At 41.7% G+C, this 64,125-nt stretch overlaps 3 protein-coding genes across 4 annotated transcripts; all 3 read left to right on the top strand.

The window, feature by feature from the left end:
* Positions 1 to 3,493: 3,493 nt before the first annotated feature.
* SNX6 (sorting nexin 6) lies at positions 3,494 to 32,620 on the top strand. 2 transcript variants are annotated; one of them, XM_074150042.1, is made up of 14 exons: positions 3,494 to 3,525; positions 3,715 to 3,762; positions 9,439 to 9,543; positions 10,440 to 10,550; positions 13,575 to 13,696; positions 15,648 to 15,771; positions 17,094 to 17,189; positions 18,497 to 18,602; positions 21,478 to 21,553; positions 22,823 to 22,862; positions 24,010 to 24,096; positions 25,023 to 25,182; positions 26,228 to 26,313; positions 30,750 to 32,620. In XM_074150042.1, exons 1-14 carry the CDS (start codon positions 3,520 to 3,522, stop codon positions 30,801 to 30,803), a joined length of 1,221 nt encoding a protein of 406 aa, XP_074006143.1. In that variant the 5' UTR covers positions 3,494 to 3,519; the 3' UTR covers positions 30,804 to 32,620. The 2 variants fall into 2 exon arrangements, with proteins under 2 accessions (XP_074006143.1, XP_074006142.1); XM_074150041.1 differs by having other exon boundaries at positions 3,712 to 3,762.
* Positions 32,621 to 32,917: 297 nt separating this feature from the next.
* EAPP (E2F associated phosphoprotein) lies at positions 32,918 to 40,030 on the top strand. The gene is made up of 6 exons (XM_074149465.1): positions 32,918 to 33,021; positions 33,497 to 33,678; positions 34,967 to 35,065; positions 35,425 to 35,548; positions 36,348 to 36,467; positions 37,968 to 40,030. The coding sequence occupies exons 1-6, from the start codon at positions 32,948 to 32,950 to the stop codon at positions 38,230 to 38,232; spliced, it is 864 nt and encodes a 287-aa protein (XP_074005566.1). The 5' UTR covers positions 32,918 to 32,947; the 3' UTR covers positions 38,233 to 40,030.
* Positions 40,031 to 41,888: 1,858 nt separating this feature from the next.
* SPTSSA (serine palmitoyltransferase small subunit A) lies at positions 41,889 to 46,424 on the top strand. Its single transcript, XM_074149604.1, has 2 exons — positions 41,889 to 42,013; positions 45,172 to 46,424. Exons 1-2 carry the CDS (start codon positions 41,911 to 41,913, stop codon positions 45,273 to 45,275), a joined length of 207 nt encoding a protein of 68 aa, XP_074005705.1. The 5' UTR covers positions 41,889 to 41,910; the 3' UTR covers positions 45,276 to 46,424.
* Positions 46,425 to 64,125: the final 17,701 nt, after the last annotated feature.

The raw sequence follows: 64,125 nt of genomic DNA, 5'->3' as shown, positions 1-64,125 counted from the left end.
AAACTGAGAGTAATTAGGTTTGGAGAGGGAAGTCGAGAAACTTCTCAAAAGAGAAAAGCGCATGAAGAATAGTTCCTCATACTTCTTTAAAATACATAACAGCTAATGAAATATCAGAACTACACCGCCTGCACGCCACGCATCAAACCCTTGCACTCATTGACTCACTCGGTGATTAGTCATACAGCACAGGTAGTACTATATGACATGATGTCAAGGAGTGGAAAGCCTTTAGGCCTCTGCAGCGATTCCTTGATAAAAGCCAAATATTTCTTAAATTGTGTGGCTTCTAGGTTTCCAGGGTCATCACACTCAAACACAAAGGAAACGTTACCCGTTGGGAAAACCTCGGCCAGAGAGCATTCCTAAAAATATGTATATAGCACCATCTACTGACATTGCGAGTCTTTGCAGGGGAATGTTTTTTTAAAAAAAAAAATCTGAAGACGTGTGTTTTACAGTAGTGCAGCAGTTTTTCCCCTAGTTGGTGCAGAATTGGTTGCTCTTTCTACTTATCGCTCTGTAACCTCAGAATACTGATGAACCTTGCCTCAAGAGTTTAGCAGCTAAAAATGAGACAAAATTAAACACAGACAAGAAAAAAATGAGGAAAATAGGGAGGAAAAATGAGACAAAAAAGCAGCAGCTGAGCGAGTCAGAGCATGTCCTGGAGCAAAAGTGAGATGTTGGCAAAGGGAATAATTTCCCAAGATGTAATTTGAGAGCCCCAAGACTTTCCTTTCTTCTGGCTTCAAACTCCTGGATCCTCCCTGGGCCATCCATACAGTTTATCAGACTCAACACCACTCACCCGCCAAAATAGTTTTCCCTTCCCTTATCCTGTGTAACTTCTCTGCTGCTGAGACAGGTTGACCGGAGTCAGGGCCTGCTGGAGACCAGAGCCGGTGTAGAGTAGACAGCCAGGTGTGTGGGGGAAGGAGAGGAGGAATGCGATGTCACCAAAGGGCTGTCAGATTGTCTCAGCTACAACCTGCAATTTCACTCTTGGTGGGTTATGTTTAGTTCATTGACCTGGTTTACTATTGTTGTGTAGACAGAGAGGACGGTGTGCAAACAGCCAAGACGGAAACTCCTTAGGTGGGGTGAGCTCAGCTGGCAAAGGAGAGCGAATGCGATCCTGCAGCCTCCGAGCAGGCTCATCAAACTTGACAGAGGAGCACTGAGAAGGGACACTGCTCTTCTCCCACCTACCAGCTAGGATGTCCCCACGGCATACATGATCTGTCTCTCAGCCACTGAAGCACAAACAGCGTGCAGCCAGCCTTACTCTGACGGTGGGGAGGAGCACGGGGACAAAAGTAGGGCAAGACATGGGGCAGCGATGAGTCAATCAGGGCAGGACAAAAGATTCATATCATGGATAGTATTGCTGCTTACCAGTTCTGGTATCGTTTGGTACAAAGCACCTTTAGAGCCACAGCACTGCTGCTCTTTTGGAATATGTCCCTCATGAGCCTCTGTGCCATTCAAAACATGACTGAACTGTTCCAGAGCCACACTGAAAAGCCATATAGCCTTAGTTTTTTGTAGACGCACCTGAGATGGTCATATTAGCTGTCCCCTGGCAGAGGGAATCGTCTCTTTAGTACTTGTGAAGCATTTTCTCAACTTTTTGACTTGGGTTCTTTGGTCCTACAAAAATGTATTAACAATAAATAATAAACATTTTTTTAAAAAAGCTCATTCTGTCACTGACTTTAGTTTTTCCAGAAAAATAGATGTTTGCTAGGTGTAGGAGTAGGGTACTGAGCCCAGACTTTGCACAGAACGGGATGCAAACGCATGCAGGTGAACCCCCCAAAATCAATTCCCTGTATGACTTTGTCTTTAGCCCTTCAGGACAACAAGGCTGGTGTTTAAACAGAGGCCATGTACTCTTTCTCGGTATCTTGTAAAATATTTTTACTTTTCTTGACCCGAGTAGTAAGTCAGTACTTTGGATGATGTTGCATGTCTCTGTATCAACGCAGAAACAGACTCTGTCCATGAAAATTGTTTAAAGAACAGCTTTTTAAATTATTTACAAAATGCATATTCAAAGGTCTCTTTCTGCAGCTGTGCTAATAACAATTTCCAAGAGACAATCTCCATTTCCGAATTCCAAAGCACACTTTTAAGCAGTTCAGGGCCTAGAAAGCTTTCTCTTCACTTATCTTGAGGCTGCCCAAGTAGCATTTCTCAGGGTGTAGTTTCCTGGTCAGCTTAGTCCCATCTAAATCCATGGTGCTACAGTGGCAAGAGGTGGTCCTGCCCCACTACGGCTTGTAACGATGGGCTTGGCTGGATTATAGAACTGTCTCAGATGGAAACGAATCATTTGTTGCAGGATTAATTTGCAGCTGGATCAATGCCCTCATCTGGTTGACTGTAGCCCATGGGAGTGCTAGTGTCCACACCTGCCGCCATCACTCAGCAATGGCACACGCTTACATTGGCTTATGCTGATAGAAAACCCCACCCTGAGGCTCCTTCTTGGCTGTTCCAGCTCTGATTCACAGAAAAAATGCAGTCTCAGGCATGGACTCCCCACCCTCCACGATTATATTCAGTTTAGTCTGCAGATGCCATTTTCCACTGTCATTACACAAAGGGGCATTTAACGGCTTCATTTCTTAGTCTGAATGAAAGGCAGCCACCAATCTTAGTCACGTAACTGCCCATAAATCAAAGGCGCATTATGAACCACTTAATTTCTAGCACTGTATAATTGCACAGTCCGTTTCACACACACGCTTGTAAAAATGCATGTGAAGGGCTGGTGCTGCGAAGCCCACCTCTCACAGAAATGACAGGGAGAAGAGCACGACAGCACCGACAGGGTTGGTTGTGAATAAAGGCCAGGGATGGCAGTAGCTTCCCCACCACGCACATTTCCAGAGGTTTTGCACACTTGCGCTGAGCAGGCCACGCGTTTCGAGTTTCGTGCGGCAGGAACAAAGACACTCTCGCTTCTGCAAACCGCGCACGGCAAACATTCACCACCGACGCGCGGCTGCACTTTGAACGCCCGGGTGCCGCTGCTCGCCGGACCCATCACTAGGCCATGCGGGCGCGGCCGCCCCCGCTGCGGCAGCACGGCCCAGCCCACGCCCCTGGAGCAAAGGCGAACACCGAGGCGGCTGAGACGGCCGCAGGCTCCCCGGCCGGCGGGGGGAGGCTTCCCTCATTTCCCCTCCTCTCCCCGCGCCCGACCCGCACCCACCGGGCCCCGTCCCGCACCCGCGGCGAGGCCCTGCAGCCTCCGCTCCCGCCCGCCCCGACGGGCCTCGCGCCCTCCCCTCAGCGGCCGCCCAGCGCGCGCGCTGGCGGGGGCGGGGGGGGGGGGGGCGGGCGAGGCGCGCGCGGCCGGCCGCCGCCGCTCCCTCGCGAGAGACGCGCCGCCGCCGCCGCCCCTCGCTCCCCGTCCCGCCCCGCCCCGCCCCGCCCACCGCGCGCGCGGCCCCGCCTGTCCGCCTGGGCTGCGGGCGGGCCGGCGGGCACGGAGCGCTGGGAGCAGCCATGATGGTGGGTCTCGGGGCGGCCGCGGGGCCGGGGCGGGGCCGGGCGGGCGTTCTGCGGCTGGGTCGCTAACCTGTGCGCTTTGTCTCCCCTCACCACCGCCGCCACCACCCCTCCTGCCGCCGGCTGTGCCCCACCGTGTCCCCCCCTCCCCGGCCCGCTCCGCCTCCTCCTCCTCCTCTTCGCCCCCAGCAGGAAGGCTCGGACGACGGCCCAGATTTCCTCTCGGAGGAGGACCGAGGTGTAAGTGCTGTGGGGAGGTGTTGGGAACCCCGGCGCCTAGGGGGGAGGGCAGGGCCGGCCCCCTCCCCCGGGGGCCTGCCCCCTCCCCCGGGGGCCTGCCCGGGCTGGGCCCGCTGAGGGTAGCCGGGGGGACGCGGGGTGCCGGGGGGCGGCGGTGGGGGCCCGGGGTGTTCGTCTGCCGGGATCTGCTGGTGTGGAAATAGCACTGCCTCCCTCTGAAATCAGTCTCTGTGTCCCTGTGTGTTTTGCCTTGAATTTTTCATTGTTCTGTCACCCAAGTTTTGGAAGGGCAGCTCTTCAACGTTTTTGCTGGAATAGGTTGAGAGGGGGCTGTGGGTGCTGCTGTAGAGATTCCTCTGCTCCCTCTGTGTCCTTCCCTGCTCTGGTAGGTGCCCCTCATCACCCCGCAGGCACCCCAGCTGTGCTGTGGTCCTGACCAGGTTGACCAGCCTTGTGGACAGGACCAGGTTCCATCTTTATTCGTGAGCCAGGCCCTGGTGAAATAGCCCTGCCCTCTCTTCTCTTTAGGCCCCAGAGGTTCTCCCAGAGATGACAATGGGACGTTGACATTGCAGGCGCATGCTGCATAATAAACTCTGTATTGAACAGAAGTTCTGTTGTTGGGACAGGATGCCATGATTATGTTTCTTACTGAGAAAACGTTTTTATGTGCCCTGCTGCTTCTGGCCTTCAGTTCTCTTCTAATTGCTTTATCTGTCTTTCTTTAACTTGCCTGCCTCACTTAAGCAACAAATCAGCTAATCTAGTATAACTCATTCAGAATGATTACCCCTATCGGTTGGTATCTTGAGGGAGACTGACTCTGAGCAAGGCAGGAGAGCAGCTTCTGGGTTGCTCAGGTTGCCTTGGCTATTGCTGGCTATTAAAGTGGCTACACCCAATATATTACTAAAAATACAGTATCTGAAAACTATGGTTGGTGTACCCTTTTGTCATGCATGCCATACTCAAGTGTCAAATATAATGTTAAGTACTAAGTGATTTTTGACTGTATGCATGTGGTAGGAATTCAGTGTATTTTATGTTCCAGTTTATGACCAGAAATTAAAAATGGAATTCTAGTATTGTATTAGGCCAATTCTGGCCCCTATAGAGCTTTTGCCTTTAATTATACAGCTACTTTAGTAAGAATACTGGATAAAAAAGAAGGTGAAAATTTTTGTCCTGTGGGTGTCTTCAGAACAAGGACTGAAGGACTTGTTGATAATGGAGTTATATTTTACATAGGTTGCCCCTGGTATTTAGGAACAGACATTGAAGTGCACAGCTAAGTTGTCTTTATCTGAAGGTGCAGGTAGAACATAACAATGCAGATCTGATCTTGTGTGAAACTTGTTTGTTTGGTTATTACTTTTCTCTCTAAGGCTACAGGTAGTCAGAGTTCATAAGGTAATTTGAAAGCCTTAAGAAATCCCTTAGCAGTCTTGTTTGTGCTGTTGGACAACTTACATCATCTCAGTTGGCCAAGTGCAGTCCTTTTTTTTTTTTTTTTTTTTCCTTCCCTCCCCCATCTGCATCCAGAACTGAGGAATTAAACCAGAACAGTGTCCTTCTCCTTTCCCTAATTTTTTTAGGTTTCTTAACTTTCAATGACTCTGGGGTTTTAATTTTTTCACTGCTGTGTAAATCCCTGAGGCTAAAACACAGGTTGTTACCTGCATGATTTTGATTGTGATACAAAAAAATCTAATGAAAGCAATACTGGCGGTTTGTTTATGAATTTATTTGCTGTGCTTTAATCTTCAAAACCATAACTCTTTTGTCTTTGTAGCAGTAGTAAAAATAAACATCTTTTCATAAAGTGTTTCCCTGATTCTGATTTGTCACCTTCCTCTGTTTGCGATTAAAAAATGAGTAGGTTAAGCCTTTATTTGAAAGCATGGATGACAACTTCTGGTTAGAGTAATTGAGCTTTTAGTTTTGAAAGTCTTTCCTGACTGGAATTCAGATATTGCTATGACAACTGTACTTTTAACTCTTCAGAATCGTGTTGGTCAGCTACAGTTGTGTTGTGGGGGTGATGGCATGAAAACAAGCCTGGAAATTATGCTGATGCCACATAAAACAGTAATTCTCAAACCATTGTGTTATACCATATGGAGTCTTTTCCAGACAATTGTAAAACAGAGCACTGAAAATCTTCTTTGAGGAAGTAGCAGTGGGTGGTCTGTAGAAGGAACTTATAATAAGCGATCTGCCTAAAATGAACTTGCGGGAATTGCTTTTCTAAATCTCCCTTAGGAAGATACTATTGAGTTCACTTGGTGTAACTCAGTTCCTGTTGGGATTTCTTGTGATCTCTCTAATGTAAACAATATGTGCTTTGAAAGGTGGTACACTAGTGCTGTCTTGTGTATTTTGTATCTGTATAAACTTTAGCCGACTTGGCTAACTCTTGTCTACTCATTTAGGAGAAATGAGCTATCCCTTAGAATAGGTCTGCTTGAAACTTAATGCCCTGATGACACTTCGTAGTCTTTTGTTGTAAAAGTATTGTTTGTTTCCCTTGCTCTTTTTATCTGCCTGTAAAGAACTCGCTGAAGAAAGGGTCCTTTCTCGCTAACATTTTTGATAGAGCTTTGAGTGTAGAAGTTACTGTTTTTAAGCGATGACACCACCTAGGAATGTAAGGTTTGGTTGCTTCCCTTGTCTCTGCGATCTTCCTCCCATTATTATTTGAAGTATAATTGGTCCTTAAGCAAGGGCTTAGGTGCTAAATCCTCTTCTTGCATTGGGTTCTTGTTTAGTACTGTAACATTGCTTAGCCCTGCTTTTGGCTTCTGGTATTTTCTATACCCTTTGAATAAAATGGGCTTTCTTGGTGTAGCATAGGAAACTGCAAAGCAGCTAGATTAAGTTAACTTTTGTTTTGCAAGCTGTTCAGCATGGGTGTAGAACGTGTATCCAAGCATAAAATTATTGTACTATGTTGTATGTATTAAATTGGGGGGAAGGGAGGCAAGATACAAAGGGTCTGTATCCAACCCAGTTTTTTCAAGAATTTAAGGTACTTTAATTTCTGTTTTCATCCACGTCAGGTTTTGTAGCATTTCATTTTTTCATTTTCTACTCCGTGACTAGAAAATCATCCATTGGTGGTGATTTTCTTTTGGAAGTAGTGATCAAGAGATTGCTTAAGTTGTGTGATGATATTGCTTGTGGATTGAATTCCCAGGAACGCAATGTGAACCATTGTGTCACATGAATACGTTTAAAGCCCTTCAACTTTCTGATTGTCTTTGACACCTTTCATAAATGCTTCATTACCATTGCAGATTAAAATGTTCCTTGTTGGCAGTCAGGTTACACAGCATAATTTAACATATGATTAAACTCTTCAAAACTGTTACAAACTTAACTCAGTATAAGTCAAACAGATACAACTAACTGAAAAGGACTATGTCATGAGTGAAATTGTCATGTTTAGGCAGTTCTTAATTTTCTGAGCACAGATGAGCATTTTGTTTCTAAAGCTGTGAATAGTGCGTATGGCCAGGGTGCGCTGCCCTACAGACTGCGTAGACACTACTGACAAACTTGAACAGCTGTTATACTGAATCTTAGAATTTTGCATTGTATCACTCTTTAAAACAAGGAGGAAAAAGGCATTTTAGTAGAAATTTTTGTGACCCGTGAAAGACTACAAAAATACTATTTGGATAATGCATATTATGTGCTGAGATTACTCTGTTAGTGTGTTCTGGGGGACCGGAGAAAAACAAACAGTACCCCAAACAGTGTAACCACTAAGAACCTTTTTACGAGCTGAAAAATGTGGTGTCATGACATAAGGCAGACATTGGTATGTCAGATTATATTTTTGTTTCCTAAATTAGATGTTAAGCACATTAGAAACTCAGTAGGAGTTTGGAGATTCTGGCTCTGAGAAGTGATCTGCGATAGATCGTTGCATGATGATGTGCCTTTGTGTGAGGCAGTGACCGCCTAAACCTTGGGAAAACAAAACAAAAAGCGATGCCTGAATCACGTGTGTGAATATGTTACTGTGCAGTGATTTTAATGATTTCCAACTTTGCTGTAAGGAAAAGCTATTACTATTTGTGTAATAGCTATTGAACTTTTATATTTTGCTAGTCTAGCAGAATATGCTAGACTGTGATTTTGGTTTAATATGCTAATATTAGTCTGGTTGCTGCTGTATAAGCAGCAGAGTTGTTTATGCATTGAGGTTAACAAGACAACTAGAGTGAGAGCTGACCGCTGTGATTCTTAAGATAAGGATTAAGATAACTGGTGGAAAACAAGATGTGGCAGTTGATGCTTCTCTCCCAGTGCTGTTCCAGTGCCTTGCAGCATTACCTTCAAAATCTGCTCATGTGTAACCTTTGTCCTGTGTGTTGCCAGTACTCAAAGGATTTTTGTGCTTGAGTAGGGACTTCAAAATGTAGTCCTGAAAAATTTTGCAGGAAAAAAGTCTGTATCTTTGTATGGCAAAGCATTTTTATACTGTAGAATGTGATAGTTCTAGAAAAAATGCAACATCAAAGAAAACAGTGTCTCAGTAAAAAGTAAGCCTCATGACCATGACATTGAAATATTTTTTGACAATGTGATTGGAGAATATTTCAGAGTTAGCCTTAGTACTTGTGAATATATTCTGAATGTCTGTTGATCATGATGATGAGATTGTCATGGGACAAATTGCTGTAGAACAAGAAGGGTGTGAGGGTGAGGAGACTTGAACTTCCATTTGGGGTCTAGATGAGGTTCTAGTTTCAATAAGTACTGTTGAAGCCTTTGGTCAAGTTACTGCCAAACATTGCGGTACTCAGATAATCTTCCTTTTTTTTTTTATATTTGATCATTGTCTCATTGTCTCATTTTATTTTTGATGGGACTTTGGAATTATTTTGTGAGAGAGTTCAGGTTTCATGTCTTGTGGAAGAAATATGCATATTCCTTGCATTTTTGTCATTTCTCATGCTGATTTTTAAGAGATGAAATCTTTAGGTTGGGGGGGGGGGGGATTTGTTTGGGTTTTTTCATTGGGGTTTTTTTTTCCTTTCTATTCAGGAAAATATTTCCAAGGAGACTTAGCTCTGTAAATTTCAGGGTATTAATTTTTTTTAAGCTTTTTCAATATATCACGGGAAACATTAAACAAAGGAATAGTGTAAGACAATGTGAATAAACCAGATCTTTAATAGCTCTTACTCCTTTGAACTATAGGATCACTTTTCTCCTTAAACGTACTTTTCCAATTACTAGTACCTCTATAATTACCTTTACAAGTACATTTACTTACAGCAGGTTGTTGATCTGGGGAAGTGGGGGGAATGAAGAGAAAAATAAAGTGAAAAACCTACCGAACTTGCTGTCTGTAAATGTACTTTGTCTTGATCATCTCAATCACTAGCAAGTTAACAATACACAGAAATGATAATAGTGCACTAACAAGGAGTGTGGTAAAGGAAATTATTTGTATGGTCATGTGTGCCATAAGGAGTACTACTGAAATTTCTTTTTCTGCTGGAAATAATCTTTTATCGTTGGGGTTTTTTTGTAATTTGTCTTCGGTCTTTTAAGGATGTTTGTCATTGCAGGATCAGGGTTCTTCTCAAGGGAAGAATAAGGGAAATATAAGTAACTATCTATTTTTTTTAATTTAAGCTAAATAGATTTTTCTTTGATTAGCTTAGAGCAATAAATGTAGATCTCCAGACTGATGCTGCTCTGCAAGTGGATATCTCGGATGCACTCAGTGAGAGGGACAAAGTGAAATTCACTGTCCATACAAAGGTAAAAGCCTGGGTTTGTACACTGAATATGTTCTTAATTATATAGAAAAGAAAGTTTGCTTAAACTGTTTATTGAAACAAGTGTAACATGATCCAAAGGAAATGAGAAAGTAGCATCATCTCATGTTTAAGAGACTGTGTAACTGCAGTGCTTAAGAAAAAGATGGCAAAAAAGTTAAGAGGTTAAAAAACTGCTTAGAAAAAAAGTGACATTCTTTTTTTTGTACTGATGGGTTGTCATGCCATTCCCATGCTTATTATTTGGCCTATTTGCAGGTAGAATCTTTCATATACCTCAATATTCTTCAGTATAGTTTTTTATTAGATTAGCTATGGTTTCAGATTCTAAAAATATATGTCATAATGGAATTACATTCAAGAATCATTTTCAGTTACTGCTTGTTTATGGCTTTTCATCTCTTTTTATATTTGAATGATTATTGATTGCAGAATCACATAATAGTTGAGGTTAATAAAATTTCTGGAGATCTTTTAGTCCCTTCTCCTTCACTCCCACATTAAATCAGGGTGAACCAGAACACATTTCTCAGAACTTGTCTGTTTGGGTTTTGAATATTTCCAAGGGTGGAGACTCCACAACCTTTTTGGGCAACCCATTCCAGTGGATTACTGCACTAATTAAGACAGGGGTAATTATTGCAGTATGAACATTTCTTGTCAAATCCTTATTTGGATGATTGGATTGTTTTTCAGGGATATTTTTATTGTTCCTTCAAGGTGTTTTTCCTATAGCGATGAAAAACATTGTGGGGTTGGGGGGGGTGTTGGTGTTTGGGTTTGTTTGGGGGTTTTTTTGGTTGGGTTTTGTTGTGTTTGGTTGGTTTTGGTTGGTTGGTTTGTTTTTTTTTTAAATTCTTCCTCCTTTTTGCCTTCTAGAGTTCCTTACCAAATTTCAAACAAAATGAATTTTCTGTTGTCCGGCAACATGAAGAGTTTATTTGGCTTCATGATTCTTTTGTTGAGAACGAGGACTATGCTGGCTATATTGTAAGTATTGCAGTTCTTTTGGTTTATGTGCACTGTTTTCCGTGGACTGTATCAAAAGTACTTGTAACTGCTTTTAAGTGCAATGGAAACAGCAGATGTTCATTCCTTCTAAAAACAGATGCTCTAATACTTCGCTTTATGCAATTATGCAGAATTAATGGTTTAAGCAAGCTTAGAGGAGAGTTACTATAGTTGTCATACTTTCTTACCTTTCACTCCTGAAGTAGTTTAATCTGTATCCAAGTGTATTTTTAGTCCACCATATTAAAAGTGTGGGAGATAGGTGAACTGTACAACTTGCTGGTATTGTTTTTGCAAGCTAATGTTTAACTTAGTTACAAGTTTCATGTTGCCTTTGTTTTGGCTTGGAATGACAGAGTGCAGTAACTGAGCTCTAGTAATTAGATTTTTCCAGTTTTCATAGTATTATAGAATCATAGAATGGTTAGAGTTGGAAGGGACCTCAAAGATCATCAAGTTCCAACCCCCCTGCCGTGGGCAGGGACACCTCCCACTAGAGCAGGTTGCTCAAAGCCCCATCCAGCCTGGCCTTGAACACCTCCAGGGATGGGGCATCCACAGCTTCCCTGGGCAACCTGTTCCAGTGCTTCACCACCCTCACAGTAAAGAATTTCTTCCTAATATCTAATCTAAATCTCCCCTCTTCCAATTTAAAACCGTTACCCCTTGTCCTGTCACTACGCTTCCTGACAGAGTCCCTCTCCAGCTCTCCTGTAGGCCCCCTTTAGGTATTGGAAGGCTGCTATAAGGCCTCCCCAGAGCCCTCCCTTCTCCAGGCTGAACAACCCCAGCTCTCTCAGCCTGTCTTCATAGGAGAGGTGCTCCATCCCTCTGATCATCTTCGTGGCCCTCTGCTGGACCTGTTCAAACAGGTCCATGTCCTTTTGATGTTGAGGACTCTAGATCTGGACACAGCACTCCAGGTGGGGTCTCATGAGCGCAGAGTAGAGGGATAGAATCACCTCCTGGGACCTGCTGGTCACGCTTCTTTTGATGCAGCCCAGGATGCGGCTTTCTGGGCTGCCAGTGTGCACTGCTGGCTCATGTTGAGCTTCTCATCCACGAGCACTCCCAAGTCCTTCTCCTCAGGGCTGCTCTCCAGCCATTCTCCGCCCAACCTATATTTGTGCCTGGGATTGCCACGTCCCAGGTGCAGGACCCTGCACTTGGCTTGGTTGAACTTCATGCGATTTGCGTGAGCCCACCTCTCAAGCCTGTCCAGGTCCCTCTGGATGGCGTCCCTTCTCTCCAGCGTGTCGACTGCACCACCGAGCTTGGTGTCATCGGCAAACTTGCTGAGGGTGCACTCTATCCCACTGTCCATGTCTCCGACAAAGATGTTAAATAGCACTGGTCCAAGTACCAACCCCCGAGGAATACCATTCGTCACTGGCCGCCACTTGGACATTGAGCTGTTGACCACAACCCTTTGAGTGCGGCCATCCAGCCAGTTCCTTATCTACCGAGTGGTCCATCCATCGAATCCATGAGTTTCCAATTTTGAGACCAGGATGTTGTGCGGGACAGTGTCAAATGCTTTGCATAATTCCAGGTAGATGACGTCTGTAGCTCTGCCCTTGTCCACCAAGTCTGTGGCAGTATCGTAAAAGGCCACCAAATTTGTCAGGCATGATTTGCCCTTGGTGAAGCCATGTTGGCTGTCTCCAATCACCTCGTTATTTTCCATGTGCTTTAGCAGAGATTCCAGGAGGATCTGCTCCATGATCTTGCCAGGCACAGAGGTGAGGCTGACTGGCCTATAGTTCCCTGGGTCTTCTTTTTTTCCTTTTTTGAATATTGGGGTTATGTTCCCCTTTTTCCTTTCATCATGGAAATCAGAATAATTTTACTATAAATCAGTTGGAGGGGAAATAACCAACACAAATACCGTGTAGAACTTCAGAGAACCTTAATACACAACTTAACAACTTATATTTTGAAGTTTGTTTCAGGCTTCCAGGGAACAGAGGTCCCAGAACAGTCACATTATGACACTGCCTATTAAAAATGGGTGTTGCTGTTCATACTTTAATTAAAAATATGAATATTTGTCATCTTGGTGTGAAAGTTAAGGTATTCATTTTGTGTTTGGGGGGCTGTCTGCTGATTCAGGATGTAAAGTAGTACGTCCTGTACTCAATTTCTAGTATTGAGTACATTATGGGGAATATGATCGGTGATGTGTTATACCATTCTTGAAGTAATCTTTTTTTTAGTCAGAAAAGCTATTTGAAGTGACTAGACATTCAGTGTGGTAATAACTACTTTCAGACAGTTGACTGCGTAGATGCTGGATTTCTCTTTTATGTAATGCATTAATGTAATGGGCAAATATCAGTGAATTAAAATTTAAGCATAGTTTAGCTTTGTTCTGTGTCCCGTTACTGATAGCAATTCAGGATTAGTTTGACTGTGGTGTTTTCTCTTTCAATTTTAAAATACTATGTTACAGGATTAACCTAGAGACTTGTTTACTGTATGCTTTGTTATTTCAACTGTTGTATCTTTAATGTCAACAGTGCTGCAAGAAAGAACTAGTGCCTGCAAACAATGTGGAATGGTTTTTTTTGGTTTAAAGTTTTGGGGAGTTATAAATGGATGGTGTGAAAGCAATTGTGGAATTCTTTTTTTTTCTTTTTTTTTTTTTCTTTAAACAAGAAATAATCCATACCAAATAAGCTAAAAAAACCTAATGATAAAATAATGATTTCAAGGTTTAATTCATTGTAATGGGAGAGCTAGGTATGATTTGGTTTCTGTTGTAATTAAACTACTGGAGCCATTAGTTAATGCTTTAGTAATCTTCAAGGACACTTGGCCAAAATTGGTATGGTAATGCAGCATGTCTAACTCATGAATGAGAGAATTTATTCATAAATGCTGTAATGAATGATGAAAGAGAGCGCCATATATTAAAAAGCTGCCGGCAATTTACAGTTCCTGTACTGAATGGATGTTGTTTAAGAAGATGAGCAATTACAAAAAAAATTGATTCAATTCCAGATTCCACCAGCACCACCCAGGCCTGACTTTGATGCCTCAAGGGAGAAATTGCAGAAACTTGGAGAAGGGGAAGGATCAATGACTAAAGAAGAATTCACCAAGATGAAACAAGAGCTGGAGGCGTATGTAGACTTGATTACTAGATTTATTTTTATTTTTTTTTAATCCCTCAACTTTTAATGCTATTTGCTGTCCCCTGTTTCTGTTCACTGTAATGGTTCTTTGTGAGATATAGGCTTGAGAATCCAGTTGCTACATAACCAGGGTTATCTTAGTGATCATGATCAGAGCCATTAGGAAAATTGTAGAAATAATTTCATGGAAGGTACTCTGAAACAGGAAAAAAAAACCTCAGCTTGTTCTTGAGCATTCTTTTATAAGGAAAAAACACAGAACACCTGCCAAGAGAGGAGGTAACCTCTATCTTTTTAGTTCTGGTGTTTCACATTTTATAAACATAATGAAACTTTAAGTTTTATACATGTAGTGATTGAACTAGGGATGTTTGCATGTGGTTGGTGCTGTAAACATAGATGCCAACCCTCTGTTCCCCAGGAAATGTGGAGATTCCTAGAAAATACTTTTTTTATTGACACTACTTTTTTTTTTTTTTTTTTTGGCACAAGGAGAATATACTTCCTGAAAATAGGATTTTCCCTTACTGTGAATTTAATGTGTATTGAAATATCTGCTTCAAGGCTTTTTGTTCCATATGGAGTTACACAGTGAAGTTTCTCCTTGCTTCATCCACTTTCCTTATCATGCATTCACTTCTTTGATCTTTTTCCTGTCATTGGTTTCAGTTTTCAAGTGTATATTTATGCTGCTTCTAGACTGCTGCTATCAAGAGCTCTGAATTGGCAAGAAAAGTACATAGAACTCTTAGAACTGCTGTTTTCCCTCCGAATTCCAGTTGCTGTGAGCAAATGTCTTAAAAAGCTCTGTATTAGTGTTACATGCAATGTAATTTATAGCAGAGTAGATATACACTTCATATGCAGAAAACTGGAAATTTAGCAAAACGCTATAGATTTTAAAGAATCTGTGGTTTTCCAGCGGCCCTGATCATGATTCTCTTGTGGTCTGGTTAGGGGTTGGATAACACAGAAAACTTTGGGTTTCTTCTACTGCCACCTCCATCCTCTGCATCCTCCTTTTTTGTCTTCACTGAATGACTACTACTCTCACTGAGATCAAACATCTCCCAACACTGGCCCTGCTGGTTTGCTGGTATGTAAATCTTAACCTCCTTGCACATAGTGGAAGCAAAAGTGTTGATTATCGTTTCACTGTTTGACCTCAGAATGGGGAAAAGAGATCCTTCCTCATTTCTAGACAAGTTACATCTTATTCATTGAATTTGCAAAGCAAAATGAATTCTAGCAAACTTGTATTGATAAGAATGCCTTCCTCTTAATTAAATCACAAATGAGTAATTGCTTTAAAGTTGAGTTGGCTGAACTGGGCAGCTATGTGATTGTCATGGTTAAACGTGATTTTTTTGGTTGTACCTACCAAACGCAGCACTTACTTCACTTTTAGAACCACTATGAAGCAAGACAGCCCCAAAAGGCTAGGTGCTTTAACATGGAATAAAACTGCTATCTAAAGAGCTAACAAAACTACATGAACATTTAAATAAGTAAGGAGGGTGCAAATAGGAAGGGGATGGAGATGGGGAGGAAGGAATTTGCACATCGGCTACACAGGGCCTAATGACTGTAGTCTGTATCTCAATTTCTTGATTTTTTGGGGAGTTGGGGAAAGGATAATTAAATGAGGTTACACTTTCAGCAAACCAGTCCGTGTTAGCTAGCCTTAAAAATTGGAATGCATTTGTTGAGTCTTCATTAAAAGTCTCTCCGTGATATGGTAGGGCTTCAGATTTCCCCCTAGTATTAACATTGTACTATTTATTTATCGATAAATCAAATATTGGAGTGATAGCCTTTACTATATCAGCTTATAGTTTTGTATCCTTACTAAGGATCTCTTAAAGCATCTCACTAGGCTTATCTCAAACTTAATTGCTTCATGTGAAATTCTTATGTGTGTCTTGTTTCTTGTTTTCAGTGAATATTTGGCAATATTCAAGAAGACAGTTGCAATGCATGAAGTGTTTTTGTGTCGTGTGGCAGCGCATCCTATTTTGAGAAAGGATTTAAATTTCCATGTATTCTTGGAATATAATCAGGATGTGAGTATTGAAAACTGAATTGCTGGCAAGAGAAATCAAGATGTACTTTTATAGTAGGATGGAAAATTGATTAAGAGGGCTTTACCTCCTGGAGCAAATTGCATCAATTCCTTCATACCAGACATATTTGTACTGTAAAAGTTAGAAATTCATTTAGTCTGGTAGGAGTTCATTTTGCTGCCACCTGGGGAACCAAATGCACTATGTGCTCTAGCCTCAGCATCAGAAATATTAATGAGAATCCAATATGTTTTGGATTAAATAGATTAGCTTTTGGTGGTGATTTCCCATGATGTTATACTTGTCCACTCTTTGACTGAATTTTTAATATTTTTTTTGCGGGAAGGATGATGCAACAAAGAATGTTAATTTTTAGGATTTGGAACTGTGATTTAAATTCTGTTGCTAACAAAACTAGAGAGGATTTCTAATGAAATGTTCTGATAAGTAAACCCCTTTTGTTAATAGTGTAGGTGAAAATTTGGTTAATTTTATTTTAGATACTGGACTAGTGTGGCTATCCACATGTTACATACTTAGTTGCTATCTAATATTGAGGTAATGGAGAAGGCTTTCTGGATTTGTAATAACTCTTTGTGTTGGAGTTGGTGGTTGCTCATATTCTGCAAACAGTTCTTAGTTGCTTTTTAAAATTGCAGAAATCAGCATTGAATGTTGAAGAAATCATTGCAAAGATTGGCTCAATTGATTACATGCTTAACTTCAAAATATATTACAGAGGATCCTCTTGTTGCTTGATGTAGAAATGCTTACTGGTTCAGGAACTCAGTTTACCTAATTTGGGCAAATTTAGATGGACAGGAAGAGAGTGAGGAGGCTGAAACCAACATTACCCTCAGTGCAGGGAGGGGGTAAATGCTTCTGTAGTTTCTGAAAGTCAAAGATCTGCTCTTCTACACTTAAAAGAGCAAAACCTGGTTATATTAAGTTAACTCAATAGCTATACTGTACATGATAAATACTGTATTATTGATAACTGAAATGTACACCTTGTACATTTGGTATTATCTGTAGGTGCTAGATTGTTGCTGGGTTTTTTCTTTGTTTGTTTGTTTTTGTTTTTTCTTTCTTCCTGAAATAGTACTTTAGGTGATAAAGAACAGTCTAGTAAATGAGGTAGTCTGTCATTCTGGGTGCGTGGTGCCCTGTCCCCATTGATGCAGAGTATAAGACTAAGCAGAGAGCAGGAAAACTGGTTTAGGAGTAGCAAGTTGTGGTATGTAGCTCTATTTTATTTTTTTCTTAAAGCTCTTGTTGTCTCCAGAAAAGGAACTAACTTGATAAATGAATTTGTTTTTCAGTTGAGTGTTCGTGGGAAAAATAAGAAAGAGAAACTTGAAGACTTCTTTAAAAATATGGTTAAATCAGCAGATGGTGTCATTGTTTCAGGAGTAAAGGTGATTAGTGCTTACATTTCAAGATTTAAAATGTATTAATATTATTGTCCTTTTTTTTTTAATGAAGCAGAATTTTACAATGCTACAAAAAAAGGATTTTTTTAGCGGTTTAACTTAAGCATGAAGCAGAGCATGGGAAGGAACCCTGGATGCAAGATAACTGAGAGCTGTCTGATTGCTTCTGTGAAAGAAGGCTTTCAGTACTCTTTCCCCTGTTTTATGAAATTAAGCATTTTTTTAATCCATAGATAATTGATAATCTGTCTTTTGTTCTGTCCTGTTATTTTATATTGTGGAAAGGTGCACTAGCTTTGACAACTGGTGCAGCTCAGAAGTTACTAACATGGTGTAAATCTTACCAACCTTGTAAAATCATTCTACTGTTTCAAAGCTAAGAGCAGCAGTAGAGGTGATACTATTTTTCGCAGTAGATGCAAGAATGTAACTGAGACAAAAAAAAAAAAGAAAATTCAATTTCATTTTGACTTTATTCCTAAAGTTGAAAGATTGGTTTTATAACAAGCATAAATTCTGCAAAAGATGATTTTGATCACCTTTTTTTCTAGTGGTAACTTTTCATTCGCAAGCAAATTAGAGGGCTAAAGTTCCTAGTTGTAGCATCTTGAGCTTTGAAACTGCTGGAAAGTGGATATAACCATGGATTAATTATGACTTGGAGAAAAATACAAAGTCCAAATAATCAGCAGTTTTCATAAGCACATTGTTCAAACCCATGTTGTAGGCTGTTCCATGGTATTGAGCATCTGTGCTATCTTAGAGGGGGTTTTTGAATAAATATAAATGAAATACCTAAAATTATAATACAGCAAATATTAAAATCTCCCTACATTTAGCAACTTGAAAGAAATCTGTCATCAAGATCAGCGTTCCTGAGCTAGGAGTTCATATCGTCTCTGCTGTGGCCACAGCATCTGTGCAACGGGGTGTCTTTCTTCCCCTCCTTCCCTTTTTTTAGTAGATGTCCTTTTATTAAGTACTTGACATTTATTCTAGTTTTCTGTCACCAAAGTGGTAGGTAGTAGTGAAATTACTTCCTTCACTTCAGGTTTAGTGATCTAGACCTTTAAGATGCTTGTTACAAATTCTTGATTCTTAATAAATTCTTAATAAAACGTCAGATGGTGATAAAGGAAGAAGAAATCAGTTCATATAAGTGGTGTTTTAGGCAATAAATATAGATCACATTTCATGTCACAGCAACAGCAATATATGCAAAGTTACTCTGCAATTGCTCTGTACAGAGTGAGCGAAATCCTGTTTTTTAAATTGTTCTTGTTTTTTTGTAGGATGTGGATGACTTTTTTGAACATGAAAGAACATTCCTTGTAGAATATCACAACCGAGTCAAAGATGCTTCTGCCAAATCTGATAAAATGACAAGATCACATAAAAGTGAGTTATTTTTCCACGGTGAAAACAGTACTAGTTAAAGTATACAGAAGTGATTTGTGGGGAGCAGTAATTTTTAGTTTTCTTTTTGCATATGAAAAGTGACTTAATTTCTCCAAGTGTAGTCTTTGGATAGTCTGAAGAAGTATAATCTGAATTTCAAAGTTCAGCCTTTGCTATAATAGACTGGATGGAGTAAGAACAGCCTGAAGTGACACTGAAGATACCTTGATTCTTCATGCTGTCCCATTGAAAAGAAACACACTTTATGTAATAATATTTTTTTGGAGTCTGATTCTTAGACTTTAAAGTGTAAAGGTGGGTAACATAATGTGATCTTACTCCTGTTGAAGTTACAGAATCACAGAATCTTCACAGTTGGAAGGGACCTTTGAGATCATAGAGTCCAACCACAAAACCAAACAAACAAACCCCAAAAAACCCCACACCAAACAAACAGACACAAACCAACAATCTTGAGTGCTAGAGCATGCCCTGAAGTGTCACGTCTACACGTTTCTTAAATACCTCCAGGGATGGCGACTCCACCACCTCCCTGGGCAGGCTGTTCCAGTGCCTGACCACTCTCTCAGTAAAATCATTCTTCCTAATATCTAATCTAAACCTCCCCTGCCGCAACTTTAGACCATTTCCTCTGGTCCTGTCATTATTCCCTTGGGAGAAGAGGCCAACACCCACCTCTCTGCAACCTCCTTTCAGGTAGTTGTAGAGGGCAATGAGGTCTCCCCTCAGCCACCTCTTCTCCAAACTAAAAGTTGCTCTGGATTGGATCATCTTGCATTCATCAAAGTGCAATTTCTTGGCACGCTAAGCATTGCATTGCCTTGCTGAGCTGCAAACTCATATTTGGGCCGTTAGTTCTGGTCTAGGAAGTCAGGTTTCCATTTTTCAGCCTTTTAGAATGGAGACTGGAATGTGTATATTCAGTAGTTCGATTTGCGGGACCCCGTTTCTTACTGGGGTGAGATTTTCTACTTTGCTATTGATTTATCTTCCTGAGCTGAGTGATAGCTGATGTGATTTCTGGAAGCTCCAGATAGTCCTCTCAAGTGCAGTGCATTTATTTGAGAAAATAGAAAATCTTTGGTTTAGGACTACTGTGTTTGGTTTAGGATTACTGTATTTTGAGAAGCTCAGAAAAAAAGCGGACCTTTATTACCCTTGATTTTACATTTTTTTTGTGCCTAGATAAATCAAAATGGAAAGTAGATAGAACCTGTCTACTTCCTTGAAGTTTGTGTCTGCTTCACAGATTCTGTCTTTATCTACAGTGATACAGTTCACATAAAACCAGGCCACAAACCTTTTAGGAATCTCAATTGGTAAGGATTCTAAAGTGGATATTGAATGAGGCATTAAACCAAGAATTCACTGAGCTCTTCAGATGCTTCTCTTGCTGTTGTATGAAGACTGAGTCTTTTGTAGCTTTAGTATCTATTCTAGGAGATGGGGAGAGTCAGTTATGGCTTAATGAAGTACTAAGGGACCCTGTGTCTTCATTGAGTTCCCATCTGAAGTGGTTTCTGGTGTTTTGTTTGCTTTCTTAAGATGAAATTGAACCTTGTTCATGGTAGTTAGGAGCCAAACTTTAGGTAGTGAGGCAGCCTTTCCTGTTGGTTGTAGAACCAGGAAAAATGGTGGAATTGAGATTGTAGAGGATCTGATGGGAAAGGATTGATGAAACTCATGACAAAGCTTCACTGGTTTTCAGGCTCAAATCAGCTAGGATGTTTATTGACAACTTTTATCAAAGTGTGAATCGGGACAAACGGCACCTTTTGAAATTCTGGCTACAGGAGGAGGGCAGTGACCTGGGAAAGCCCGTTTTGGAAACTGGCAGTCTGCAGTTTACGGATTCCTCATGATCAACAGAGACCCGTAGGACTTGCAAAGACACTGGCTTCCTATTTCCAGCAGAAAGTCTATTTTTACGTTTAAAAGGGAGGAATAGACAGGGAGTTTAATGGTTTCCTAATTCTTCACCGTAAGCAACTGCACTGATCCCCTGGGGATGTATAGAGTAATGAATTGGGTGGAAGGTGACCCACTCAGTCTGTTAAAACAAGGTTGTGTTATTTAAAAAACAGATAATTATGCTTAAAGGCATATAAACTTCAAAAATAGCAAGCAAGTATATTTTCCTGTTCATTGCTTGGATCCGTTCGCTTTTTCATCATCCATTGAGTTTATACTAAAAGCTCTTTAAAAAAGCCATCTGTGCAAAGATTTAATTTTTATGATTACGATATAGCAATTCCTCACTAGTCAAATTATGCAGCCTTCTTTACAAATCCTGCTAATAATTTCTTTGGTTAAAATGCTTTAAGACTAATGCTACTTCAACCAGTGACCACTTGTTGATGAGGTAAGGGTTTCCTGAAAACTGGGCATGCGCTAGAAAAGGTGTTGTGCATATAGCACTGCAGTTTGGAGTTTGTATTCAGTTTACTGCTCTCAAGTGTACAGCCTTACTCTTCGTTAATGTTAGGCTGTGATTTTTTTCAAATAGCTTTATACTTTAGATTCAGATTTAAATTTAGACTTTAGCCTCTGAGTTTGTACATCTTTAACCAAAATAAAACCTAACATAGTCGCGCAATAAATTTACCCAGCAGGTGCTAATTGTATTATATATCCCCAGATAAATTACAGACTTCATAGTTTGGTGAGAGCGCCATGTTTGTTGTGTGAAGTTATCCTTCATAAAAAGTGACATGATTGAGATTTTATTTCTGCTTTTGTGTTAAAGCATGTTCCTTTTAGAAAAACACCCACTCTTGAAGAAAGAGAGGAACTTACAAATTTTCAGAAAGAAGTGGAATGAAATAGTGAAACAAGTGGTTGTTTGTTTTTCTAGATGTGGCGGATGACTATAATCGAATTGGTTCTTCATTATATGCATTAGGAACGCAGGACTCCACAGATATATGCAAGTAAGATATTGTTAATAACTTAACGGGGGAATTTGCTAAGTAGCAGTCTTACCAGTGACCTGCTGAGATAGCAGGTAGCTCTCTTGTCATGAGAAAAACCAAATTTGTTGTAATTGGCTCACATTAAGAGATTTTCTTCTGTAGTATTTCACTTCAGTAACAGACTGCTTTAGTGTTTTTTTTTACTTTAATATCTTTCTGGAAAATGTTCTTTTCTGCACTTTGTAGGAAATTACACAGATGAGATGGAAAAGTCCTCATAGAATAAGAAAAAAACCCCGACTCTTTCACCAGTTTTTTGTTTTGTTTTTTTTCTTAGTGTTTTAAGTGCTTTGACATGTGCAGCAAGAACAGGTCTCAGTCTGAGTACACTGATTTTTGTGGTTGTTCCCTGTACCAATTTCACTGCCTTTAGGAAAAGAAAAGAATCTATAGAGATCCCTAAAATTTTGAAAATAGAAGAGGGTCTCTCTGTACCTTTTAATCTTGCAGTGATTTGCTTGGCTATGAAGTTTGGTGTATTTGAAAGTGAAACTTAGTTAACTAGCTTAAAGATGTTGATGCTTGTGAACACGTGTGCTTATTAGAGTTAGTATGGTGACAGGCAGATGAGTATGAAAGTTACCTTATTTTTATTAATTTACCTGAATTACAGTGATATACTTCCAAATGTGGTGATAGTTTGCATATTGATTACTTTGATTATAGTACTGAGATTTGATGTTGTCTGTTAGGATCTGTCAAGAATCGCGCTTGTCTTCTGTCCAAATAGTATGATTTGACTGTAATTCAGTCTGCTGTTATACCGAACCCTCGTATTGCCTCCTGTGCTGAAGATGTGCCATCTTGTTGCTCAACCTCCCTGAATTCAAAGTAGGGCATGCGTCATGTTTACTGTGTGAAGAAAAGTATGTTCAAATTTGAGCGAAGGAGGCTTGATAATAGCACAGGACCATTAACCAGGGCGGTGGTGTTTGGGGTTTAATTCACAGAAGCATAAAGAATCCCCGAGGAGCTGCGCAATTATTCTTTAGTAAAAAAATATCCATCCCTTATGTTTTGTTTGTCCCTTACCTTTTCTTAAGTAATGCAATTCCCAGATGTTTGAAGCGCTACAATTTGGAACTATTATGTTCTTAGAGTTCTGTGAATTACAATTCTAAGCAGAGCCTTTACAGCCTTTATTGTCTGACACTTATATTTTGAGTTCTAGAAAGTAATTAGACTGTTCAAATTAATGTTGTAATATAAGCTGTTTCCTTTGTGCAGGTTTTTTCTGAAGGTATCAGAGTTATTTGACAAAACAAGGGTATGTACTATGAAACCTTTTTAGATACATTCTTCGTGTACATCCTGGAAGTGGCAGGACATTTTGTGTCACTTAAGACATCAATGTGTGGATGTTTTATGGATGTTTCTATATGAGGCATTTAAGCGATGCGTGGTAGGGGATGAAAAAGCCTAAAATTTCAGTCATCTGTTTTGTAAAATGATTGATCCTTAGGAGTCTTCAGTCTGCTAAACATTTCTAGGCAGTGTTCCTGTCTTCTGTGTAATACACTAGTTAAGCTGCTGTTCCTCTAAAATGCTTAGAGGCCTTCTGTACTTGTTATGGAAAAAAAAAATGTAGTCCTTAATCCAAAAAATGGTGGTCATGCTGCTTTTTCCTGCAGGCAAGATCTGTTTCTGCAATTATTTGACTCAGAAATACTATTGCTGATGCTCCTAACCAAATTTTCAACTGTCTCTTGCCTCGTTTGCTTGGCTTGGTAGAGCAGAATTTGCACGTGATGTATCAGGAAAACTTTTGAATTAAAAATGTGTGCATTTCTGAGACACAGACAGTTCTATCTGCATAAATATGCAGATATATTTCTTTCTTTCTCTGAAGAAAATGAAATTAACAGAATTACTTGCTTTGACCTAAAATGTTGCCTTTTAGATGATATTTTTTTAATTAAGATTCCAAAAATGCACTTGCAGACTGTTTCTAAATTCACAGAAATGTCCATTTTAAATACAAGCAAGTAAGTTTATAGGTATTTTGGACCATTTTAATACATGCAGTTACACAACTAGTCTGCAAAGATGTCTTAAAAATTTGTTTTCCTTTGATCTCAAAAACAACACAAAACTTGCGTGACTTTATGCTAGATAAGTTTTTGTTTCTCTGCTGTTTTCCTAGTGTATGATACATATAATTGAAATTAGGAAGAAAGCGTTTTTTAAAGTAGAAAGCTAGTTGTCAACTACTGCTTGCACAGTAGGTTATTGCTCACTCTTTAATATAAAATCCTAATGCTGCTTCTCACGATGCATCTTTAAGTATTCTGTCACATATACACAATCTTATTTTTTGAAAAAGACAATCTATCATGTACTGTTGTATTTTTAATAGTGTATTTACAAAGTCTGGATGTTTTTTAAATTGATGCTTTTACTTCCTGTTTTTCCAGAAAATAGAGGCCCGGGTATCTGCTGATGAAGATCTTAAACTTTCTGATCTTTTGAAATATTATCTAAGGGAATCACAAGCTGCTAAGGTGAATTTATGTATTTTGTTCACCGAAATAGTGTTTCTTAAAAAAAAAAAAAAAAAAAAAAGAGAAGGGATCATCTTGAGAAATTCACAGTAGTAAGGGTAAAATGCTGCCACCTCTCGCCTGCAAATTTTCTCTCAACTATAAAACATGGATCTCTGTTGTATGTAAAGAGGAACAATGCAGTTGCTGACTGTGAGACTGACTGTTTGGAACTGTGTGATCCATTTATCAAGGCGAGGTTGTGCAATATAATTAAAAACAGTTGAAGAGCTGTTGGTGAATTGTTCATGTGTTTGCAGTGTGTTTGCTGCTTGTGGACTACAAGAAAGCCTACTGTTTTGTTAATATTAAAAATGGACGCTCAAGATTCTCTGTAAGTGCTGATACAAAACCACGTGGTTTTGTATCAGCAAATTTGATATTCTATACCTACAGAAAATGCCATTCTTAGTGTCGCTTGATGCAAGATGATTCAGTAACATGACAGAAAGAGGAAGCATTTGACAGAAAATACCTGTAGTTAGAAGATCACAGCGATAACTGTTGCACAAAACATGCTACTACTGTTTCTTGGCCCCTGTGTGTATTTCAAAACCATAATCTAAATATACTTTGTTTCTAATCTAAGAAGCTGTGAAATTTCCCATAGTTGCCCCTTTTAAGGCTTTTTGGAGTATCATCTAAGCCATCTGGTGCTAGCTTCTGTCAGACAAGATGCAGACCAAACGATATTAAATTATGTCTCATTCAGTATGATTCCTGTGTCATGCAGGATGAAGTGAATGCAAATAATTCAGTAAGAACTGAAATACATCAAGAGAGACTAAAATTAATCTTTTTTTTAATTATTATTATTAATTGGTATATACTAAAATCCTTGGGTAGATTCTTGTAAACTCTATACATCCTTTCTACTTTTTTTGTAGGATCTCCTATATAGAAGATCTAGGTCACTAGTGGATTATGAAAATGCTAATAAGGCATTGGATAAAGCAAGAGCGAAAAATAAAGATGTGCTGCAAGCTGAAACTACTCAGCAAATATGCTGTCAGAAATTTGAGAAAATATCTGAATCGGCAAAACAAGGTATTTGGGTGGTCTTTGATCCTGCATTACTACTTGAAAATTAACAGGTTTTAGGATACTGTTAATGAGAATAGATTTTTGTTCTGTTTCCTAAGCAGGAATTTAAAAGTAAAATTGGTAATTTACTACTTTTAGAAAGTTTAAACGATATTTTCCTTTGGCTCTTCATAGCGCCATTAGGCAGAGCAAAGTCTAGATGCAAATTATTTGTTAACCACTTTTTATATATGAATAGGATAAGATACAAAATGATAATTGCTAGCAGTAAATGCAAGCCGAATCTTTTAAAGTATTGTTGAATTTCCCCTTTTGGTTTTACGCATTCTTCTGTGAAGGTAGCAGTGTGTCGCAGAGATGATGCTACGTTAGAAAAAGGAGGGATCATGAAATGAGAGTTCACTGAAGTTGCAGAGTTACAATAGTTCTGGAGAAAAGGAACCTTATTTACATGTTGCCTTTTTCCTGGAAATCTCTCTTTTTTTAGGCTAAGATTGTTGTGAATTAGTGGTCATCAGGCTCATTATTTGCGGCATATTTGTTTGAGGTTTAAACACCATGCTCTTCTGATTTTGTTATTTAAGAGTTGTTTGACCCTATAATCTGGCTAATGATTCTTGTAAGTGAGACAGTGAAGGATGAGCGATTCTATTAGCCGCAAAGGTGCATGTATAAAGCACGCTTGCTGCTTCTGTTCCTCATGCTACTTTTAGCTTAATATCTTCCCTAGAGACTTCTATACATTAGCCTTGAAGGAACAGTGCACATGGAATAAGGCAATTGAATGTTTTACAGTGTCCACGTTGCAGTGTTTTCAAAAGAGCTTTGTGCCCACAAAAGGTTAGCTAGAGATGAGGAACTGCAGCCATGGTTTGCTTTCATCCAACACCGCAGCAGTAGCTTTGAGCCCAGAATGTGCTGCAATCAAACTTGAGGTTTTTTTCTGTTGTCTTCTCTAACCCTTCATCTCTTCCATCCTGAAGGAAAGTGTTAACAGTTGAGGGCACTACCAATATAGTGTTAATGAATCCATTTTTATTTTCTATAGAACTGATAGACTTTAAGACAAGAAGAGTTGCAGCTTTCAGAAAAAATCTGGTGGAACTAGCAGAACTGGAATTAAAGCATGCTAAGGTAATTGTGATCCTTTTTGGCCTGCTTTTCAACTGATTTTAAGTATTATATGCTTGCATAACCAAAATGGCTACATTAGTTTTGTGTGATATGCACTTCACATCCAGGAAGGCGAATTTGAATGTAAGCATCATTCAGAAAGGTGAACTTTCTGGAATAATAGAGGGAAAAAAAAAATATGTAGTTGAAATATCTCTGAGAGACTGGTTAGTATGCTTCAGGTGCCTTTGGAAGATTCATCTCCTTGAAGACAGTTTTGGCTTCAATTTTGTGTTTCTCTAGCTGTTTGATATTTATAGCTGCACAGTTTGAATACCTGCCTATTTTTAAAACTTCATCTCACCAGTTTACTGTGAGATAGGAAGTGGTTTCTCCTGTTATCCAGATGTTGGGGACTTGATGTATAGGATAGGCTGACTATTAAGCATGAGATCCCACAGGCCTGTCTGAAGTCAGATCAGTGAGTATGCTTTTTGAACCTTTTTGCCTTTAAACTATGAAGCACTAACAACAGAGGAACGCTGCAGATAGCCTCTTCAGTAAAATAATTTTTTTCAGGAAAAAAATTTTAAGGGGCCTGTTCTATCCTGAAATTTCACAGCATATTTGATTCTTTTAACCCATATGAAATTAAAATTTTTGGTTAAATCAGGTTAGCTACTCTGATTTCATAGACAAGTACAACAGTCTCTTACTTTAACAGTGCCATAGCAGGAGGCAGCTTTCTTTAAAAAGTCAACCCTTTGGCATTTCTCATTCTCATCACAAATCTGAAAGTGTGTTGACTACCAAGCTTTGAATTAGCTCAGAATATATCTGTTGAAAGGACTAGTTAAGAGGTGTATAGTGTTACTGAGTTGTTGCTGCTTTACGCTCTTCTCAGTGGTGTCATTCTTCATCTGCCAAACCCATTGTTTATAAAACTAATGCACTGTAAAAAGGGTTGTTTTGGGGGCATTTTTTTCTTTTTTTTAGTCTTTAGGTATAAGTTCAGCTTGATGGGATATTTAGCTGGTAAAGTAATTGGTAAGGTCTGGAATACTCAACTCCTTTTGAGGTGAACAGTACTTACTTAAATGTGCTAGATCAGAAATTCAACTATATTTTCCCTAAAGTCTTAAAACTTTTCCAAATACTTGGCACTGTTCAGCCTTCCTACTTCTCTGTGTGTAACAGCTGCCTATATCCAGCCCTGAATCTCCCAGAAATCCCCATGTTTGGTCAGGAATATGCTGGTTATGGGTTTTAGTGAAATTAATAGCCCTAACAGCCGTACTTGCAACAGCGTTTATTGATTTGCCATATCATGCTTTAATAAGGGAGTAATGAATCCACAGAACTTCTGTCCTGCTTTAGTCGTTGACTCTTCATCACATGTTGTAATTGGCTCTTGCTGAAGTCCCTGCATGCCTTGGAGTGGAATGCTTAAAAAATGTCTCTATCCCTAAAGAATCACTTGTATTAACTCTCTGTGCAAGTCAAAATCTTTAGTAGTATTTTTGTGAATTTTCACAGCTAATAACTGTAGAAGGCAGGGGGAAAATGCTTTATTTCTGTAGCTTTCAACTTATTTGATAGGTGCTTCCTGGTGGTGTCAGTTTTCCTGGAGGAGCTTAAATTTTTTTAGGAGGTCTTCATTTGTCACCAGAGCTTGTGTTTAAGAGTTTTTCAGTTAGTCTGTCTCAGTCTGTGACTTACCTTATCTTAGTAAATTTATTAACAAGGAGTATATAAGACTGTAATGGAAGCTTTGAACTGTAGTCCTGTTTTTGGAGGTCAACATTTTTGCTGACCCTTCTTACCTACTTTAATCATGCAGCACTGTAAGATTCACTAGACAGTTTTGAGTATTTAAAGCTTTACAGTTTAAAAGGTCGCTTTGACTAAGGGCGACAGTTCTCAAAATGTTAACAGATGTTGTGACTTCTTGAATGAAAGGATATTTTCTTTCTCACTAGGTTTTCAAGTTCTGATTTTTTTCAAAGCCTGTGTTTCATATTTATTCAAAACACACAGTCTTGGCTGGGAGGGTCTGAGAATATGAGAGAGCTGCTTTCTTATCAGCAGCGTGTACCTTACATTTACTTAAAATAGCTGCCAAACTGCAGCTTTAGATTCTGCTTGGTCTCTGACCTCTACTAAACAGATTGATGCTTCTTTTCCTGTGGCCATTCTGTCTGACTATCCCTCTAGGTCATGTTTAGCTTCTGTTCTGCTAGCTCTGTGTTTCTTCATGACTTCATGCAGTTGTTTGGGCATTTAGTGCAAAAGCTGCATTTAAACCTATTCAGTATTTTATTTTAAACAGTTGGATTTTGAGGTGTTCCTCTGTTGGACTTCCTGTTCAGGAAGGGAGGTTTGATAGGTGGTGAAACTGCTAAGGTTATAATCATGTACTTAAAGCATTTATAGCCTTGGCTATACTTTTAGAGTCTTTTCCCAAATGAATTGTAACTAAGATAGCCACTGGCTTCAAACGAAAAAAAAACCCAAAACTAAACAGCTCTTCCCACAAATACTACTATATCTGCTCTTGTCGCTGTGGGGTTTTGTGGAAGAAGAATTTGTTGTGTTAGTAGCAACAGATGTCTGGAATTGACAGAAGAAGGGAGTAAGCAAAATCCGGTACTAAGGGATTTGGTTAAATGCTTTGTCAGTAATTCCTCCTTTCCCGAAAAGGGTGTTTCTGTCACCATGGTTCTGCCAATAACTGTAATATCTAGAGCTTGGGAGTCTGAGCTGGCAAGAAAAACTTCTCTGAATCCCAATTTATAGGACTTTCTCAAGTAACTGAAATGTTTCAGCCAGAAAGAGTAATGGCTCACAGCCTCTATTGTCCTTGATTTATTATCATTAAAATAAAATTGTTCTTGTGAACTTTCTAAATTTGATCTAATGAAAATAAATGATTTGCCTATTTGGAAAAGTTCAGTAGACTGGCTGGCTGAGTCTGGAAATGCCTGATGTATAAAGGACGTCTTGGTACCATCTTTTCTTTAGAGTGCTACGTACTGGCCTGTGAATTGCAAATATACCTGGTGCTGCTGCTGGGCTGTAAAGAGATGGCCAAAAGATTACTGCCACACTTGGGTTATAGGCAATATGCGTGCATTTCACAGTTGTAATTTAGACTTAAAGTTTGAAAACTGAAGACTTCAGACTGAAATACTTCTCCTCATTTGCTACATCATAACAGCCAGTAATTTATTTGCTACTCCAGGACAGCCAGTTCACTAACAGACACCTTAGATTTATGAATCCTGTACACTTCAAAGAATGGCTACCAAGGCCCCGTGCATCTTGTGTATGTTGAATTTGTTCATATCACAGAATTACACGCCTTTTAAGTAGCTTGTGACTGTCCTCTGCCACTATAGGCATAAAAGGACAAGAAGTCATTGAAGCCATAGCTGAAATCACTGTCTTCTGGAGAAGACTGAAAAGAATTCAGTAGACACAACTGGAAATCATCTGCTTTGAAGCCTTGAATTTAGTTAATTGCTTAATCTGGATTATAAGAACCTTAACAGGGGATAGAATTTTGATTTCTCACTATTTTTTGGGCTGAGTGACAAGTGCCCTTCTGCCTGTTTGCCACATGTCACTTGGAATGCTTTTATCTTTTTAAGTGTCAGTTCTGTAAATTCATTCAGAAATATGAAAGTCAACCTGTATGCTTTTATGGTAGAGTCAGAATGCTTTAAATAGGGTTAAAACCTGAGCTACAGATGTTTGAAAAGAAGGGCAGAACTTAGCCCTAGAGATAAAGCTTAGTTAATGTTCTGATAGCGCCGGCTGTAATGGCTAAACTCAGCTCTGATGGGTAAATCACCTGGCTAAGCATGTACATCAGTCCGTTGTCTTTCAACAAGACATGTCCTTGAGCAGAGCTGCGAGTTTAGATGGTTTATACTTATATATTTATATATATATATTTATATATATATAGTTTATACTATAGCAGTATAGGGAGGAGGTACTGAGTGCTGTGACCTGGCTAAGGCTTCTTGATGAATTCAGTATAATACATGAATACTTCTGCTTTGGGAATAATACTCCAGTGACAGAGTAACGGCAATGCTATATAAAATACAAAAACTTCGTAACTTTGAACTTCACTGCTAAGAGAGTATTCTGCAGTGAATAGTTTTTGTGGCCACACTAGATCTTAGTGAGAAACTTGTGAAGAAACATGGAAAGGGCACTAAATGCTTACTTGTGAATTTCAGGTTGGCTCCATTTAGTTTTCCATGACATAATGCTCCTACGTTCAAAAAGCTTTTTAAGATAAAAGTTGCTTACACAGATATTTCTACATAAGCTTAATACCTGTCTGTTCTCCTTCAGTGGTATCATTACTATTTAAAAAACATGCTTTTGTCACAAGCGTAAAGGAAAGTAGGGAAACGCGGTGATATTTGTCTTTATTTTTACAGGGTAACTTACAGCTGCTGCAGAGCTGCCTGGCAGTGTTAAACGGTGACACATAAGCTACGCTCCGTCCTCCCACTAACAAGGGCTGCCCTCCCTCTGGATTTTGTTTTCATGACTTTAAATAGGAGAAATTTACAGTTCTCTGGAGAAAACATTTGACAAAGTGCACATAAGCAAGCTCCTTCTTTCAAAAGAGTTAAACACCTGAAAGTAGCTCCAGACTATATGAAGCAACAGCATACTTGTTATACATACATACTCATGTTTATTTAATCATTATATGCTTTCATTGTTCAGAAACCAAATGCTGTTTTTGTGAAAATAGCCAATATAATTATGTTCATGTTACAAATACTATGATACGGCTGCCAATCTTATTTACCTTTGTAAGTAATTTCTGAAGTTCACCATTTGAAGCACATTGTTCAAATGGCCTAAATATTACCATTAGATATTTGAATATTGTTACTATAATGGCATTGTATACACTGTCTTAGGTTTTTCTTTTTCCATGTACTGATATCAAGAAACTTAATCTTTTTTTTTCAATTGTGAACATTTCTTAGAAATTTTGGAGAACTTTGTGTAACCTTTATAACTATGATTTAAAAAGAAAAGCAAATGCATTAGTATGTTTGCCTTAACTTGTAGACTAATCCAATTATTGTAAAATAAACCACGAAATCGATGATTTTTCTAAAATTATGCAGACATTGTATCATCTGTAAGCCTAATATTTTTTAGTAAATCAGATTAATTTAATTAGCTTTTTCTCTATTCATCCTGTAAAACCAGTGAGTAAGTATTGGATTGGTCTGACACTACTCACCCAGTCATTTTTCACTTGCATTCTCAGGTTTATCTGTTTGCCTGTCCCTTTGTCTGTGACTTTCCTGTCCAGTGTACTTAAATTGTTGTGGCTGACTCTGCAATTTCTTTGGCAGAAGTGCTTTTCAGAGAACTTCTGGGGTTTCTTTCCAGAAAGTTGAAATCAAGTAGCAGAAGGGAGTTCAGAAAGTGCGTAAAATACCAGTGAAAGATAATACCGCCCCACTTTGATACAGGTAAGAAGCTTTGCTTCAGAAAATAGGAAGTAAAGCTACCCCCAATAAAGGAGTGCCTGAAGAGGGTCTCATTCTGCTAACTGGACTTAGAGCCATGAATCCAGTTGTACTTGTATTTCTTTGTCTCTCTTAACTTGAACCATGAAACTTCCAGGAGGTGCTGTTCTGTCGTGTAATTTCGAGATGTCATGAAATTAGGCTTTACTTGATGACTCGCTCTTCACAGTGGGACTCCTGCTTTCTAGGGGTTTGTAGACCTTCAGTGGAGCAGCAGCATTTGGGTGCAGGGGATGTTTGGAGTCCCTCTCTGTGTGACCGCAGCCTCCCGCCCTGCCCCACCGAGGTCTGCGCTGCATTACGGCCTTTTTTTTTTTTTTTTTTTTATTATTTTTCCCATTCTTTCTCTCGAATGGGGTGAGTCGCACAGTGTCATATACGTACCCTGCTGCCTCCCACTTGAGAACGTCTCAAAGGTGGAGAAGCGTCTTGGCCGGCCGTGCTGTTTGCATCCTGCCTTGAGCTGCTTTCGCCCAGCCTCAGGCCTGGGTGCCCGGCAGCCCTCGGCAGCTCCCCTGCTCTGCAGAAATAATAATAATAATAAAGAGTACTGTGCTGTTCATCTTCCAGATATAACAGGTATAATTCCTAAGGAAGTCGTCTATAAATAAAGACTACAAGGGACGAAGACTACAATGTACATACGGTTAACAAAATTGTAAATATTTTAAGTAGGCTGTGGGAACAGTTTTTAGCTTAGTCCTCGTTGTTCGGTGTTATTGGCTCATTAAATTTTTTCCAAGCCTCTCGGTATCGGCTGTGTCTCTTCCAGCTCTAACCCCCTCTCAAACGCCGGGGAAAAATATTTAAAACGCCACCCGACGACTCGCCGCTCCCAAGGGACAAAGGAAGGGCCTCGCAGGGCCGGGCGGCCGGTACCGGCACCGCCGGGAGGAGGCGAGGGAGGGACCGCGGGCCGGCGGGGGGGTGTCCGGTAGCGGCGAGACCGATGGCCGGGCCGGGCATCTTCCCACCGGTGGGGGCGGGGCGGGAGGGGTTGGGCCGCCGGAAGCCGGCGGGGGTGCCCGGAAGAGGCGGGTCCCGGGCTGGCAGCGGCGGCGGGCGGGCCGGGCGCAGCCATGAGCCGCCTGCGGGAGGAAGACGACCCGTACGTGGTGGAGGAGCCCAGCGACGAGGAGCGAGCGCTCAGCAGGTGCTGCAGAGACCCCGCCGCGGGGCCGCCGCTTCCCTCCGCTCCCCGCTCCGGTCTCTCCTGGCCGGGGTGCGGGGAGGCCGGCGGGGCCGCCTGCGTTGCGCGGCGTAGCTCCCTCAGGGCCCCGGGGGTGGCGGGAGGATCCCCTCGCTGCAGCCGCCGCGACTTGCTCCCTGAAACCGGAGCATTTGCGTTTCTGACCCTACAAATGCCGGTGTGTAACCACATCCCCGCTCTGCAGGGAGGGACAGGGTGGCGCAGGCCGCAGCCCGTCAGCTGGAGCTCCTTCGCATTAAAACCAGAGTCTTAGTACCAACAAGCTAATAAAACATTTTCATAAATACGTTCCCCATAAACACGTGAATAAGTGCTTCCCAGTGCACCCACACAATTCAGATGTTTGCTCCCCGCGTGACTGGGTCAATGTATTGGGCTGGTTGTACCGATGAGGTGCGTAACGCTTCCCGGTTTGTAGCTCAGAGGATGAGGTGGACGTGCTCTTGCACGGCACTCCCGACCAGAAGCGGAAGCTGATACGGGAGTGCCTGACTGGGGAGAGCGAGTCCTCCAGTGACGATGAGTTCCAAAAGGAGATGGAAGCGGAGCTGGACACCACCATGAGGACTATGGAAGGCAAATGGAAATCACCAGAAATGGGTAAATCACACTTAACAGCTGCTTTCATAGGAAATAGTGAGTTAAGTGATGTCCAGTTAAGGTGTGAAGTTAATGTATTATTCTTGTGGCTAGAGGTGTGTTGTGACAGTCGAGTGCCATTTGAAGCCTATAGAAAGTCTTAAACTGGCCGATCGCTTCTGCAGAAATGGTCACCAGGTGCCACTTCAGTGAATGCCTCTGGTTTGGCTTTTCTAAGACTTTGATTTTGGTGTTTCTGAGCTTGTGATTTCGTGCTTTAATATGGTATCTCTTTGTTGGATCAGTCCCCTTTTTTCCAGTATCTCTATAACTCTTGTTTTAAGTTGTTCTGTTGCATGTATTTAGGAGTTTGAGGGGTTTGTGGTCTCTTGTACTTTGTCTAGCGGCTCCAGATGCTGTCAACGTTTGGAGCCCATTCTTGAAGAAAGGAGTAGCATATAGCAGATAGAGATCCCAAATCAGTTGGGGGAAAAGCTCAGGAAAAATATGAATCTCTTTCTCCCTTACCTGCTTATAATTACATGTTACATCTAATAGTAAAACTGTACTAAAGATCTGTGTGTTCTGGTGTTTGTGTACTATGGGTGCAAGCGATGGATTGCTTTGGCATTTGGAAAGCATATGTCCTTTTTACCTATTACAAAACACCTGGTGAAGTGTTCTTAATTTTTTGGAGAATCAACGTTATGTTCACTTTAATGCAGGGACCTGGCTCTGTATTCAGCAAGTTTAATAGTTTTATCTGTGTTAGTGGGCAAATCTGATCTGCAGGTTTCACTTGTGCAATTAAGAAGATGTAGCAATAGTTATATTACCACATTTGGTGCAGACTGGCTGTGACAGATGTGCTTGGCAATTCGTCTAGGTCTTTTTTGAACTACTGTGGCCCTGAAATTTTGGGGGTATTTTTAGTGAATTTTATTGGAATTAAAGTTTGTGACACAATGTGCCACACCTGTATTTCTTTCACATGACTGAAGATCTGTGGAGTGTCTGAGGTTGCGTGGGTTATATAGGGCAGAGGCAGGCATATTTGATGTAGTGTCCTCTTTGCCTAAAGGGAGTGTACCCTGGAAGAAACTTTGCTTTGAACTGTACCTGAGGTTCATCTCAGAGGGATTGACCAGGATGTGGGAATAAATTGGGAGATCTGTTACTTAACACACCCAGATAAAGCAGAGCACTTCTGGATAGAGTAACTTGAAAACGAAGGTTTGCTCTGGGCTCTGTACTTGCTGTCCTTTTGGCGGGGCGTTCTTACCACTTCTCTCTCTGATCTCACACATAGGTACTTCCTCAAGTACTGGGCAGACTGGACCTGCTACCACTTCAAAATACTATGATGACATTTACTTCGATTCCGATTCAGAGGATGAAGATAAAATAGGTAAATGGCTGGGTAGAGGAGAGAGGAGGACATCGTTACAGTAGCACTCTCTCAGATCCTGGGAAAGCTCTTGCGGGGTCAGGGGGCTGTTCCTGAAGGCGGCCTTTTACAGGGAATTACCAACCTATATCATCTCAATGTAGTTCCTGTAACTTTATGATGTATCCCAATGTATGTAAGGTGCGTTAATGCTTTGGGGTGGTGCATGTGCAGGAGAGATGAGCTAGACCTTTATGTTTTGGCTTAGATTTATTGCAAGTATGGAAAAGGAAAACTGAAAAAACGATATTTTGATTTTTGAAGTAGGGAATCGTCGTACGTCTGATGGATCTAACATGTGCTTGCACAACTCTTTCCAGTTACACAGGACACCCGGAAAAAGAGAAAACATCAGCAACGTCAGATTCTTTCCAATGATGAACTGCTATATGACCCGGAAGAAGACAACAGAGACCAAGCGTGGGTAGACTCACAGAGGAGGGGGTAAGAGACCATAAATATTTGAATTGTAGGATGCTTAACATAAACTGAAAGATTTAAATGAAAATGGTGAATACAGAGAAAAAGTGTCTGTTGTCAAGTCCATGCAGCGAAAATATGTTATTAAGAATTCACAGCATATGAAACTTACAAGCCCGTAAATTTTTTATGTGTATGTAATGGAATCTGAGTCTTCAAAATTACACAGTTCTAAAACTTGCAATTTTTTAAAATCAAGACTTCCTAGTTCTGTAAGCCAGTTTTGTCAGTTGGTCATCTAAATAACCATGCTGTGGATAAAAAGGTTGTGAGAGATTTTGATTGCTAAATTATTATCTGTTCCTGCTAAATATTTTATTTCTGGTTTTGGAAAACTTTGACTTTAGCAAGCCACAAAATGTTCAGATAAAACAGCACAAAGCTGCTTTACTGAGGGTTTTTTGAAGGGCGAAGCAGCAAAATGTTTGTCGTAGCCGAAGTAAAATTCTCCATGTTGAAAAGGATAATATTATTGTATGTTGCCTGCAGAGATTGCACTTGAGATACCTACCTGTGAGGGTTATTAGGCACAAGTTCTCATGCCAGATGTATTTGTCTCACCAAATGAAAATTCTCTGTACAAAGTTAATGAAAAGATACTGGTATGTGCTTTGAGTTACTGAAAAGGGTGTTCAGAAGGAGCCAAACATTAATTGGTGTATTTTAATATAAAAAAAAGCTTGACAGTTGAATTGATATCCTCAACAGCAAGGGCATGTAATTTCACTTTTTGCCTCTCCTTCCTCCTTTCTGGAATGGGTAGGTACCGTAATCAGAGAAGAGTTCCGCAGCAGCAGCAGACAAAACCTTCCGCTGTTCCAAACAGTGACGCTGTTTTGAATTGCCCTGCCTGCATGACAACGTTATGCCTGGACTGCCAGAGGTAATTAGTGAACAATAAGGGGTCTTTTTGTATTGTCTTTTTTTTGGTCAATAGTATTTTTAGTGTATTCAATTTGATCAATTGGTTTGATCAATTCTGTCTTGCAAGGTGGCGTTAATAAAGAGAAGGCAGGTGTGTATATGGGAGTCAGATTTAGGGGTGAATGCTGGTTTGTAAGAACGATGATCAGTTTAACCTGCAACATAGAGATAAGGAAGAACAGGGTAGAACTTAATCATAGTGGAGGATGTGAAGTATTTTAAAAAAATAATAATTCATGGAGACTAAACAGGCAGTTCAGGCTGATTTTTTCATACTTATTTTTCAAATGTGTTGGTTTGATGTTTAGAGGCATAAAATTATTCTGGGTTATTTTTCTGTAAAAGCGCCCTGTTTAGGGGAGGATTAAGCAAAACCAAGATAGCGTATTCTTACTTGGTTTGAGTCTTAGCAGTTGTGGTTTTGAGTATAATTACATTCAAAAGTGCCTGGAAAGCATTTAGGTGAGAATCCATAGTGTGTTTTGCAGCTCCAGTATCTGACTGCACTGCAAACCTAGTTAGTACTGCTAACCACTGCCAAGGAGAGGACTCAGGTACTGGGAGTAAAGGAGAAGGAAATCTTTGTGAAATGGGGCATAAATTACCTCTCATTTATGGAGTATCTTTGGTGATTGAGGATGAAATACTGTAGCAGCCTAATACCATCTAAGTACTGGGTGCTGTTTCTCACCCTCTTCCTTTGCTGGCTCTGGTACTCCTTGACCCTGCTCTATAGTTAAGTATTTCAGTTTGCTAAGGTGGCAGAAGACTGTCCATTTTTATTGTCAGACTGGTCTTTTGTGGGTTTAATAAACTGAAGGAGCTCAGCACAGCGTTATACAAGCAGTAAAACCAGCAGAAGTCGAGATGGGACTTCCGCAGCCACCAGTTATGCTGGGTTAGCCCAAGGGACATCGTATTGAATTGAATTGAACTGCAGCCCTGAGTTTTGCTATATACTCCAGCTATACAGTTGTTATACTGATGGCAGCTGAAAATAAATTTTATATTTCATTCTACACACGCTTTTTCAAGTGTGATGTGTCAGTGCTTGTTATTTATAAATAAGGAATTTCAGGCTTGCAAGACATTTTATGATATAAGTGCCAGTAGCTGAGTCGGTTGCACTCACAACCTCATGATCTTTTGCCCATCATCAGCTCTACAGAGCAAAGTGTAATTCTGTAGTACCGATACCGTGGTACTCCGGGGTCTTTAGTTCAGCAAGAACCAGTGTGTTTTAAAAATGCCTTAAAAACAAGACAGATGGTTACAATTCTAGTTTTTAATGAATTTTGTAGTTGTGACTTGTTCTGTTTATAAAACTTCACATTTATTTGGCTTTCAGCCCTTTGGCATGGTAATTACCATCTTTAATCCTACTTCTAGTGACGGTAATGGATTTCTTGGAAGCAGTTTTACCAGTGGTATGACTTGCATTTTCTCCCCTTCTCCATAGACACGAATCTTACAAAACACAATATAGAGCAATGTTTGTGATGAACTGCGTTGTTAACAAAGAGGAAATTCTAAAATACAGAAAGAAGCTAAAGAAAAGAAGTAAGAAAATGAAGCAGAGCAAAGAACCTGCCTCTATAGAGTCAAATCAAGAAGAGGAGGAAGTGTATCATCCAGTGTTATGTACTGAGTGCTCAACTGAGGTGGCAGTAATGGATAAAGATGAAGTTTTTCACTTCTTCAATGTTCTAGCCAGCCATTCCTAACGTGCAAAAGCAGGGGGGAAAAATCCTGCACTGTTTTAAGACTGTGGGAAGTATCAGAAGTGCAGGCACATTAGCTTTTTTTTAAATACGCTCTTTTAAATGTACATTTTCATCAGAGAACTTCATAATGGTTGGATTTTTGCAAAGCTTATGAAGGGAATACGGTTAGTTAACCGTACATGCGTGCATTTAATTAATGCGTGCATTTGAGAGCAATATACTTTCACGCTGCCAGGAGGTTGCATCATTCAGGATTTAAAATTCTGTATATATAAGGTAAGATCTGTGTATTATGATCATTCCCTGTATATATACCATGCATTTTCTCAATGTATCAGAACTGCTGCTTAGAATAAATACTGTGTAGTAACTGGTTCTCCAGAGCTGCACTGGTCATTTCTATGGCACGTGATAAACAACTCGCAGTCGGGATGTTGGGCTTCTTTAGGCTGGTATTCTTGGTAGATTTGCACACAGGTAGGTTTGATAAGAAAGGAATTGTTGTTATATTTGGATTTTTGGCCCATTAAGGTCTCAAAAATGGAAATTTTTATTTAAACAGAGTGGAAGATTAGTTTATATAGAGTTTGCTGGCATGGATCATTTAAATCAGCATATTAATGCTTAGCAATATGGTTAAGAGTTTTAAATGTAAATATGTATATGAAGAAGATACTGGACTGTTTTTTTCTATTGTCCTTTTTCCTTCCAATGACACATTTTAAGAAGAAATTTATGGTCAGATATATGACCATAGAGATAGTTCATATACTTTTTGTTTCTTTAGTACATTTACAGCTTCTTCATGGAAGCATCAAGAGCTTCTGCTACTTGATATTTAGATTTCTTGGTTAGTCTGTGAGGCCACTGCAATGTTAACAATGGATCCTTCCCTCTCTTCCTCCAGGCAGGCTCTCAAAAGGTGAAATCTTCTGACAGGACAAGAGGAAATGGGCACAAACTTGAGCATAGGAAGCTCCATCTAAATATGAGGAGGAACTTCTTTACTTTGAAGGTGGCAGAGCACTGGAACAGGCTGCCCAGAGAGGTGGTGGAGTCTCCATCTCTGGAGACATTCAAAACCTGCCTGGACACCATCCTGTGCATCCTGCTCTGGGTGGACCTGCTTTGGCAGGGGAGTTGGACTAGATGATCTCCAGAGGTCCCTTCCAACCCCTGTGTCAAAGCAGGTGGTAGCAGGAGGAACAACAGCTGATGGCAGTCCCTAAGCTGGGGTAGAATGGAGCTGGTGAAGGAGGGGAAACTATACAGAGGGATATTGACAATTTTCTTAGGGGGCTAACTAGCAAAAATATCTCATGCCTATGCATCATACTGATAAGGTGGAAGGGGCCTGGGTACCACCTGGTGGGTTAGGGCAGATGATGTGGGAGATTTGGAAGCCTTCTAGACACTTCCCAGGTACCTGCTTGCTGCTGCTTCTTGCTTGCCTTATCACTTGAATTGCAGAGCTCCTTGTCAGGAAGCACAGGAGCAGGGGGGGCTGGGACACGTTTGCCCCATATTGATAATGTTCCTGCAGCTCAGAATGGAAGTAATGCTTCAGTTGTGCTGAATACCCCACCTGCCCGTGAACTTTGTAGGGGTTTATGTAGAAAGGAGGCTTTCACGATTCCCACCGCTTTTTCAAGCAGCAACACCAACACAGGGCTCCTCCAGCTGCAACAAGCAGCAGTGGGCTTGGATAGGGACAACAGCTGCTGTAACCAGTTGTGTGGGAGTATTAATTGTGCGAGTGCTCTCATTTCTTATTGTACTGAAATAAATCTGCATAGATAAAGTGTGTCTAAATGTCCTCTGGTTTAATTAAACCCCTTTTCAGATTCTGCCACACAAACCAGTACAGTCTGCAGTTGTCTCCGCCAGCTGGTTTTATTTTTCACAGTCATCTCCTGGTACTGTAGTTGTAGTTTGCATCTGTGTAAATAATTCAGTATGTAGATCCTCCTGTGACTGTGTTTCCTCGTTGTTCACCTATACTACTAGCACAGGAGAAGGTAGGGGTGGGGTGGCTGCGAGAACAGAATCCCACCGCTCAGCGACATAATCCCAAACTGATTTACCAAGCAGGGTGAGTACAGTGGGGCGATACCAGTTCCTAATCTACGCTGCACACGTTTGGTGTGCCCGGTCCTGGCTGGTGGCCTGGGCCCCGTCCCCAGCGGTTGCACCTCATGCTCTGCTTAGTCACGGTGCCCGATGATTGCGTACGTCCCTTCCAGCCGGCTTTCAGCTGGGAGGAACTCTAAACTCACTTGCCAGGATAAACTGCCAACAGCCTTTCTAATTGTGCAGGCCCAGGCTGGTGTCTGGGAACTTCTCCTTACCTGAGGCCAATCAGCATCAGGGCAGGGGTGTCCCACACCCTCTGGTTTCCAAAGTTGGCAGCGGTTACAGTAAACAGTTGATCTATCACCTCTTTATTTTCCCAGTTCGTATGGGGTTAACCTAGTCAGAGTTGGCCGCTGTTAACTTCGTGTCTATCTGAGCCATGTTTTTGGGTGGGCTTTACTCTGTGACACCTGCAGACACCGAAGGCTCCTGCAGTGCGTTTTTACCACGCTTCCCGTGGGTCAATCTTCGGGTCTTCGGTAATTCCCAGAACATCAATTTAGACGGCAGAGGATGAGAGAAAATGGGCTGCAGCACCATCTCCTAGGCATGACTCAGTGTTATGGTTTGAGTAACCCACAACAATGTGGTGGTGTTTAGACAACCATTCTCTCACCCTACGACCCCTCCCCACCCGGGAAGGGGAATTGGGTAAAAAACAAGGAAACCCGAGGGTTGAAATACTAGCAGATTTAATAGATTAAGACTAGACAACCTTAATAACACTAAAGAACCAATATTGATCCTAATATAAAATACAGGAGGATTCTGCTCGGCCAATTCCATCAGCGGGAAGCCGTGTGCTCCCAGGGGTGGACAGCAAACGCGTGACACTGAGTGCTGCGGCTTTGGGAGGGAGGGAAGGGCTCAGGGGTCCAGGAAGGACTTCTCTGGATCTCAGGCATCAAGGGAGAGAGAGGACTCCTCAACAAACTTTCTAATTTATATTGAATATGATGTTCATGGTATGAAATAACCCTGCTGGCAGCTTGGGTCAAGTGCCCGGGTCTCACTCCTCCTCTTCCCTCCACCTGGCGAGCTTGAAAACACCGAGACCTTGAAACCCACGCACCGCAGCTGGCTATAACGTAAATATTTTCACAAATTCAGACATTAGAGTCTTCTAAAAGTGCAGTTTTCCCAGCCATTAGAAGATAAATTAGTCCTGCGTCGCTCAAACCAGGACACCCGGGCGGGCGGTTTGCTCCAGGTTGGCGGCCAGCGGGACACAGACCGGGCCGCACGGCTGGATGTGAGCGTTCCGCGGGGTACGGGACGGGGCCGGCCTCCCGGTGTGTGCCCCCGCCGTGCCCGGGCACCCGGCTTCGGACGGCGGCCCGCTGTGGAAGGCGAAGCGCCCCGTACGCCCGCCCGGGCCCGCAGGCCTCAGCGCCCCCACGCCGGGGGGTGGCCGGGCCGCCCAGCGCGGGGCGGAGCCGGGCCCGGCGGCGGGAGGGTGGGCCGCGGGCTGCCCCCGCCCCCGTCTCCGCTCGGCCTGGGCCCGGCGCAGGGCGGCTGGCGGGCGGGGAGAGCGCGGAGCGCGCCATGGCGCTGGGCTCGGCCTGGAAGCGGATGTCGTGGCTGTACTACCAGTACCTGCTGGTCACCGCGCTCTACATGCTGGAGCCCTGGGAGCGCACCGTCTTCAGTATCCTTCTGCCGGCCGGGCCTGGCGTGGGTGTGCGCGGCCCCGAGGAGCTGCCCTCCCTCCGCGGGGGCTCCTCCGGGACTGCCCCGAGGCCGCCGGGCGGGTGTGGCGGCCCCGCCGGCCGGCTGCGGTGCCGGGCGGGCGAGCGAGCCGGTGCCGGGGAGGCGGCTGGGCCCTGGCCGTGCCGAGGGCGGCGGGGCGCTGGCGGGGCTTTCTGGGGGTGAGGGGCGGCGGGGGGAGAGCCGGGCCGAGCAGAGGAGGGGAGCGGGGCCGGGCAGGGACGCGGCGGGGGGCAGTCGGCCCTGAGGCACCGAGCGGTGCCCGCGGCGGGCGGAGGAGCGGCAGCTGGTCCCCTCCGCGCAGGCAGGGGCTGAAGCTCCTCGCCCTCACGGCGTGACATACGCCTAAACTGGGGAATAATCCTCACCCCGGTGTTCCGCATCCACTGGGCGTCTGGCGAGCCAGTCCATCTCTCCTCCGGGTTAAGATCCTATCTAGAAGTTCTCTCTCCTTTCATCTCTCTTCTGTAGGGTGGCGGTAGTTCTTTCGCATGTCTTTTACACTGAAATCTCAAGCTTTCTGTTAAGCGCAGGTGTCTTTCATGAATTCTTTTGTATTTTTGCCTAGTGGAAAGCAAACGTGCATGCTGCAAAACCTTGCGAGCGTACCTTTGCGCGGTGCTTTGTCACATGGTTTTTATTAGATGAGTATTTAATCCTCGAGCTGGTAAGTTTGCTCTTTTGGAGTGGAAGAACTTGATAGATGCTTATGTTGAGGCATCTGTATAAAGACTGTTTATAGGTTTGCTTCTTTACTCAGCCCTTTCATACAGGTAGTTTATTCTGTCAAGTGTTGTTATGGCATCACAAGTATTCTTCTCTTGAGTGTGGCTGTTTTGATCTTGACTTGTAATGATTTCTCATATGAATGACCCTGAGCCATCTCCAATTAACGTTGGGAGGCAGAGAGAGAAATTAACCAAAACATTAAGGAAGAGAAAGGTGTGAGTAGTAGCGAGAAGCTGCTTTTACTGAGATATTAGGCAGTTTTGTAAAAGAACTCACTATATTTTTTATATAGAAGTGGTTGCCCAATTTACAGCTTTTTCTGTGTACAGTCAGCAGCAGTGGAGATAACTTACTATTCTTCTTTGCTAGTACTCGTAGACTTACAGTGCACAGTTGTTAGATAGGGTTCTTACCTTCAAAATGTCGTCTTCCTTGCTAACATACCTTCCTCTTTTTGTGCCATGTCTGTATCACTAAAGAAAATTAATCGTTACTTTGCCTGCAGTTATATTAGTCACGAGTATTTTTTTTTTTTGTGTATGTGTGTTAACCATGCAGCTTTTTAACTTGTGCAGAATAGTTAAGTAAATGGAAGTGTGTGTGCGTGTTTACTTTCATAAAATGCTCATATTCCGGTGAAGGAATTGCCGCTTGTCATGAGCGGCACAAGTATCGCTTGCGATCTCGGGTCAGCAAAATTGTTTTTTTGTCCTCAAACTGGACGCTCTGCTGTAGGTGGGACAGGTCTGCCAGGTGCTGTTGGGACGCCGCGCAGAGGCAGGGGCCTCGGGAGCTAACGCTGCGTGGCTCTGCGGCCCCTCTGGCGGCTGCTTCTGCTCCAGAATCAGAAGTGAACGCTGATACGGAAACATGGATTTATGAGTTGACCTTCATTTTAGTGTCTCTTACTGTATAATCTTCTGGGACTAAAAATACACCAAGCAGCTAGTATGCTCTAATAAGCGCAGCCAATACCTCTGCTCTGCCACGGGGAAGTCGGTCACAGAGCATTTGTTACACGCGTGCTGTGGTGACTGGATCTCTTGAAGACGCAGAGCGTGCGCAGCTCCTCTGGTTTCACCTGTGGAAACCCGGCGCTGCTCTCCGGGGTTATCATGCTTGTTAATCTCCAGTGCTTTTTTATAGTGTTCCTGTCTAAGTTTACTGAAATCTCTGCAGGTGGTTGGATGAAACCAACAGGTTGTTACGGATTTCTAGTGCTTCTGAATTTCTGAAGTCTTAAACTTTGCATGGTATAATCTTTCAGTAATCTGATGCCATAATTTCTGTAGATAAAGGTGTAGATTAAGAGCCCTAGAGCTTGACAAAGGTCCACTTGTACGTATGCATTATAAGCTGTCGTCTCACTTCTCTTTGTAAGTTTTACAAAAGGTCCCTGTTAGGAGCTCAGCTAATAAAGTGGTCATCTTAAGGTTTTTTAGCAGATATCTTCATGTGGCGTTTGTTTTGCAGTGTGGCCTGCTACAGTAAGGTACTAATGAGTGTCTAAGTACACAGTTTGACTTGAAGCCGTGCTGATGCTCTGAGGCTTTGTGAGTGAAATAGTTAGTTCCATGGCATGATGTTACTCATACTTTTTCACTCCTCCTGTGGTGGTTTGGTGGTAGTTAGGAACACATCAATTGAGCTGCCTGCCCATGAGGAAGGGTCTAAGCATGACATGCAGATGGAGAAATGAACCAAATAATGTAGTGACTTAGAGCCTAGAGGACACTGGCAGGTAGAAATGGATTTCAGGTTTCCTGACTTTATTACGCTAACAGTACGACTTTCCTACCAGATGTGTTTTGTGCATCATAAATTAAATTTATTAGGTCATTCTATTCCAAGAAGTTCACGTCAGCATCTAATGCTGTCTGCTTAAAAATGAGTAGGTCATCCACAAATAAGAGCTCCTACTCAGCAACTGATATTACTATTTTTTTGGTTTGGTTTGGAGTTTTTTTTGTGATGGTTGACTTATTTTCTGCTTGGCTGAATGGGGCTGGCTTCTGCAAGACTTGCAGAAGACCTAGGAAGATTGCATGTAAGAACTTGTATATGCTGAGCGCCTGTTTTCTGTTCCCCTGTTGCGCTTCCCATGCTCTGGCCTGTCCTCCTGTGCCCATACATGGCAGTGGATAACTTGCAGGGCATCCTTCCGTAATTCACGTAATCGCTCCTACTGGTGTTCTGCTTTTGGTGTTCAGTTGATTCTTCCTGTAGCTGTAACTGCTGTCTACAGTTGACCCCGTCTGATTTAAAAGTGTAATGTTATAAGATAGTTACCGGGGAAGTTTTAATGCTGCAGTTGCGTGATGGCTAATGCACTGTCTATTTCAAATGCTTTTTTCCTCAACTGTAATTCAGATTCCATGCTAGTTTCCATTGTTGGAATGGCACTCTACACGGGCTATGTGTTCATGCCGCAGCACATCATGGCAATACTGCACTACTTCGAAATTGTGCAGTGATGAAGAACGTATTTTCAAGAAGTAATCGGGCTTTGAAATCTGGTCTACAAAGAAGAATGAACCTCTTAGTTTTAACAAGACTTCTACCGATGTTGGAAAGACACAATTATGACTCTGAAGACTAGGAAACGAGATATGTAGATCAGGGACGTGGGAGTCCCCTATGTTGTGTTCATTCCTTTTAATTTTACAAGATATGCCCTTGTATAGTAGTTTTGTCTACTTTAACATTGTGATTGTACTTTGATATCAGTATTTTCTTAACTTTGTGACAGTTTCAATATTGCACTGTGAAAGCTTTTCTTAATTGTAATTTTGAGTAAATCTTAATTGCCTTCTATTTTTAATCGGAAAGTCATCTTATTAAATGGGGCTTAAAGCTTTTGCTATTGTATGGTATGTATTTGCCTGGATATTTCTATTAATGTGTTTTGTAAGAAAATACATCTAGATTCATATTAGAGACATGGATTTATTCGTCTGACGCTATTTACAAAAGTTAGTTTGTACGACTGAACTCAGGTGTACTGTTTGCTGTCCAAACTTTGTTCAACAGTATATTTGTGCATATCGCCTGAATTTGGAATTAGCAATTATTTCAAGTTTCTGTGTTCCACCTGATGGAGGAGGGCGGTGGAGATGAGGCATTGAGGCAGAGTGAAGACGGCATTTGTTGTGTTGGGAGTAGTGCTGTGGTTCTGGGCTTTATGTAGTGGAAAAGGAACTTTTCTTTACTGATACAGGCCCGCTTAAGGCTTTGGGATAGCACTTTAAATCAACCCTGTTTTTCTAGCTACCAATTCAATTGTACTTTTACAGGATGCTTTATTATGTTCTGATGGTTATGGTTTCTGCTAATTTTCACTCAACAGTGTAACTATGTCTAGGTTTTAAAGGGGTTTTCTATTGCTGCTAGTGTTCCAAACATATTCTCGCTACAAACGACCAAAACATAGGGGTTCAAATGGACTTGAGTTACATCTACAGCAATAAGTAGCTGAATACTTGGCTGAAGTCCTGTCTTTTTTTTAATAGGGATTTTTTTCAGTTTTGTATTCTAAAATGTAAGATGGTGACAACTTAACTTTCCTAAGTGGAGGATTTTTTGTTGTTGTTGTTTAAAAAATAAAAGTTTAAAAGCAGAGCTTTGATGCCAGACTTTCTTTGAGAAGTTAATGTTTCTGAATGCTGCTTGCTTTTCTTAGAACTTTCCAAAAGGGGAAAAAATTATACTTGACCAAAGAATTGTGATTTTTAATGGCCTAGTAATAATAGGTACTGTTATATCATTTATGCAACTTCTACTGAAATCAGGAATTACCCCTAAGCTGTGTAACTAAATTGTTCTATAAAGATACTGTCTTTTAGGTTTATTTAATTTTCTCAAGTGCATGCTTATGAGCATAGTGTGTTGTTTTTTTCCCCCCTGTATTTAAGAACTTCATATGTATTTGATTAAAAACCCTGTTGTCATCTTGGGAGCTATAAACAGTGGGCCTTAAACTTCTTAGGTGAACCCTAGCTTCACTGAAGTTGGTAGCAGTCTCCCACTAAATTAGTGACTTTGCTTATTAATAACTGGCTGTCTAAACATAGGTGGGTTTTTGGGGTGGTGGGCTTTTTTTAATGTATTTGGAGTGGTATGTGAGAATTTTAAGTATATAAGGAGATAATGATAAGTTAACGTACTCTTTTTGAAGTAATGTAGCATAAATTCCTGCTGTCCGTGGATTAAATTGGTACTCTGATGTTTCTTTGCGAACTACTATGCTAATTTATACACGACTCCTGCAGAGAAAGGGGTTTAGTTGTATGGGGATGGGGGGGGGAAGCCCTTCTGTGCGGTGCCATTAGGAATGTTAAGCATGATTTTGTGAAAGGTTTTATAAAAGAGCTTTGATATACCGACTTTTATTAGCTGTCCACTTCTTGAGGAACAAAAAAGTAACCATAATCTCCGATCACTTGTGTTACGTTGGAGTGGGCTTGATCAATATCGTGCTCAAATTCAATTTGCCAATTTGAGTACAGTCTTTTACAGCATTTCTCTTTTTAATTATAAATCATGAATTTCATAGCCTTGGACTGTTCTTTAGATTCCAGATACTTTGTTAAAGATGGAATAATTTCATTAATAAAATACTGTATGTTACTAGAGTTTGAATTTCTAGAAGAAAGTTTCTGCAATGTGTCCTTTTCATAAAGTTAATCCGGTGAAGAGATCATTCAAGGGGTGGTAATTATGAAGGGGAGTAAGTTTTCTTTTTTAAAGTAAGGGTATTGGTAGGGATTTAATTAATCATTGAATTTGAATAATAAATGAATCATAAGGCTACCAAGTTGTTTTCCCACTGCAGTCTGCTTTATTGTCATGTTGGCTGGGGGATCCTCTCCTCTTTGTGAGAGAACTGTAAGCATTTTCTGTGCAAGCTGGAGGCAGAAGGCAGTTTGAATACCATTTGGAGGCAGCTGGTCCATTATGCTTTTGTTTAAACAGCGTGATAATAATTAAGCCATCAGTAGTTTAGGTCAAGTTGGAAAAAATAATTGTGAGAACTGAGAGAGAAAAATCTGAGAACCCTGCAAGTGGCTTTATGTTAGTCTTTTAATAGTAATAGCTCTTGGGGTTTAGATTGAGTCATAAGTGTTTAAAAATGCATGAGCTGTGTTACAGCAGAACCGATGGTACCAGCTCCGTCAGCCCCGGGCTGAGGCTGGCAGAAGGTGTGGCTGGGCCATCCCGCCCGGGTGGGATGCCTTGCTGTGCTGGTCGTCCTGGCAGGAGCCCGCGTAGCCTGTGGCCACAGCGGCTTCCAGAGCTGGCTCTGCAGAGGCATTTTGGCTGACATGAGGACTGGGTGCTGTAGAAACAATCATTAGAAACCTTTGCAATAGGAGATGATGTAACCAAATTGGAAACCAATTGGAAACCAAGGCACAGTATTGCAGAAAGTCCGTTTGGAGCCAGAAATGGATCCAGGATGTGTGTATGTGTGTTGTAGATCAGTTATATATATGTGTGTGTGTATATATATCTCTATACACACACATATAAACTGTTTATTTCTTCTCAGAAATTATTACATACCAATTAGTTTAGAGACAGAGGCTGTGTGGGTTTTTTTTCCTGGTTTCTCAACTACCCTGTAAAGGAAAACACCAGAGAATCCTAAAGTGAGATTTTCTTGGCAAAATTTAGCAAGAAAACCATTTGTGCATTTGTGTAAAAATTCCATATTGGAAAGGAATAGGTGTGAAAGGAGCATAGCACTGTAAAGGTGAATCTGGTGCGATGGATGTGCGTTGTGTTACTGCAAATTGGTGCAACTGGTGTGATGTGAAGCCTTGCCCTGTTTCATTCAGCTGCAGTAATGAAGCGTGCATTATAAATACTGAAGAGGGGGTACTTGCTGTTGGCTAACAAATAAAGGTTGTATCGTGGTGAAGAGATCTGATACGATGGGATTAGTGGGCTGCGCACAGCTGTGGAGAGAGCAGCCATCCTCTGCAGTATCAGAGCAGCATACTCTGGAGCTGGGACCCCAGTGAAGGTTTTCAATGCCAGAACTTCCTTTTGCCCATGTTTTCTACAACTGCTATTGTAGGAAAACAGTTTCTTCCCCTCTGACATGTTATCCTGACATCAGTGGGGTTTTTCTTTTTTTTTTTTTTTTTTTTTTTTTTAAAGACAAAAGCATGAAGCTTTCCCTGTGGTTTCCATTGTTTCTCTGTGTGATCTGCTGGGTTAGGCTTAAACAGCAGTCATCGCTGAGCACAATGGCTGCTGTCTTTTCTGCCTTTTGTTTGTGTAGTGATGGTTTAAGGAGAAAATCTGGCGTCACACTGCAGACCTGGATCCAAATCCCACTCTTTGTAATGGGGAGAGATGAAATTTTAGATTCCTCTGCTTTTTATAACCTTCGGTATATCACCACAAGATCCTCAGTCCATCTAAACTGTAATTGCACGATTGAAGACTAAGAAATTGTGAATATTTGCTCTCCCTGAGAGTTTAGCTGGGTACGAGTTGAACAGGCCCTGATGTAAACCTGATTCAAAGGCTGATCCAATTTCTAAAGTATCGTTCAAGTTGAACTTTTTCATCACAGTAAGTTTGCAATGGCAGCAGGTGTCCCTCTCAAATGTTACAAGTACTTACAGCTAAATAAAATGGGGAATTGTGTTACGCGATATCTTATCACTGAATGTTTAACACAGTACATGAAAGCTGGGAGCTGACCTTGGCCGAAAGACTGTGCCACGGTGCTGGTGCTGCTGCACCTCTTTACAGCGCTCTGTGGATTCACTGAGCCATCCAGCATCTACGCTAAACAGAATTACGATGGTGCCCTATGTTTTGCTGCTGTTACGATTCGTGGCCCCCAGAAGCATATAACTCCTTGGTGTTTTGGAGTCTGTTAAAGAGATTCCACTTTCCTGCGTGGAGAAGACCCTCTGTTAATGGCATTCTTCGTTCTGGAGGAATTTTAAGATCAGTGACAGTGATTCTAATCTAAAAATGGTTCATTATGTAAAATCACAGGGAAGGTGTGTACAGTGCGATTGATGCCAAAGAAGAGAGACTGGAAATGAAAATTTCGTTTGTCTTGGACAAGCGACAGGATGAATTGAGGGATGAAAATTCTTTTACGAAGCCTCTGGTTTCTCTGAAACTAAAACTTTTATGAAATAGGGTTTTTTTAATGTTTTGGAAAATGTAGGAATTATTTCCCTAAACAGAAAGCATAGCCTTGTTTTCAAATTGGAATCTGATACCGGTGCTAAACCCCAAAACTTACTAGGCAAAAGAAAGTATTTCATGTAAATGTAACAGTTCCCAAACTAGGACCCTTACATTACAGAAGAGTTGATTTAAGGGGTGATAGTACCACACTGGTAATACAACTGCATATTTAGACTGTGTGGACATGGTTTCACCTGGGTTGGAGATCCTTCATGCCGTAAAGTCACCTGCTGGCACTGGTAGGATGTCACAGGGATTTATTTATTTAACGGGTTGGAGTGATGCTGTTTGGGATTAGAGACTGAATAATCATCCTAAAGGCTTTACTGTTACATCTTGTGTTACATAAACGGATGTTTTGATGAAATAAACTGATGGAAAACCCTGCGGCCTCGACACCTGTCTTAAGCCAGACAGATAATCGAGGAGCAGTAATCGCTAAATTGGATATAGGACATGCCAGTTGCAGACAGATGATCACAGAGCAGTAATCGCTAAATTGGATATAGGACGTGCCAGTTGTAGCTGCAAACCAAATGTAAGAATGTCGGAAAAGAGGAGGGAACAGCCATCCTCCATGTTGGTGATCATGGTGCTAATTCTCTGTCACAGCCTGTTACTGGCTGAAACGCAATTTTATAAGTTAGCAGAAGACTTTTTTTTGTTCTTTTGTTGCTCTTTCTTAGCCTTGAAGGGTGTGTTCTGTGTACAATATCAGTCTTGTGACAACAATAAATTTCATTAGGCTGGATTATGTTGAGGGTGTTTTAACGGTGAAAAGTTGACTGATTTCACAGGTGGCTGTTCTAGTCTTTATTGCTTAATTTTTTGAAAGGAAGCATATGAATAATAAATAGTTTACTACTTCTTCCCAGAAAAAAATGAATCACAGCATTTCTTTTATTTACTCCTCTTAAAGGATCTCGTGAAGAAGAGAAGGCTGTGAGGAGACCTTATAGTGGCTTTCCAGTACTTAAAGGGGGCCTACAGGAAGGGTGGAGAGGTGCTCCTTAGCAAGGAGTGTAGGAATAGGACAAGGAGTAATAGTTTTAAACTGAAAGAGGGTAGATTTAGATTAGATGTTAGAAAGAAATTCTTTACTGTGAGGGTGGTGAGACACTGGAACAGGCTGCCCAGAGAAGTTGTGGAGAAGTCCCTGGAGGTGTTGGAGGCCAGGCTGGATGGGGCTTTGAGCAACCTGCTCTCGTGGGAGGTGTCCCTGCCCATGGCAGGGGGGTTGGACCTAGAGGATCTTTAAGGTCCCTTCCAGTCCAAACCATTATATGATTCTATGATATTGCCTCAAAATCAAAAGATTATCCAGGTAATGTTTGAGGAAGAAGCCCAAGATGCAATTTATATGTAGTGAATTACATTCTCATTAAAACTGATAGTTCTTGGATGTGAATCTTCATAGACCTGAATGTTCCTGTACAAGATCCCTGCTCTAAGATCTAAGTTGGAACTAACACATGATCAGCACTTCACTAGAATTCATACGGTTACAACGTCATGTCTGATGCATCTGTTTTTTATTCATGCCCATAACTGCAGGTGGAATTGTCTTGGTATATCTTGCATTTTGTGCTCCCTGCAATTTGAGAGGGACGGTGTATCTCAGGCCTGTATTTAATGATGACAAGAAGATGTACTAGCTACCCCCCAAAAGAACTTTTTTGGAAAAAAATTGTCTTGGCAATGATTGATCTTATTTGTCTTTTCTGTGAAGTTTGTTTGCTTTTTTGGGGGTATACCTAGGGAGAAAAACTAAGTATTTATGATTACATAAGAATTTAACCCAAAAACTAATGTTTGTGTTCACGTCCTGGTTCTGTAATAATTAGCTGTTGTCTCCTCTTCCATTTGGATTGTTTTTCCTTCAAGCTGTTCTTGCTTCGTATCCTTCAAAAAGCAAGAAATTGATGCCTCAGAATATGTTTTCAGTGTTCAGTGTTGCTATTTAATACACAGTGATAAGGTTACAAAATTCTGGAAGACATCTTTGCATAATATTCTTGCTGGTATAATAGGGTTGGGTGATCAGATCATCTGAGGAGTTATCCAAAGGCATGCTTGGTCTGAATTTGAGTATTTAGTTACAGGTGTCAGACTCATGACAGCTTATTCTTTCACTTTTGTTATGTTACTGGCTTAGAACTAACATTTTGCAGAGAAACCCCCCTGTATTGCATCCCAGGACCTGAGAAGTTCATATGCTTGGGTAGTACTTGCTGAATTTTAATCAGAATTACCAGATAATTCCCAAACTCAGGACTGAATTAGTGGGTGATTATATGAAATTATTTCTTAGTCATTAGCCTTGTTTCAAAAAAATATCTTCAACACACATACCCCCCAACCCTTCCTGTGTGGTTTTAGAATATTCCAGTGGGCTGGACACAAAAGTCGTGTTCGGGTCAGAGTGACTGAGGATAAAACGTGCAGTCTGTCTGTCTGTCTGTCTGTCTTAGGCCACAGAAACAGGGATGGTATTTAGATGGACTGCTGAACTCCTGGTATCTCATAAAATGGAAAGGTGGGCTCCACTGGAAAGCGATGGAGGGTCAGTCTATACCCAGGGAACGGGAGACATCTTCTGTGGACGTGGGGCTTTCCGGGCCAGGCCGCAGCGTGTGCCAGCACAACGTGATGCCGGGATCCAAAGGTACCCTGCAGGGGGGCTTGCGCAACTTCCCTGCGTTTCCTCGGAAAGAGAATTATATCAAGCCATGCTTACACTGAAAAGGTTGAAAGTGTGTGGGGGGAATCCTGAAGAAGCTGAAGCACAGAGAGATGCTGACTCTGGCCCCTGAGCTCTGCTGCACGGCGTGAGGTGGACAGCCCTTAGACATCTGCATGACACCTTGGTTTTCCGTGCTGTTTCTGCTGAATGTGATGTGCACGTGTGAGCCACAAATGTTCTGTCTTGTGCCTTTTGAAGATCATAAGGCTTGTTTAGATGAGTGGCAGCCGTAGTCAAGCCTTTCATTTCTTCTTCTTTGGCTGGTGACTGCAATCTGGGGAGCAGATGCTACGCTGATTGGTGGTCTCTAAGTTGATTGATGATGGCAGTATTTATTCCTTTTAAAGACAACATATATGCATCCCATGATATATCAGTGTCTTGGTTGTCTTTACCTGCTTTCCCTGTTGGGAAAACTTCTTTTGCCTGATATTTGAGCAACATTGGAACTCTCCATACAGCTACTGATAAACCCTTTGCATTGTGCATTAGAGTGGTTTCAGCCGCTGTATGCTTTCTTAAACAGCTTCAGGCCTAGATTAGAAGGATGGCAGATATAAGAGGGAACGTGGATAGGAGAAACAGGAATTTATCTATGTCCTTTTTTTTTTTCCATCTGCTGAGTTTCCACACGTGTTTTGACAGCTGGAGACTGGAATTACCAAGGGTAAAGCACTGAGTTACAACAACGAAGGAAAACAAGACACAGAAAGTAACACTGATGATGCTGTGGTGAGGGTCTGCTGTCACCTCCTGCCTATGAGGGTGAATTTCTTTTTGCAAAAGGCTTACAAGTGAGGTGATTGTTAGTGAATTAGAAGGTTAAAAAAAGAGCTCACAAGAAGTGGAAAGAAGTAAGGACAGGCTATGAAGGAGATGTGTAAAAGCATTGCTTACAAAACCAGATGGCCATATGATTAAATGACTTGTTATGTGGGTGAGGGCAGTGGTGGATGTTCTTGTACCTTGACTTTAGAATGGCTTTTGACACAGTCTCCCATCTGGAACATTTTCATCTGGACCACAGGAAGTATGAGTAAAGTGAATGGACTGTTTCGTGGTTTGGCTGGATCACTGGACTCAAATCAGTTGCTCAATGTCCATTTGTAAGGTGGCCAGAAGTGGACTACTCTGTAAGGTGAGACTGGGGCTGATGTTCAGTATCTTCATAGATGACCCTGATTATTAGACAGTGTTCCTCTATGAGGGAGGGAGTTAATATGCTGAAAGATAGAGCCTGGGTTCAGGATATGGCTGGCAGAAACCTCATGCAGTTTGACAGTAGAAGTGAAAAATTCTCAGCTTTGCTGAGAGAGATCCAGTGAGTTACAGTGGCACGTGCTGAACATGAGCCAACAGTGAGTTCACAATATGTCATCTGTATGCTAGGCTACAGGAGAACATGGCCACCAGATTGAGGGAAATGATTATCCTCTTCATGCTGTTGAGGCTTCAGCTGCAATATTGTCTGGTCTTGGGCTCTTTGGTTCCAGAAGGATGGTGAGAAACTATGCAGAAGAGGCTACAAAGATGGTTAGGAGTTAGAAACAGGTTTCCTAGAGTGGTTGTGAAACCTCTGTCCTTGAAGGTTTTCAAGACTTGGCTGGACAAGGCCATGACTAACCTGACTGGAACTTGTGCTGGCAATAGTCCTGCTTTCAGTGGGAAGCTGGACTAGATGATCTCCGAAGTCCCTTTGAACCAGCTTTTCTATTGTTCTTTAAAGACTAAGGAAAAAGTCAGGTGAAGGAGCGATACCAAAAAATTCACGTGGATCATAATAGCATCTGAAGCAGATCATAATAGCAACTGAAGCAGCAGGCATTAGGAGAATTGTTAGAAACTCATAGGATGACAGAGTGAAAGTACAGGGAAGGCACTGAGATGACAGTAGTGATGTGGTCCCAAGATGATCTTTACAGCAACATTGCATTTCCCTCAATGCTATTATTAGTCAATAAAAAGTCATAGTTAAAAAGTCTGAAAACAACAGAACGGTAAGCACTATTTTCTGAGCTTCAAATGAGAAAAAGATTTAGGAGAGGCATGTGCTGCAATATTTTGGAAGTCTCTTTCCTATAAAACTGAGCACCTTTTGAACCGAGCAGAATTATTTACCTTCTCATAAGCTCTGTTTTCAGAATAGGTGTCTCATGGACTTGTCCTGTACTTTGTCGTTATTGGTACATTGAAGTGGCTTGTTTTTTTTGCCTTGGAATGCATGTCCTGAGTTGTTTTCTTGCCTTAAAGGTTGCTTCATCCTTATCCACATCCAGGGACTTTTGTATTTGTGACTTAATATGTCATAGTTGTGAATGACTCCACTGTTAAGAAATCAAAATGTCTTATCTCCGTTTTCTGTGAAGTATTGTTTCTGGAGGAGAACAGAAAGAAGAATCCAATTCCCACTAATTTAGTTCGAGGCTGTTCCCTGTGGAAATTGAAAATAGCTTTTTTTTTTATGGGAGCAGGTTGTCCTCATGAAAGGCCTGAAACTGCAAACCAGAGAAAACAAGCCTGTTTTTGCAGTCAGTATTTATGGAGTTATTTTTTCTTTCCTTTTGGTTATTATAGAATTGCTGTTGATGTTCTGTGAATTCCTGAACTATGTGTAGTTAAGAAGAATTGTTAAAAAGGAATGCTTTGTTGTCTCCCAGTCCTGGATCCTCATCAACAAGAAAAAAAACACTTTGTAAAGAACTCTTTTTTTGTAGGTTTCAGAACACTTAAAAAAGCGCCACTTAGATGCCTTCAGTCAGAGACTAGACCTTTATTTTGTGTCCTTTTGCAGTAGTTGAAAAGTGTGGGAGGGAGCTTTACTTTTGGTAGAGGTGATTTTTAGCTTCTTTGAACTGTAAGGGCTCTGAGATCTCAGCAAAAACGAGGATCTGTGTAACTTGAATTTCTCTTCTCACTGTGTCCAATTTAATGGGTGAGGGATGTGGTTACCCTTGCTAGCTGACATTAGCAGCAGTTTACTTACATAGCTAAAATATAGTAGTATGGTCACTTACCTGGAGAAACCCAGCCGCCAGTCCTTGTTTTCACATCCAAATGAATTCAGGAGAGTACCAGGGAGATGGTAGCATCCTTATTAGCACATGTCCAGACTAGGCATCCCTCAATCCACACTGTGTTTGGCCCCAAGTGCATTAGCTTCCAGCTTTTCTTTATGCCTGATTGAAAATTTCACTCTGGGAATGAGACAGATTTCCCACTGACAACTCAATTGATATGTCTAATATCAATATGCCTACACCTAACCCTGCAACCCCATGGCAACAACACTAAAAGCAGTGACTTCTTTTGAGTGACAGCACTCAAGGAATTGGAGCTCACCTCTGCGGTGTGGCTGAAGCTTGTGAAAATTGTCCTGGCTCCCATTTAATTAGCCTGTTTGTCATACTTCCTTGATGTACTGGTATAACAAGCCAGAATGTCAAGTGGATTACAAACATCAAACAACAACTGCTGTGCTTTTAAACAAGCTGTAAGTTCAGGTTTCTAGTCAAATCAACCTTCTCACAAAGCCATCAACCAGTGACAATCCCCAATAATTACCTTTTAATGAGGATGCTGTCAATGAGAGGGGGAGTTTGCACTAGTGAAAAGGAAACAGCATCTGTCTGTCTGGAAGTGGCAGATTCCCCAGCTGTTTTGAGCTGTGTGCTTTCGTGGAGCTCTGTTCCAATTAGAGGCTCATTTTGGGGACTCCTAGCACGGCAAAAAGCAGTGCATGGTTTCAAAGAGAAGGGAGTCCATTTTTGTGATCAACAGGGTCACCTACAGCTTTGGGAGCCAAAAGGTCTTCTGATTGATTGTTCTTGTCCTTACGTGTCTTTTCGAGATGCTTTTTGTATGTATCATGCTTGTACAAATAAAGGAACAAACCAGGTATTCTGTTGTGGGGTGGTTACCCTTCCAATCATGAAGATTTTCCTCATTTCTAACCATAATCCTGTTGCCATCAAAGCCTATTGCTACCTGTCCTGTCCACCAGGTGCAAAGATGACTGATTGTTCCTTTTCTCTTTGCAACAGGTTTTTATAAACTTGAAGGCTGGAGGGATGAGACGGGGAATTAGCAATTTTCTATAAGCTAAATTGCCTCAAATCTTTTCTGAAACTGGATGTTTTCTCATCTGAAGCCTTACCAGTGCCAATTAAAGTGGAAAAAAATGTATCCTGAAAGACACATGAAATAATCCTGTTCATACATCCCTGTCTGATGTTTGCCTTTTCACAGTGGCATTATGTTGACTTGCCTTCTGCTTGATATCTCTTGCCTTCCCATCCTCTTAAGAGCTGTTACCTCACCAGCTGTTTCCTGTCCCAAAGTCATTCATTTGGGTGTTAGTGTGAAAATGCAGTGCTTGACCTAGGTTCCTGCTCAGTTATTCTCCTTTTCCCAACTGCTTCTTCAGTTTGTTTATTTTGAATTCTATTTGCCATCCAGTATACTCACAGTTCTCCCTACTTTCTCGTGTGCAGGTTTAACAAGATTGTTTATTCCATTGTCCAAATTATTATTGAAAGCACTGAATGAAGTTGGAAGTGGTGCAGTTATCCATGAAACAGCCACCTCAATGCATCTTTCCTTTTTGACAGGGAACTGTGGATAATTACCCTTTAGGAATAGTGTCTGATGACTTTTGCAGCCATCCTGTGGTGGTTTGATCTAATCTTTGCTTCTGCAGCTTACTTACGAGATTGTCGTATTAGGTCATCAAAAGCCTTCACTGAAATCGAGTTTTGGCATTGATTGTTTCTTCCCTGTCCACAAGGCCTGTTGGTCTGTTGTGGAAGGAAATTAGATTGGTTTGGTATGATTTGTTCCCTACCGTTCATCTGCTTTAGTACCTTTGGTGAGTTTACAGATGGTATGATTTATTCTAGTAGTTTTCTGGTAATTGAATAAGACAAGTTTTTAATTTCCAGCTCCTCTTTTCCCTTCCCTTGTGATCCCGGGTGGTGGGAGGAGTAGAAGGTGGGGAAGGGAAGAGTTGCGTATCAGTTATTAAGGAGGGGAGGACATGTGTCATAAGGCCACTGAATATGTAGCAAATAGATCCTGTGGCCTAATCAGTTGTCCTACCCCAGGATGCTACTTGGGCATCTTGCCCCACCCCTGGAAGTGTTCAACGTCAGATTGGATGGGGCTTTGAGCAACCTGGTCTAGTGGGAGGTGTCCCTGCCCATGGCAGGGGGGTTAGAACTCGGTGATCTTTAAGGTCCCTTCCAACCCAAACCATTCTACGATCTTAGCAAAACCATGTATGTGATGTCTGAAGAAAAATAAAGCAATTTAAAATTTTTGCAACTTGTACCCAGAGCTAGTAAAGCGTCTGCATTGTTACAGAAAAGGAGATTTTCAGATGGATGATGCTTCCTGTGCCACTTTACTCTCCTTTTAAAGGGGAGATGCAGTATGGCAGTCATGAAAGAAAGGATGACAGGAGTACAGAATTAAGATGGCACTTTTCAAAATGGAAGTTTGAATGACTATGAAGTATGTTTGGGAAGAGATAATAAGACATGCCTCTCCCCCCTGAAAGTACTTCCCTCTTCTTCCCCAAAATGTTGTCCTTCCTGGCAGCCATAAGAAGTCTGCAACATTTACTTTGAGCTGGTGAAGCTGGGAGAGGGCAGAGCCAAGGCCGAGATCTCCAGAGGCTGGTCATGTTCTTTGTGGAGCAGAGAAAAACTGGAGATGGACAGTGGTGGGAGATGATGAGGGCTGGCTGCAGGGATGGCAGCAGGGAGTGCTGATGAGAAACTGTGAGCTAAACACGTTCTCTGTAGGGCTCATCTCGACCTGAATAAATGAGGCAGTTCAGCATTACTTAAAGTAATGCAAAGGTACCAGTCCAAGGCTATCCGATACTGGTAATGAAGCTGAAGGGAGGTGAGGGGCACAGAATATCGACAGAGCTGGTCTCTGAAGTGGAGAGCAGAGCTTTGCACACTGAGACTGAGAAAAGGCTGTAAGATTGTCATCAAAATTTGCAAAGACAACAAATTCCACAGAAACTGTGGGTGGTTTTCTGATGCTCGCTGGTAAAAGCCCCCTTTTTGGTGACTAAAAGGAAATTGAGTAGGGAGAGAGGAAAAAGTAGTGTAGGACATTCGGATTATAGCAGCAGCTAATAATTTTGTGAAACTTCTTTTTCTTTAGAAGATTTTATTCTGAGTCTCACTGGGGAAAACACGTTTCGAAACTTTGCGGAGGTCGGTAGGGGTGTACAGCCTATCACTTCGGGTGCTTCTAAGAAAGGGTGAAGCCCATTGCCTCCCCTCGGCTCTTTCTGCTTGGTGGGCGCCTGCAGCAGGTCCAGGGCCTCGGCTGCAGGCTCAGCTGTGCTGCCGTGGGGAGCCCCCCGTGGTTTTGGGCCTTGTGAGCCCCACGCCTTAATGGTGAAGGGACAGCAACAAGCTGCGAGTAGAGGACAGGTCTCTGCTTGTCTGGAGCCAGTGCTCTTATTTCCTTTTCTTCTTGATTTCCTAGTTGTCTTCAGGTAGTGCAGGGATTAGGTAACTCTGGTGTTAGGGGGTTGGTGTCACTGATGTGACAGGATTTCACCTCAGCGCCTCTGAACTGTTTGGAGAGGTGATGCTACCTGGCTGTATTGTCTGTTGAGTGCAATATATTCACCACTTATTCATTCTCCCTCCTGGAAGTGGTACTTAAAATTCAAACCTTAAGCCAACTAAATCCATTGAAGTGGAGCTGAATATTTGCGAAAAACAAGTACGAGTCTCTTCTCAAAGCATAAACACTTTTACGTTCCTTGCACTCAGTGTAAATGCTTCTGTAAAGTGAACTTAGCGCTGATGAAGTGTGCCCATTTGAAGGCTCTGAAGCTGGAAATCTCTACCCGCAAGGCAAATCAACAGGGAACTGCTGATGCAAAATCCTTGGCTGAGCAGTTCATAGTTCAGCGCTGCACAGAGCTGAGAACTGCAGATAGCCTGGGCCAGCTACAGCACGGGATGTAGTTTAGTCTGTGGCAGCACAAAGCAGTTCCATGTGAGGTTTTTTTACCTTACTTCTTATTGAGGGCAGTTAGGTACGTTGAACTGAAGAATAAAGTTAAAATATGTTTTCTGATGAAAGTCCATTTGCTGCACTTTGTAATGAGTATATCTCTGGCGAGCTGCCCAGAAAGCTTCTCACAGCTTAGACTGCACTTTGGGCTGAGCTTAGGGAGTTGGGTGCAAAAGGCTTACTGCCTTCTCTCTCAAGATGTTCAAGTAGGACTTACTTCCATTAGCTTTGTGATATTATTGCAGACCTCTTAAAGCCACGCGAAACTCCACCTCGTCTGTATTCAGCTTGGGCCTTTGTTGAACCACCATCTCCATGCTCCACTAGTGGTGATGGTGCTACCCCATCAGCATCATGCAGCGCAACCAGAACGTGATGGGTGAGACCAGGGTGTGCCCTAGAAAATTAGGGAGAAAGGTTTCCGCTGTTTACGTCTGTGCGGATTGATTCCCACAAATTTTAATGGGGAGCCTGGCAACAGAGGTGGAGCTGAGTGGGGATGCCTTGTGCCCACAAATACATTCTGCTTTCCAGAAGGAGTGCGCTCCCTGTGTTTGCTTCTTGTGATGCACAGAGAGCAGAAAGGTTATGATTGTTTTCTGGCCTGTGGGCTTAATGAAAGCTTTGAAAACCTGGTCTTGTTTATCCCTACTCAAAGCTGACTTTCAGACACTTTTTGGTTTGAAAAGCTTATCTATGTTGAAAAACCTATCTGTCCACTGTTACAGTGGCACAAACCCATGCTTTGGGTGGTTTATCTTTCAAGTCAAATCTGGACATAGCTGAAGGTAAGTTAAACACAGTATTCTCTCCCATCTCTCTCCTCTTCTTGAGCTGCCATATTTCTTGCAGTGAAAAAAGAAACACAAGGATGAGTGTGCCTGGACACAGCACAGAAGAAAATACTCCGAGCTCATCACCATCTCCATTTTGCAAATATATACAGAGCACAGCAGTGACAACCTCTTATTTATTCCATTTCTAATTCCCCTTAGACACGTGTTACATGCCAAAGTTTATCTGGAGTCTCCAATGCCTCATTTTAGGTCGAAACAGACATTAGAGGCATTAAGCTCTCCACTGCTCCTAGGCTTTTCATGTATCACAGCTGGAGTTTGTTTATATTGCAACTCAGTGCCAAGCAAGGCACACCCAAGCACAGGCTCTGCACACAGTCAAAATCTTTAATAAACAAAATGAGGTTAAGCCCATTCTTTAAACAAAAAAACCAAAACAACAAAAAAAAACACCACCAAAAAAGGGTGGGGAAGTCCTTTCAGTCTTGAAATCTTGCATTTTTTTATTTTCTGTTTTGTTTTTAATTTAATGACATTTTGGAGCCAGAATCCTTATTTTTAGGAAGCTGAAAGTTGACAAGACTGCTCTTTTCTGTTGTCCTCCTGCTTTTGTTCTGCTCTTTCCCTTCTTTGCTCACTCTTTTCCCTTTCAGTTCCTATACCATTTTAAACTTACGCCCTTTCTGGTTGTCCTGAAAGTCTGTTTCACCGTTCATCCTATTTTCTATGCCTTTGGTTGGTTATCCTTTTCCTTGTTTTAAGGCTTTTGAGGCAAGGACATCTGTATTTTAGGTTATCAATGATATGCTTTCCATATTTATTACCCTACTGTTCTGGTTTTGTTTGGTCTGATTTTTAACATACCCTATAGAATAACAACTTTTCCTGTTTGCTTACTCAGCTCTCTTTAAGCTTTCTCAACATCTAGATTTATTCTTGTGTTATACTTATTTGCTGAGCTTGTTTTTATACAGCAGCTGTAGATACTTTGGTTTGGAAAGAAGTGTGAAGTGCTAGTTACAGATTATCTAGGAGCTCCGCTGGTGAGCCAGAGTCCAGTATGTTGTTCTGGCTTGGTCTGCCATAAAATTACTCCTGATTATTACTTACTGCCTACTCCAGCCCGCAGCTTTTGGATGGTAATGGAGGTTTCCTGTCATTGTCAGGGAAGGCTTGTACAACCAGATTGCTGACTCTTGTTATCAGAAGCATTTAGTATGGGGAAGGAACAAATACCTGCTTTTGTAGATTTCAAAAGCCCATATAAATCTTAGCTCTGTGGTGAAACCTGGCAGAAGTATGTGTTTTCACTGTATCAGATATGTTTGTTTGCCATCAACAGTCTCTGGTAGGTTCAGCTTTTGCTGTCGTAGCCAGTATGCAGAGTACGATGACAGCAGTGCCCAGGTAACGCTGTGCGACTATCTGGCTTTTTTTGTTTTCTAAGCCTGGCTGTGCAGAGATCTTGGCTTCTCTGGGCCCATCTTTGAAGCAGAGTTTTGCCAGCTGGGCCTTGCTTATCCTTTGGGATTACTGTGAACTGCTGGCCTGGCTGGTGTTGCAAAACACTTGATGTTTACAGAGCTTCCAGCCAGGGCCGATGGCAGCGCTGCCTTCCCAGATCGGGGTGTCCAGGACCAGCAGCCCCTAGCAGCTCTGCTCCTGTCCCAGGAGGTGATGAAGCCTATGTTAACTGCTCTGATGGAGGACCCTGCTCGATGGGCGATTTGAAGCAACTTGGGGCAGCGGGTTTTACAGAGTGACCAGTTGCAAGCCCAGAGGAAGGTACGGTTATAGAATCATAGAATGGTTGGAGTTGGAAGGGACCTTAAAGATCATTGAGTTCCAACCCCCCTGCCATGGGCAGGGACACCTCCACTAGATCAGGTTGCTCAGAGCCCCATCCAGCCTGGTCTTGAACGCTTCCAGGATGGGGCATCCACAGCTTCTCCAGGCAACCTGTTCCAGTGCCTCACCACCTTCACAGAGAAGATTTTCTTTCTAGTATCTAATCTAAATCTCCCCTCTTTCAATTTAAAACCGTTACCCCGTGTCCCATCGCTACACTAAAGTGGGGAAGCTAAACAACACTGGGGGAAAAGAGCTGGGGGGGGGGAATCCCTCAGCTTTGTGTCGGGTTACTTATCCTGACAGTGCCAAACAGGTGGTTTTAGCTGATGCTAAAACCACGGGGACATGCAGGTGGTTTATGTGTGTACTTGGCCCATGCTGAGTCTGTGCTGTCACCTCGCTGCTCTACCTGAGATAGCTCCACCAGCGCAGGTCTGGTTCCGGTATGCTCCTACCACACCTCTAATTGCACTGTGGTTGTATGTCTAATCTAGGAGGTATTTTACCTGACTGCTTGATCTTAAGTGTTCCAGCTATTCTTGGGCAATACATCCACATATTTGGACAGAGGGGACCGGTATGTGATACTGTTCCACCTTGTGGTGAGCGGTTTCGGTGGTGAGGTGATCTTGAGCAGACTGGCCAGTGCAATGCCCCCTTCCTGTTTCTCTCTGCTCAGAAGGGTGACAGTTTGCTTATGTTTTCCGAGACAATGTGATGATCAGCATGCTAATGGCCAAAACCAGTCAGACTGCAGTGAGGGGGAGGCAGCTCTCACTTCTCTGCACCTTTGTGGGTTTTTAAATCAACAAGATGTTTGTTTTGCTGAACAGGAAGAAAAAATAGATTCAAGGCAATGTTAGGATAGCAAAATCTGAGATCCATAGAAAAAATGAGGCTAGACATTGGGTTACTCATCTCCCACCCAAGTCCAGGACCAACTATGCAGGTCATCATCATCTGCTACACTGGGCTAGACAGATGTCTGTCTAACCTGAGAGATCATCAATGATGGTGATTTTGTAACTTCCCTGTGCAGTCTATTCCCCTGCTTAGGGGCATGTGCGTACTTTAAATTAATGAGTGGATAAATGCACTTTAGTGACTCCACTGTCACCTCCTTTTGTGTTCTGTGATGGCCATGGAGAAGGGAAGCAGACGTGGGTGATACCATGCCTGGGCAGTGCCTACCTCTCGTGGGTCCATCCTGTGATCCCCAGGGACGGGTGCTGTTGCTGCAGTGGGTGGCCTGGCTGCGATGCTCATGTCGTACTCTGTATGGAGTTAGCTCTCAGCACTGCAAAGAGTCGGTTGAATCTGCCCTGGCCAGATTTTAGATGTTTACTGCTTTCTGAATTGACTATTGCGGGACTGTTAGCTCAGTAATGGTGAACCTTGCAGCCGATCATAAAGCTCTCTGGAGGCTGAGAGACAACATGTGCAAACTTGTCCCTTGTCAGCATAATAACAATAATGAGGTTACAATGTCAGCAGTGTTAATGGAAATTACAACAAAGCCAGGTATATAAAATACAGTGTGATAATCTACAGCCAATTAGGCTTCATTATAAAGTGAAAATGAACTTAGCGGCAAATGATTACAAAGCTGCAAACTATGTGACAGTAAGATTAGTTTGTTTATATTAGTACATTACTGTGTTTATCAGGCTG

Source organism: Numenius arquata, chromosome 6, assembly GCF_964106895.1.
Source record: "Numenius arquata chromosome 6, bNumArq3.hap1.1, whole genome shotgun sequence".
NCBI lineage: Eukaryota > Metazoa > Chordata > Aves > Charadriiformes > Scolopacidae > Numenius > Numenius arquata.
Note: the sequence above shows the minus strand (reverse complement) of the source record. Positions and strands in the feature narration are given on the sequence as shown.

Excerpts from the sequence above, each read along its gene's own strand:
- EAPP (XM_074149465.1), top strand. The coding sequence starts at position 32,948 with ATGAGCCGCCTGCGGGAGGAAGACGACCCGTACGTGGTGGAGGAGCCC. Across the intron at positions 33,679-34,966 it reads ATGGAAATCACCAGAAATGG|GTACTTCCTCAAGTACTGGG; the intron begins GTAAATCACACT and ends TCTCACACATAG. Across the intron at positions 35,549-36,347 it reads GTAGACTCACAGAGGAGGGG|GTACCGTAATCAGAGAAGAG; the intron begins GTAAGAGACCAT and ends TGGAATGGGTAG.
- SPTSSA (XM_074149604.1), top strand. The coding sequence starts at position 41,911 with ATGGCGCTGGGCTCGGCCTGGAAGCGGATGTCGTGGCTGTACTACCAG. Across the intron at positions 42,014-45,171 it reads CTGGGAGCGCACCGTCTTCA|ATTCCATGCTAGTTTCCATT; the intron begins GTATCCTTCTGC and ends ACTGTAATTCAG.
- SNX6 (XM_074150041.1), top strand. Across the intron at positions 15,772-17,093 it reads TCTTGGAATATAATCAGGAT|TTGAGTGTTCGTGGGAAAAA; the intron begins GTGAGTATTGAA and ends TTTGTTTTTCAG. Across the intron at positions 24,097-25,022 it reads GGGAATCACAAGCTGCTAAG|GATCTCCTATATAGAAGATC; the intron begins GTGAATTTATGT and ends CTTTTTTTGTAG.